At 34.2% G+C, this 72,089-nt stretch overlaps 3 protein-coding genes, 2 long non-coding RNA genes and 1 other non-coding gene across 19 annotated transcripts in view; 4 read left to right on the plus strand and 2 right to left on the minus strand.

Annotated features, from left to right (window-relative positions):
• LOC140179158 (uncharacterized) overlaps window positions 1–2,030 on the plus strand; it is a 7,980-nt gene extending 5,950 nt beyond the window's left edge. The window contains exons 3-4 of the mRNA XM_072217811.1: window positions 1,476–1,663; window positions 1,776–2,030. Coding sequence (XP_072073912.1) covers window positions 1,476–1,663; window positions 1,776–1,866 — 279 coding nt within the window. The 3' untranslated portion in view covers window positions 1,867–2,030. The remainder of the gene's footprint in view (window positions 1–1,475; window positions 1,664–1,775) is intronic.
• A 10,894-nt stretch (window positions 2,031–12,924) lies between these two features.
• Window positions 12,925–17,970, plus strand: LOC112749971 (lysM domain receptor-like kinase 3). Of its 3 annotated transcripts, none has more exons than XR_011873295.1 (9): window positions 12,925–13,681; window positions 14,946–15,137; window positions 15,223–15,377; window positions 15,487–15,576; window positions 15,914–16,171; window positions 16,264–16,361; window positions 17,183–17,321; window positions 17,418–17,526; window positions 17,622–17,649. XR_011873295.1 is itself a non-coding variant. In XM_025798426.3 (9 exons), the coding sequence occupies exons 1-9, from the start codon at window positions 12,988–12,990 to the stop codon at window positions 17,784–17,786; spliced, it is 1,890 nt and encodes a 629-aa protein (XP_025654211.1). In that variant the 5' UTR covers window positions 12,926–12,987; the 3' UTR covers window positions 17,787–17,970. The 3 variants fall into 3 exon arrangements, 2 of the variants coding, with proteins under 2 accessions (XP_025654211.1, XP_025654214.1); XM_025798426.3 differs by having other exon boundaries at window positions 12,926–13,681; window positions 17,428–17,526; window positions 17,622–17,970; XM_025798429.3 differs by having other exon boundaries at window positions 12,927–13,681; window positions 15,238–15,377; window positions 17,428–17,526; window positions 17,622–17,970.
• TRNAI-AAU (transfer RNA isoleucine (anticodon AAU)) lies at window positions 15,779–15,852 on the minus strand. Its single transcript has one exon. It is a non-coding gene; the product is annotated as a tRNA-Ile (tRNA).
• Window positions 17,971–23,511: 5,541 nt separating the features above from the next.
• LOC112749972 (uncharacterized) lies at window positions 23,512–27,830 on the plus strand. Of its 12 annotated transcripts, none has more exons than XR_011873301.1 (11): window positions 23,512–23,987; window positions 24,144–24,233; window positions 25,124–25,239; window positions 25,557–25,631; window positions 25,774–25,866; window positions 26,248–26,310; window positions 26,532–26,670; window positions 26,759–26,801; window positions 27,016–27,117; window positions 27,252–27,465; window positions 27,544–27,830. It is a non-coding gene; the product is annotated as an uncharacterized lncRNA (long non-coding RNA). The 12 variants fall into 12 exon arrangements; XR_003175293.3 differs by having other exon boundaries at window positions 26,551–26,670; XR_011873304.1 differs by having other exon boundaries at window positions 25,576–25,631; window positions 26,228–26,310.
• A 1,824-nt stretch (window positions 27,831–29,654) lies between these two features.
• On the plus strand, window positions 29,655–31,469 carry LOC140179631 (uncharacterized). The gene is made up of 2 exons (XR_011873305.1): window positions 29,655–30,148; window positions 31,264–31,469. It is a non-coding gene; the product is annotated as an uncharacterized lncRNA (long non-coding RNA).
• A 5,994-nt stretch (window positions 31,470–37,463) lies between these two features.
• Window positions 37,464–42,056, minus strand: LOC112749973 (L-tryptophan--pyruvate aminotransferase 1). Its single transcript, XM_025798431.3, has 5 exons — window positions 41,862–42,056; window positions 41,348–41,654; window positions 38,800–39,086; window positions 37,966–38,273; window positions 37,464–37,866 (listed from the first exon to the last, which is right to left on the minus strand). The coding sequence occupies exons 1-5, from the start codon at window positions 41,993–41,995 to the stop codon at window positions 37,664–37,666; spliced, it is 1,239 nt and encodes a 412-aa protein (XP_025654216.1). The 5' UTR covers window positions 41,996–42,056; the 3' UTR covers window positions 37,464–37,663.
• Between the last annotated feature and the right edge of the window lie 30,033 nt (window positions 42,057–72,089).

Below are 72,089 nucleotides of genomic sequence, written 5' to 3' on the forward strand. Positions count from 1 at the left end.
ATCAAAGAACTTGGCTCATTAAAATACTTCCTTGGAATTGAATTTGCAAGGTCTAAGGAAGGCATTTTTATGAACCAACGAAAGTATATCCTAGATCTTTTAAAAGAGATGGGATTACTTGGTTGTAAAGCTGCTGAAACACCTATAGAGCCTAACTTAAAATTGAAGCCAGCTGAACCAGAAAATGTCATGGACAAAGGGAGATATCAGCGGTTGGTAGGGAGGCTAATCTATTTATCCCATACACGCCCAGATATAGCCTTTGCTGTGAGCATGGTAAGCCAGTTTATGCATTCACCTGGTCAAGAACACATGGATGCTGTCTTTAGAATCCTAAGGTACTTGAAAGGGTCGCCTGGGAAAGGGTTACTCTATAAAAAGCATGAACATCTTCAAGTAGAAGCTTATACAGATGCAGATTGGGCTGGGAATGTCATGGATAGAAGGTCAACATCTGGGTATTGTACTTTTGTTGGCAGAAACCTGGTTAGTTGGAGGAGTAAAAAACAGAGTGTTGTGGCACGAAGTAGTGCAGAAGCTGAGTTTAGAGCAGTGGCTCATGGAATATGTGAAGCAATATGAGTAGAGAAAATCCTACAAGAACTAAAAGTTTCCATTTCTCCACCAATAAGGTTGTATTGTGACAACAAATCTGCAATTTCCATTTCTCATAATCCAGTGTTGCATGATAGAACTAAACATGTTGAAGTTGACAAGCATTTCATCAGGGAAAAGATTGAGAGAGGACAGATTTGCATCTCATATGTTCCAACCATGGAACAATTAGCAGATATTCTAACTAAAGGATTACCCAAGAAGACTTTTGATAGCATAATAAGCAAGCTGTCAATGAATGATATCTTCAAGCCAGCTTGAGGGGGAGTGTTGACTAAATCAAATCAAAATCAGATTCCTAATTCCTTTCATGAATCTTCTATGTAAATAGAATTAATTATAAATCTTTTCCTTTTTGGGTTTAGCTTAATTTTAGGGATTTTATGATTAGAAATCTTTCCTTTATTTTAGGCTAGTATTTTTTCCTTCTTTCCTATTTTCTAGTTATTTCTATTTCTATAATTCCTCTATAAAGAGGCTGATTCCCTGTACATTTGATAATACAATACATTCAAACACTTCAATTATAATAACATTTTTGCTTAGTAGATATTAGGCATCACATATTATAAAGGCAACCTGCTGCAAGTGTTCTATTAGTAAATTAAAACACTTATTTTCTATTACTTGATATAAATAACACATTAAAGTAAGGCCACTGTCAATTTTTTTTTTTTGCAGCATAAATGTGATCTTATTAACATTAGTTGGTGAGCCAACATTGCTGCCAGACTATGGACGCTTTGTCAAACTTGTGAATGAAGTATCTTGTGAAACTGATTTTAACTGTGCCTTTTGTATCTTTTTGCTGATATCTTCCATCCTCTAAGTTGTGGATATTTTGAATCATTTACATCTAGGCTGTAAACAAGCACCGTCTGATATTTGTTAGCAGTGCTGGTAATAGTGGGCCAGCATTGAGCACAATCGGTGCTCCTGGTGGTACATCTTCAAGAATCATCAGTGTTGGTGCTTATGTTTCTCCTGCTATGGCTGTTGGTGCTCATTCTGTTGTTGAATCTCCATATGAGGAAATTGAATACACTTGGTATATTTAATCTGAAACATTTTTAATTGTATGACTTCCTATACCTTTTTTTTAAATTAAACTAGTTTTTTTGGCTTTGTATCATTGGATGATTGATGGAAACAATTTGCAGGTCTAGTCGAGGATCAACAATTGATGGAGACCTTGATGTCGGTATAAGTGCTCCTGTTGCTGCATCAACTAAAAGCTTTACTAAAATTTGATCAAAGCATCAAGTAAAAGCTTTGATACAGCTAATAGAATTTTCTTAACATAGTAGTTTTGTATTGTTCAATATTTTTTGAGTAAATAATTTACAAATAAATATTTTTTTTAGTTAACATTTTGGAATTATCTACGAGTTTAATATTGTTTGTTTAGTATTTTTTTATATTAATATCTCAAATTTAATAAATATGATGTAAAGAAAATAAGTTATAGTAAAGAAAAATGGTATAAACTATTGTAGTTGGTTAGTTTTTTTTAAGCTCGTGTATGAAAGTGTGGCGGTTCAAAACCGTCGCAATTTTTTTAAAAAAATCCGAATAAATTTGCGGTGGTTTCAAAATCGCTGTATATTTTTTTAAATCTACTGACCAAAATAGCCCGCAAAATCGTCAACCTGATTTGCTGCGGTAGTGCCAGTGGTTCATTAGAATCGCCTCAAAATCAAATCCCCCCTAAACCGTAATGTTTGTGGAACCATTGGTATATCGTTTTGTGGAGATTTTAAACTGCCGTAAATTCAAAAAAAACCGCCGCAAATTCCCATTTCCCTTGTAGTGACTCTCCATTATATTCAAGGCTTCATTAGCGGTCATTCAACTCCATACAGAGGTTAAAAGGGGTTACAACTACGCCAAATAGGCGAAACAATCGCAGAAATAGATTTCTTTAACAAAACAAGTGTGTGCGCATGCACATGCACAAATCTGACTGCAATTCTTGTCGGGTGCGTATACACAATGTGCAATTTTCTCTTGGTGTGCGTAAACACACCCTCATGCGTACGCATTAGCTGGAACACTCGCGCTTCGTAGTGCGCATGCACGTCCCTGTGTGCGCGCACACAGGCCGAATTTTCTGGTTTTCTGCAAACACTGCAATTTAAGTTTTTTACACAGTTTTCAAACGTACATAACTTTTGCTACAAAATTCTGTTTTCCTCCATTCTTAGATGGTTTTAAAGCTATCATCATCATCTTTAAGGTAAAGTTTATTAAATTTCAAGCTTCGAACGCCAAATTATGACCCGTCAAAGTTGGTCAAAATATATATTTTACCAATTTCTGCATAATTATCAATTTCACCAATTCTCAAATTTGTCACTTTCAAAACAACCTAACCCAATTCTAGGCACTATTTTCACACAATTATCAATTCCAAATCATGCCCTAGCCATTCAAAGCCCAAACAACCAAATCCAACCCAATTAACTACTTCACTCTTCATTATTAGCATTAATCAACAATTTCCAATTCAATTTCACAATCCATCACACTTATACATCCAGAATCATGACCACAATACAATTAAATCTTTAAATACCTCAATTGAGGTTCATAAATTACCAGGAAGAGGATACCTCACCCAATCACGGCTTTTGGCCCAAATTCTCGTATCATAGCCTTTCATAGGCAATCGAACACTACATCCATCAGTTCAATCACACATATACACATCACAACATGGCAGTGCCACCAACTTACCATAATTTATCCCATTACGGCCTCCGGACCAAATTATCATATCAACCATCAACAGTCACTCAATTATGCAATCACACTCAATAGGGCTTAATGTGAGAAAAAGTGGGATTGATTGGGAGTGTGAATAGTAAAAGCTAGGGCTCTTCCTACTCTCTCAGTCTCTCTTCTTCGTTGCTCTCTCTCTCTCTCAAATGAGGGGTGAATGAGCTCTTATATACCATGGACTTAGGTCCAATGTGGGTCCATTTGTAATTCTGAGCCCCTGGCCCCATCTTAAGCCAAAATCTTTAAAATAAGTGTCCGAATTTTTATTCTAAATATTTTTTTGTCATTTTTACACTTTTAATTCTCTCACATACAGTTCCGAACATATTTAAGATAGTACTAGTAAATTTCAATCCTGGTACAGTTTTTCTAAAATTAATTATATTTTTGCGCTCAAAATTATTTTGAGTTAAATTTTTACCGATAATTTTTCAAATCATAAATTTTTTATTTTTAATCCTTTTTGCTCATAATTAATTTATTAATTAATTATTCATCATTTATTTGGGTTTTGCATTATTAAATTTTTTTGTTATAAAGTCAAATTGGTTAAGTTCTTTAATCTAATTTTTAGTATTTTTTAAAGCCAAAAAATTCTTTTAAACTCATATTGATTTATTAATCTTTTAGTTACAATTTATAGTATTATAAAACTTAGGGACAGATTTATGTTCATGGTTGTGAGGACAAGTATCTCCGGTGAATTTCAAAAGTTTTTCAAACAATACATAATAATAAAATTTATTTGTCTCCACTATAAAATTAAATTTGACTCTACTATGTTATTGAACTTCGATCATCAACTTTAATTATGTAAAAGCAAATAGTAATTCAAAATTTAAATGAATTTGTTACAATAATCTTTAAAAAGAAGAAGTGAAATAATTACAGATTTATTATTTTACAATTGCAACTGATAAATAATTTAAAGCTTGAAAAAACTTATTTATATACTTAGTGAATATCAATATTGTGTCGTGTATATATATTTTATTTGTTTAAAATAGAGTTAACTACCAATTTGGTACTCAAAAAATTTAGGCATTGACAAAAAAAAATATTAATCTTATATTGACTATTAAATAAAAAATGGTTAAATAAAATATTAATCCTATATTGACTATTAAATAAAAAGGGTTAAATAAATAAATAATAACAATAATAATAATAATAAAATAATAAAATAAGAAATTAAAATAATATTATTTATTTATTGGTTTTTTTTTTAAGTTAACTTTAGTTTTTTCTAAGATAACAACAACATCCATTAAAAGAACTTTTTTAGATATGAATATTATAAAGAATCAGTTTTATAATCATACGGGAGATAAATTTTTTAAATTATTATTTACTAATATATATAAAAAGAGAGATATCTGATTGTATTTATAATAAAAAAAATTACTCAATCTTTTTAAAATATAAAACCTAAAAGAATAAAATTTTAATTTATATTATTATTATTTTAATATTTTAATTTATTAATTAGATAATTTAAAGATTAATTATATTTTATAATAATAAAGTATAATTATAAAAATTATTATCATGTTATATATGTTTTTTCCCACTCACAAAATTTTTTAGATGCGTAACTAATGAAACTTACCTAACAACCACAAAAATGTGTTCAGGGACGAATCCAGAAAAAATTAATAATGGGAGTAAAAATATATAAAGTAAAATTTATATATAGATATTTTATTTTATCTTTTTTTTTTCACAGTATATTCTAACATAACAAATCAAGAATTAATCTATTATGGATCTGAATTCTATTTAAGAGTCTGTTATCGTCCAATAAATTATTATATATACAAAATAAAATTTAAATTCTTAACACTTATTTAAATAAACTACTAATATTTTAAGATATATTCTAAATAACTCCTAATAATTAGATAGTATCATGAAACTAATTATTACTCTGTTTTAGTTTATTTATTTATTTATTTTAGAGATAAACTTAATATAACAAAAAAATAAATATTAATATTTATATATAATTATATTTGGTTATCAAAATTTTTGTAGGGACAAATATCCCTCTTACTTCTACCTGAATCTGTGCCTGAATGTGTTTGTCTATCTCTATTTTTTACACAATTTATTAGTATTTATCATTAGTAATTTTATTTGCAACATCTTTAATTTCTTAAGTATCTTGTAAATTAATATATCATTTAATCAGTGATCAAACATCTAAAAATATTAAGATTTAAGATCGATTGACTATAAATATATATGATTAAAAAGAATATAATTCAATAATAATATTGATCTATAATTATCCAGTTGACATAAAATATTATATCATTATTATTCTAGCTAAAAAATATTAATTTATAATCATATAAATAAAACAAAAAATATAAGTAAATGATGAGAGAAAAATGTCCATTATCAAAAAATGAAATTAGATTATTAATTTCAAATTCTAATTTTTTCTAACTATCTTTCCTATAATATGTATTTCTATTTTATGTGTATATTTTTTACTACTCAATCCTATCTCTCGAACTCTAAGTAAAATCTCCTTTTATAGAATAAAAAATGCATCATTATCAGCCCCCTAAATAAAGAAAATAAGATCGTGGCATTTGAAATCCAAAACCTAGCATGCATCATTATCTCCCATTCGATCTAGTGTCTATATTGAAATCCAAAACTCTTTGTTTGTGGACCAATAGCTTTATTGTAAGAAGTAACAACTAAGAACCCTCTTCTTGAATTTAAAAATGAGACGTGCTACACATACAAATTTTTTTGACATACAAGTTTATACAAGTTAATTCTAATTCAATAAAATTCATTTTTATAATGCAAGGAAGAAGAGGAAGAGTTTTGAATTATATAGAACTTATCAATACACATACATAAAAAATTCTTAAACAATACAATATAAATAATTTGTATGGACTTATATGTGTAAATGACTTGTATGTAGAGAATAATCCTTTAAAAATATCAGTTAGTCAATTCATTGCGATTATTTTTAAAGGGTTCAAAATCAGCCGCTCCTCGATCGTATCATATGCATAAATAACTTACCTATTAAGATGTGACAAACGTTATTTATTTATTTACTATTATTGTTGTTTTGGTATATATATTAATATTGCAACTTTTATATTTATCAAAAAACATTTTCTTTAGTGTTTATAAAATAAATCATCTCTTGTGTTGTTTGGATTAGTTTTTATAAGGATAATTTTTATATATATAAATAAGTTAAATAATTTATTTTTTAACATATGTAGTTTGAGAGATATTTATCAATTTACGTAATATTTTTTATCTCGTTAATGGTGCAAATGAGATAATTATGAACTAATTGCGTTTTCAATGTAAATGAGATAAGTCATAAATATTCATATCTCGTTTATAGTGTAATATACACATATCTTGTTTATATTATAAATGAGATATGATCAATTAAAAATTTTACACATCTAGTTTGTACCTAAGATATGGTGTAAAAAAGATAATTTATCTCGTTTACAGTGTAAACGAGATATGTGTATAATTATCTCATTTACAGTGTAAACAAGATATGTGTATAATTATCTCATTTACAGTATAAACGGAATAAAGAATATAATATAAGAATAAAGCTCTACAACTAATTAAACAAAATACTTAACTAAGTCTAACCAAGTTGTTATAACCATTTTTCACATACATCACACGCGTGCACTCTTCTTCATCCTCCTTATACTCTTGTTATTGCTACTCTTCTTCGTCCTCCTTATACTCTTGTTATTGCTGCTGCTTCTCTCTCTTGAATTCCTCCTCCTCCTCCTCCTCCTCCTCCTCCTCCTCCTCCTCCTCATCATCATCATCATCATCGTTATTGTTATCGTCGTCGTCGTCATCATCATTATTGTTATCATTGTTATCGTTATCGTCGTTGTTTTCTTCTTATATGTAAATAACATTGTTCATTCTTTTTTAAATTTTTTTTTGTTCTGGTTAATTTCGTTGTGTTATCTACAAATTTTTTACTTATTTTATTTTCTATCAAAATTTGTAAGTTTGCAACTCAAGTCTTCATGAAATAAATTCTTACTTTCATTACATCAGTTAGTTAGAAATTTTGGTCTTAGAGTGAATTCGGTATTATTTTTTAAAAATTTATGTGTTTTATATATCAGATACGTCGTCCTCTTCTTATATATAAATGTCATTGTTCATTTTCTTTCAAATTTTAACATTTTTTCTACTTAATTTTACTGTGTTATCTACGAATTTTTTTACTTATTTTCTTTTCTATTAAAATTTGTGAATCTGCAACTCAAGTCTCCATAAAATAAGTTTTTAGTTCTATTATCACATCATTTAGTTAAAATTTTGGTGTAAGAGTGAAGATATTTCAGTGTTATTTTTTAGATATTTTTATGTGTAATTTTATATATGAGATAAGCATTCAATTCATTGAATGCGTAATATTTTATAGAAAGATTCAATTTTTTTTATCATGTTACTGAACTTCTAGTGTCGGTGTTGTCTTATTTCATTTATAGAGTCTGATCTATACAATGGAGTCAGATAGCAGAGTGTATGATAGAGTAATGATTAAGCTAAATTGAATTAGTTACACACTCTTTTTCTTAGTTAGATTAGTTACAAGCTAGCTGTTAGTGTAAACTCTTCTTTCTTCTTCTTCAATTCTCTCTTCTTGTTCTCTATTTCACCACTCTTCGTTCCTCTAGTTTAGTTTAGCACTGATACTTTTCATGGTATTAGAGTTGTAGTTCGTTCAATAATCATAAAGGTAAACTTAGGGATAGCTGAAGCTCATGTTCAGCACCAACCTAACTTCACGTCCTCATCAATTTTGATGAAACTTGATGAAGACAATTTTCTCTAATGGAAAGATCAAGCGAAATCGACAATCGAAGGACATAATCTATTAGCACACATCACAGGAGAAGATATTCTAGCTCAGTACACAGCTTTAGGATAAAAGAATCCGAAATTTGTGAGGTGAAAGCGGTAAGATGCTCTGCTCAAATCTTGGTTATTAGCGTCAGTGACCAAGCCTTACTTGAATGGTAGGTTGCCTGTACACATATCAGGTATGTAGAAGGTTAGAAAGTCACTTTGCATAACAAATTAGAACAAGAATTCTGCAATTAAAGAACAAACTAAGTAGCATTAAAATTGAAAGTTCTACCAGTAGCTATGTATTAGAAATTAAAGAAACAACTCTGATGGAACACTCCAGAAGTACAAGGCTAGGCTGGTTGCCCAAGACTTCTCTTAGAGACCTGGGTTTGATTTTATCAAAACCTACAATCCGGTAGTGAAACCAATTTAATCAGGTTAGTCTTGACACTTGCATTAGCAAACAATCGGTCAATTAGACAATTGCATGTAAATAATGTGTTTTTGCATGGAGAGTTACTTGAGGATGTAATATATACAACATCTACAGGGCTATGTACAAGGTGATGAAAAATTAGTCTGCAAACTTACCAAGGCGTTGTATGGTTTGAAACAGGCTTTGAGGGCTTGGTATCATAAGCTGTCTACAGCTCTGCATCAATTTGGATTCTCTGCCACAGCCTCTGATGTTTCAGTCTTCACCAAATTTGATGCCAATGTCACCACCTTTGTTCTAGTATATGTAGATGATGTGATCATCATTGGAAGCTTAACCAGTGCTATGACTGATGTGGTGAATCAGTTGAATTGCAAGTTTGCACTCAAAGATAGGGGAGACCTTCATTACTTTCTAGGCATTCAAGTTAGCAAGACCAATGGTGGAGGACTATTACTCAACCAAGAAAAATATGTCAATGATTTATTGGGTAAGGCAGGTATGATAGGTTGCAAACCTTGTAAAATACCTCTCCAATCATCACTAAAAATCTCTCAGTTTGGTGGTGACATGTTTGATGAACCAGCACTTTATCGCTTAGTGGTAGGAAGTCTTCAGTATCCCACAGTTACAAGGCCAGAGCTCGCTTATGCTGTGAGCAAAATCTCTCAGTTCATGCAGGACCTGTTAGAGTCTCATTGAAAACTAGTAAAAAGAATCCTCAGGTATATAAGTGGCGCTATCAAATATGATTTACATCTCCATAGAAATGACTCTTTGAATATCACTGCCTACTATGATTCAGACTGAGGGGGACACCTTGATGACAGAAAGTCGACTAGTGGTATGTGTGTTTTCTTAGGAAGGAATTTGGTCTCTTGGTCGTATAAAAAGCAGTCTGTGGTAGCTATGTCAAGCACAGAGGCTGAATATAGAGCTATGACGGATCTAGTTGCATAACTAATTTGGATTAAGAATCTACTAAGCAAGTTAAAGGTCATAGCCTCTACTCTTACCATATACTGTGATAACCTGAGTGCTATACTTTTAGTAGCCAACTCCATTCTACATTCAAAGTCTAAACACTTTGAAACTGATATTAATTTTGTAAGGAATTATGTCACAAAGAAAGTAGTGCAAGTCAGTCATGTTCCGGGATATGTTCAGTTGGCAGACATTCTTACAAAAGAAATTACTTCTGGATCATTTGATAATGTTAGGACAAGGCTAAATGTTGAGCCAAATTTGTCATGCAATGCCACTACTGAAAGAGCGGTAGAAACAATTCATGAGCTAAACATGTCTAGTAATGAAAGCATTCTATAGAATTGCAGAGAAAGCTTAAAGGCCTTAGTAGTAGAGTGCATGATAGAGTAAATGTTAAGCTATACAATAGAGTCAGATAGCAGGTGCATGATAGAGTAATGGTTAAGCTAAATTAAATTAGTTAAGCTAAGTAGCTAAGTCAGCAGAGTTAGTCTCTCTCTCTCTCTCTCTCTCTCTCTCTCTCTCTCTCTCTCTCTCTCTCTCTCTCTCTCTCTCTCTCTCTCTCTCTCTCTCTCTCTCTCTCTCTCTCTATTAAATTAGTTATAAGCTAGCTGTCATTAGGCTCAATATATATACTTCTAGCTGTTAGTTATAGAGTCACTGTAATAGTTCAATTCACCTTTACTAAATCAGTAAAACCATTTTCTCTTCTTCTTTAATTCTCTTCTTCTTGTTCTCTATTTCACCACTATTCATTCCTCTCATTCAATTTAGCACTGATACCTTTCAGAGTTAATGTGTTCTTTTAGTACGTAATTTACTTTCTATATTCTGTATCACTGTATTTAAATTCTGGTGTCACTTTAAACAAATGTCTATGCTATTTTTATTTTTGACAAGAATTAAATTCAATAAGTATGAACCTACATTTATTCAACTAAATAAGATTGTAATACAGACATGTTCATTCAACTCTAATATAAAAAGCAATGCTTCTAAAAGAGGAAGTAAGAACAACAGAAAAAAAAAGATAGAAAGAAGAATAATAATATAAGAAGAAAAAATACAGCATTAAAGAAGATATTTCTGTATTTTTGTAGCAAATTTTTTGTGTCAAAATTAAGAAATTTTAGTGTTATTTTTCTGCATAGTTCAAAATTTCTTGTTTCGCATTCTCATAATTCTTGTTTTATCCTCTTAATAAAAACTTATGTCACAGTTAAGAAATTTCTGTGTAAAAATCGAGAAATTTCTATTTCACGATTAAAAAGTTTCAATGCTATTTTCTGATATATTCTGCATAACTAAAAACTCTTCTTCTTCTTTATTATCATCATCTTCTTTTTCTTTTTCATCTTCTTCTTTTTTGTTTTACTTTTTCATAATTCTTCTAATTTTACCATCTTAACAAAAATAAAAATAAAAAAATCAAACAAAGAAGTAGAAAAAATACATAATGCTGCAAAATCACTAGAAAGAGGAAGAAAAGAAAAAATACAGCAACAATAGCAGCAATAAAAGAACAATAATAAAAAAAAATACATAAAGAAAAAGAATGAACGCTCGATACAAATATTTACATTAGTAGGAATAGTTAGAGTGTGTATTTACGCTCTCAAATAAAACTTATTTTTGTTGAGTTTGAACCAAATTAATTGGATTTGTTTGTCAAAAACATTAGATGTATAACAAAATTGATGATATAAATTGATAAATATTTCCAAATTACATATGGAAGTAAATAAAATATTTAATTTGTTTATTTGAAAAAATCCGTTTTCATAATTGAATTACATCTATTTAATTATAATAATATCAAATTATAAAGTTAATATTAGTTCAAATATAAAATAATAATTTGTCTACACCTTCGATAGTCAACCTACTAATATTAGATTTTAGTAATTTTACTATATATCTTTCTTATATATTGATTTATGAAAAAAAAAACCAAAAGAAATAAAGGTTCGATTACTAATATCTTAACTTTTGTGGCGAGTGATAGTGTGTTTATTAGCACATCTAAGAATCAAGTGGCATTATTTAACAAGGTACAATGAGAGATAATAAACCAATATTTAATGTAAACATAAGCAACTTCAGCCTTTATTGGTTTGGAATATAGCCTATGGCTTCAAGTCTTCAACTTCATATGATTCGATCAGTATTGCCGTCGGGGGTCCCACAGTGTTGAATCCCACTTCCCTAACGCTAACAGACACATATATATGAACAGAAAAAATTGTGTCACAATCATATCATACATCATATTATAATTATAATTATTTTAAGTCCATGCTGTGTTGATACTTTATTAAGAGAAAAAGGATCACATGTATTCTTTTAATCAAACGTCTCTTCCAAAAGTAAAAGCAAAAAATCTACATCCGTTCTTGCTTAACAATTTCTATTATTGGGCTAGCTAGTACTTGAAACATAAATAATAGATATGATGTGTGTATTTTACTTAAATTAAAAGGCTTTTTAATTATCTAGAAGAATGTTATTATGGATAAATTTTTTAATTAATTCTTTTTAAATTCAGAAGTTTAAGTTGAATTTAGTATTAATATAACTAACTCAATCAAGATTAAGGTATGTACATATTTAATAATATTTACTAATTGTCTATTAAAAAATAAAAATTTGCATTGTTAAACCGACTTCTATACACAATATTCCAAATTTTTACTAGGTGATCGAGTTGAGATATTTCTTCGTTTCTTCAAAGAAGCAACAAAGATATGATAACAAAGGAATCTAGGTTAATAAGGATGTTTTAAAGAAAAATGTTATATTTTGGATATATAGTTTTGTACTTTTTATTTTTACTATGAAAAGTAATTGATAAAAAAAAAAAAATTGTACCATAAAAAAATTATCAAAAAATTTTAAAATCAAAATTTTTTTATTAATTTTGACCAGCATTTAACGAATACTAATATTAAATTATTTTTTATATTAATTTATGTGTATAAATTTTGATAAATATAATTACAAATTATATTATTATGTATATAAATTTTGGTAACTATAAAAATAAATAATATATTTCAGTGTGTAAATTTTTATAAATATAAATATAAATTATTGCTAGCCAAGCATTAAATTAAAATAATAATATTTATTGTCCAATAGCATTACTGAAAAATAAAAAATAATAGAAATATATATATTTTACTTCAAAAGCTCCTTAACTTGCTCTAATTAACCCTACTCACTTTGTTCTCTCTCTTTATTAATTCCTTCACTAGTTGACAGATTAGTTAGTAATCTCTCTCATGATGAAGAACACCATGGCTTCTTTTACTCATCAACTCCCTCTTCTGCTTACCTTTGTGGCATCATTTGCATTTGTTCTTACCACAACTAGTGTGTTCTCATCGAAAGTTTCAATGAAAGAAACAATTTTGGAACCTTTCAAGTGCTCCACAAACATAAAAACATGCAATGCCTCACTCTACCACATAACCTACGGTGATAATGATGATGACCAAACCATACAACATTACATATCTTCCAATTACACAAACTCCTCCCAAATCAGACCAATCACACGTGGCACAAGACAAGACCACCTCATAACAGTGCCTTGTTCATGCAGAAACAACAACAACCTCACCGGTTATTACTATGACACAACCTACACTGTGAAGCCAAATGATAATTTCTATGACATTAATAACTTTGTTTACAGTGGTCAAGCGATGCTTATAAATGGTGTTTTGTACCCGGGTCAGAAACTGAGTATTCATATTCCTTGTGGGTGTTCAGAAATTGAGTCACAAATTGTTGTGACTTACACGGTTCAAAGAAATGATACCTCATCTGAAATAGCTAAGCTTTTGAATTCTACGGTTGCTGAGATGGAGAGTGTGAATCATCTTTTGGATCAGAACCCATCATACATAGATGTGGGTTGGGTTTTGTTTGTTCCTAGCCATTTTAATGGAATTCCACTGCCTCCAACAAAAGGTGATTATGAGTTTGACTTTCCATTATTTATTCGATTTTTATGCTTGTGTTTTATGTGCAACAACTTTTAAGTCCCATATATAGGTGAACAAAAATGCTAATTACATATAAAAAATTAGTCATTAAATTAATTATTTTATAAAATATTTAAAATATAAAATACACATTAAAAAAAATTAAATACTACATAAATTATACAATTATATAATGATTGATTTGGTAGAATTTTAATATATACATAATATTTTTAATTTTTCAACAAAAATATTAAATATATATAAAAATTAGTCATTAATATCACTTACCATTATATTTATATATGAATACATGTATAATATAATTTATTTTTAATATATATTTTATATTTTAATATATATTTTACACTAATAATTAATATTGATAGTCAATTTTAATATACATCTATATAATCAAATTTCCAATTATATACTTATTATTCTAATTAAGGCTTATCGTTATCGGCCAATATACAAAATTTAATCCATTTATTAGTTCTAAATAATTTGAATCTACTTTAGTATTTTTTTTTTATCCAGATATAATATATTTCTTTACTAATATATATAATAGAAAATTCTATGTACTACCCAAAATTGTTTTTAATAAAATACAAAAGAAAAAAAAACTATAGAATCTGAGTTCAATTTTTAATTATATATGTAAACTCATGGAGTTTAGAAGTATGATAAATGTAAAACCTACTTAAACTTTTTTTTTTCTATCAAAATGTAAAATTTTTTACTTGAGTTCTTTACGTTATATACATATTCTTAAAATCTTAAGTAATTAATGAATCAAGGGAAGTTCTGTTATGTAGTTTGTAATTTTTGCTTTACAATCAAGGGTTTTTTTTTTTTTTCGAAGAAGCATTCATTAATAACTAAATTTTAATTTTTCAATATTTTTTTAGAGGAGTATTTAAATTTTGTGATTTGTAGTCATTAACTAATTGACTAAATACTAGTCAAATACCGGCCAAATTTTAATAAAAATACTACCCCTAAACTTTCTCTTTTTTGTTATACAAAATTGATAACCCATACTAATTGACTAACATATATATCTATCTGTTTTTCTCTAATTGAACGTTTTACTCCTAACCAATCTAAAATGCACTAGACACTATTTCTAATACAAAATGTTAAAGGTCCATTTTGCTTGCATTTACTCAATCATCTATTTAAACTAACTTCATCAGCAATGAACAATGAGTATATGTATCTTCCATCTTATTGCTTTTTGGCAGAAAAGAAACCAAAGTGGCAGATAATCATTGGGGTCTTAGTGAGTGTGACATTACTTTCAGTGATTGCCGTCATCTTTCTCATTCTCAGGAGAAATAGGGATACCGCAGCATCCGCCACAAATAATCCAAAAAGTGTCACTAAAAGATCAATTTCCAAAAAGAACTCTGACATTCATAAAGAATACATGCAAGGTATTAGCTTACTTCAACATATAGAATATAAAGTTTTCGAGTCTCCAATAACAGGTAGAAATTAAAGAGCTTGTTTTATTGATAGTAAATGTTGGTGCAGATGCTACATCATTTGAGTCAGAAAGACCAGTAATTTACTCAATTGAGGAGATAGAAGATGCCACAAATAACTTCGATGAAAACAGAAGAATTGGGGTTGGTGGATATGGCAGTGTATATTTTGGAATGTTAGGCCACAAGGTACATGAAAATCGCATACACCTTATGTATCTTGATTACTATTCTTCAATGGAAAAATGCAAGTAGAATAAATTGTTTTAAACATAAATTATTAATTCATTATCATCAGGAGGTTGCTGTGAAGAAGATGAAGTCCAATAAATCCAAGGAGTTCTTCGCAGAACTCAAGGCCTTATGTAAGATCCATCACATAAACATTGTAAGTACATATTTAATTAAAGAAGTTTTGGCTACAAAATACTCAAGGCCTTATGTAAGATCCATCACATAAACATTGTAAGTTTGTAAGTACATATTTAATTAAAAATACTCAAGGCCTTATGTAAGATCCATCACATAAACATTGTAAGTTTGTAAGTACATATTTAATTAAAGAAGTTTTGGCTACAAAATAATATATTTGGCCCATGCAGGTCTCGAACCTGCGACCTTCGCGTTATTAGCACGACGCTCTAACCAACTGAGCTAATAGGCCTTGATATTTTGCTTGATTATTAATTATGGATATAATAACCAGTTTGTTTCATATATATAAGGTGGAGTTGTTAGGGTATGCAAGTGGAGATGACCACCTTTATTTGGTGTATGAGTATGTTGCAAATGGATCTCTGAGTGATCATCTTCATGATCCTTTACTTAAAGGACATCAGGCTCTATCTTGGTGTGCTAGGACTCAGATTGCATTGGATGCAGCAAAAGGAATTGAATACATACATGATTACACAAAAGCACAATATGTTCACCGTGATATAAAGACTACTAACATTCTTCTTGATCAGAAACTCAGAGCCAAGGTAGTGTATGTGCTTCAATTCATTCATATGACTAATCTACTACTCTTGGTTGCTGCTTTAATTTAATTCGATATATACTTATTATTAATTAGGTAGCAGATTTTGGCCTTGCAAAACTGGTGGAACGGACAAATGATGAAGAATTCATTGCAACAAGGCTTGTTGGAACACCAGGCTACCTTCCACCTGAGTAAGTTACGTTTTTCAATTTCTTTCTCCGAATGGTTATATAAAGATGGTAAACAAGGTGAAAACTTAAGTGCATTCGACTTCACGTGAAGTTGATAGTTGAGAGTCATTAGATGAAAATTTAGTCAAATCAGTTAAATCATCTAACGGCTCTCAGCTATCAACTTCACGTGAAGTCGACTGCACATAAATTTTCACCAGTAAACAAACCCAAGTCTGTGGCACTGACCTGTTTAATCAACCATAAAAGGTGGGCCGAACTAAAAAATAAACCTACCTTTTTAAAATGATGAAATTATATGGTAAATATGTGAGTTTACAGATTTTTTTTATGGGATGAAAGAGAAATTAAAAAAGTTAGGACTCATATTTTAAATAACAATAAAATAATAAAAAATAATTATAAAAAAATTTATATTCTCTTAATATTCGTTTTAAAATATATCCACCTAATCAGTCCCACTTAATTTGTAAAAAAAACTCGTCAGGACACCGCTTTTCTTTTTCTTTTTTAAATAAAGAATTCAATTTATGTCCTATTAAAAAAAATCTATAGACATAGTTAGACTAAGATAAGACGACATGAGACATAACAAGACAGGATGCATTAGTCTATTTGTCATTTAAGATTCAAATTAAAAGACAAAAATTTAGATATTAATCATTTATGAATACCACAATACCACACTCCAATAATCAAAATTTGGTGGAGTGGATGTTGTTAACATATAGTATGATATCAATTGGATGTTGAGAAGAATATTTTTCTTTGTTTCTTACTAACACATTGTTACACTTTTTTTGTGTGTTGATCCCATTAAGATCTGTGAAAGAATTACAAGTGACCATAAAAACGGATGTGTTTGCATTTGGAGTAGTTCTATCAGAGCTGATAACAGGAAAACGTGCGCTATTTCGTGACAGCCAAAAACCCAATCAAATGGAATCTCTTATTTCACTTGTATGCCAAACTCTTTTCTACATTACTTACACTCTTTTCTCAGAATCAAACTATGACTAACTGATGCTGATTATATATATTTTTTCTTTCCATGAGATTGATTCAGGTTAAGAAAATATTCCAAGATAATGATCCCGTCACTGCTTTAGAAAATGTTACAGATATGAATCTTCAACATAACTATCCTATAGACGGTATCTACAAGGTCAGATTCAAGTCTTTTTGTATTATTATTAATATTATTGAAGCTAAAATGTGATGCAATAATAAGAAATGGTGTTTGGTTGGATACGAATGAAGATGGGAGAAATAGCAGAGTGGTGCATGAGGGAGGAACCAATGGAGAGGCCTGAAATGAAGGAGATAGTTGGCGCGTTGTCACAGATAGTTATGACATCCATCGAGTGGGAAGCATCGCTCGGAGGAGATAGCCAAGTTTTCAGCGGCGTATTTATTGGAAGATAACCATTCAATTTCAAGGATTGAAACGTTTTATTTTTATTGTAAATGCTTTTTATTTTTTTGTGATTATTTTTTATTGTAAATGTTTTATTTCATCTTAATTTAGTCTTTTGGTTATTTTTTTTTTAAATATTTTTTTGTTATGATTTTTTTAAGGTAATAGCAAAATACAACTGTAGAGTTATAACGGTAATTTCTATGATGCACGGATACTGATATAAATATGAGATACGACACGACACACGAATTTTAAAATCTTATAAGACATGAGGACACGCATATATATAAAATATAAAGTATGTTTTAAATAAATTATAATGATATTTTGTTATTTTATTGATATTAAATATAAATTAATTTTTTAATTATTTTTAATATCTTATTTTAATTATATAAAGTATTTAAAATATTTTTTTGTTTTAATAAATAATAATATATACTATTTCTAAATTTATTTCAAGATTACATGTTAAGAATAAGGTTGGACACGCTCATACGTGATGGTATTTAGATGTATCTAAGCGTGTCTAGAGTATAATTTTTTATTTTTTATTTTTTATTAAGACACGGTTGGATAAAGCAGACACGCATGTCAAACGAGTATCGTGTCTTAAATGTATCCAACACACAAACACAACAACTCAGCAAAGTGTCCGTACTTAGGTAATAATTTAAAAGTAAAAATAACAATTAAAAAATAAGAGAAATGAAAGGATAATAATTAAAAAAATATATTTAAAATAAAATAAAATATTTAAAATATTAAAAAAATTAAAACTTAATTGAAACCTTAAAAACTAAAATAACACTCTATATAATTTTATATCTCTCTTTAACAGATATTCCAACATCAACCACTCAACTAATCAATCCTAATTATTTTTGGTATCTTGTGGAGTGTTGAATATTTAGGGCTGTTGGTCGGAAAATATAATTTCAAAGCTATCGAGGTTAAGTTTTGATAAACATTATTTTGAAGAATGTAATCTTTATTGAAAAAAAAATCATCGAGGAAAAGAGGTAGAATTCAATCGAGGAGCATGATCGAAGAAGAAGAACAAACAGAGTTGATTAATGGTAGTTACCTACGTTATACAAAAGAGTAGGAATGGTTACTCAAAAATCAATGCACGTGGGAGTTACATTTGAAGCTGATTGATTAAATATTTCTATAAATAGGTGAAAGATCAAAGAAAAAAGGGTTGAAATTTCTTGTTAGAAAATATTCTTGCTCACTCACATCCCCAGCGAATTTCTGAGTCTGCTTAGAATTTTCTTTTTTGTAGTGTACCTGACTTCCTTCCACTATCTTTACTTTTCATTTAAATTTCTCGTTATCTTTACTTTCTTGGAAATTTACCTTTCCAACAAGTTTACTTTTTCCATTTTCTTTTAAGATTAAGCACTTTATTTTTTATTTCGAAGTCCTTTGATCTTGTCAGAGGCAATTTACTGCTTTATTTAAATTCAATGCCATTTATTTCAATTTCAGTCATTTTACTTTCAAGTTTACTTTGCTTTTCTTTCAGATTTTCTTTTATTGTTTTGTTCAATCGAAAAACCTTTGATGCACTTTCGAAAATTGGTACTCGCAAAACGAGTAAGTTTTGCTCCCAAATCATTAGATATCGAACTGTTTCGATTTACTAAAAATTGATAAAATAAATTGGCATGTCCGATGGGACAGTTTTTAAAAATAAGTGTGTTAAAAAGTGTTTTGAAATGATCTAGTGCATGCAACTTAGAAGTAGCAAGATTATTTGAATGGCAAAAGAAGTTTCTAATACTAATGTGGAATTATTTATAAACGATAATGTTGCTGTGGTTGCACCAATTCTGATGGAGACATCGTCACATGTTGAAAATAGTACAATTGGGAAGAATGTAACAGTTACTAATCCCCCAATTGGGAATAGTGGACAAAATCTACGTCCACGGATTGTTGTAATGCAACCGTCAGTAACTGCTGGTTGGCCTCCTTATGGCTTTCTTCCAGGTTATACTCCACCTGGGTATGCTCCTCCAGTTAGATTTGGAAATTCATCAAGTTTTGGTGGTAACACAGGGCCTCCATTGTATTCTGAGTTTTCTCGGAATTATCAATTGGGTTCTACATCGAATGCTTCTAGTTTGATGGTTGTTTTTCGACAACATGTTGATGAAAGTCATCATGATTTGGTCAATTTATTGACCTAACAGATGACTACAATTTTGAATCCTATGATGGCTGATCAATAATTGAAATTTGAGCACCTTGCTAGGCAAGTAGAGAGAATTGCTCGAATTATAATGAAGGAGATCAAAATTTACAAATGAATCAGGAGGATGGGATGCCTAAAAATATGAAAAATAATATGCATTTTGAAAGAGATAATCTTCGAATTGTTCATCGAGACCAAAATATGTATTGGCACGAATGAGAATTAATCAGTGTAGTGAGAGATATCAAGCAACTAGCCATTCAACTAATAATTGTATCCGTTTCAGGGACTTGATTCAAGAAGCGATTATGGAAGGGAGGTTGAGGTTTGATGATAGCAAAAAGGACATGAAGGTTGATTCTGATCCTTTCGATGTTGGTGCAAATTTTGCGAAACTTTTTCTAGGGGTTAATATGGTTGGTTTTTCCTATGAGTTCGATACTGTTTTGGGGAACTTCGAAACTAATGTCCGATCAGTGTATCCTAGTGTTGGTGAAGGATTGTTGGAATTTTTGATGCAGCAAAATTTAAAGGATCGAGATGTGTCTTTATGTCCTCGATGTAATGATGTATTTGATGCTGATGCTACAACAATTTTCAAAAAAGAGATAATGAAAAAGGAGTTAGCTCATAAGGAAGAACAAGTTCAACAAAGACAACCTCCTTGAAGGCAGCAGGGACAAAGTTCTGGTGTCCCTCAAAGGAATTTTCCTCCTCCAATGAATTGTTCTCAAGTTCTGGGTGTGCAATAGATTCGAAATTGTCAAGAGTTTCATAATTGAGATGCATGATATAGGTATAATCCTCAGAGGGGTCATCGAGGTTTTCATTGTGGCCACTATCCATATCCTCGAGGACGAGCCAGAGGAAATCGAGGAGGGAGGAATGGACGTCAAATGAGATAAAGAGAGCCATTGAATAACAAAGGCAAGCGGGCAACCCCTTCTGTTCTTTCATGAGTATTTTTCCCGTCTGATGGGGAAATGGTTCCTAAGGAAATCCCATCACCAGCTAAGTTCGAAAAAGGTAAGGCTGTTGCTGTAGCCCAATCGATAACAAAGAAAAAGATGTCAATCTAGACGGAGAGTATTTTGAAGAGGGTGATGAAGAGATGGTAAGCACCATTTTGATTATACCAACTGAATATTTGGGTGAATATGAAGGAAACCCAAATGAAGATTATGATGTAGATGACGAAGAGGCATTTGCGTTCATTCGGCCAAAGGATGAATTGAGATGCTTTCAAAATCTCACTGAAAAACAAAAGTCACATCTTCGACCGTTACATGTCACTGCTTTTATGAGTGGTATTTGTGTTAACAAAGTTCTGGTCGATGGAGGGGTAGTGATCAGTTTGCTGCCAGAAAGGATGTTGACAAAAGTGGGAAAATATTTTGATGATTTGGTTCCCATTAACATTTCAGTAACTGATTATAACGGTGTATTAACTCATGCAAAAGGGTTAGTGACCCTTCAAGTGCAAGTGGGATCCTCACATCGAAATACTATTTTTGTTGTGGTGTCATCAAAGACCAGTTATAATGCACTACTGTGACGAGACTGGATTCACGGTATTGGAGCTGTACCTTCGATCGTGTATCAGAGTATTCTTCTTTGGACTGATGAAGGAAAATCTGAAGTAGTTAAAGCGGATTCGAGCTTATATGTCAAACAGTTATATGTTGATTTCATGGTGTATAATCAGAAACTGAAACCTCTTTATGTCGACAGTGTGCTTAATTCTTATAATTGTGAAGACTGCTTTCTAACTTCAGAAGGACTTAACGTGAAACTTCGTCATCCAAAGCTCGATTTTCCTCCTACTGGATGGGAGTAGTGCCTCTAAAAAGGTTGGTGGTTTGAAAATCTCTTGTCATGCCTGAAAGTCAAGATATTTCAGATTATTTGATTTTTTTTAAAAATTATTAAAGTAATTTCAATTCTGGTGAAAGTTTTTCTCATGTTAGAAGTGATTCTTCTGATGAAGTTGAGTCACTATAGGGATTTCAATTCTGTTTTTTCAATTTCCAGTACAAATTTGATTTCTCAAGTCAAATTTAGGCATAGTTTAAATTCTAATGTTTTTTCCATTCCTGCAAATAATGTCATTAACCAGTCTTTTGTCAAAATATCTCATGGTCTTTATGTTGAAATTAATTTGATTGTTGATTTGGTTAATAATAAAGCTTGTTTATCTTCAAATGAGTTGATCGATTTATCTTTTGATTGCATTTATGATTTAAAACTTTTGGGTTTCGAAAAATATTCAGTCAATGATGATAATATGGAAAGAGGTTTTGAGTCTCAAGATCCTCTTGAGGAAAATAACTTAGGATCTAACAGTGATGTTAGACCTACTTATATTTATAAAAATATCAATGAGCGATTTCGAAAAGAATTAATTAGTCTTTTAATTAACTATAAAGATTGTTTTGTTTGGGATTATCATGAGATGCCTTGGTTCGATCGTTCTTTGGTAGAACATCGGTTGGCTTTGAAGCCATTTGCTCGGCCAGTGAAGCAAGCGCCAAGACGCTTTGCACTGAAATTTATCTAAAGATTAAAGAGGAGATTGAAAGATTAATCAAAGCAAAGTTCATTAAATAGCTCGCTATGTTGATTGGGTGTCAAATATTGTACCGCTGATGAAGAAGAATGGGAAGTTACGAGTATGTATTGATTTTTGAGATTTAAATAATGCCATTCCCAAGGATGAATATTTTATGCTTGTGGTGGACATGCTAGTTGATTCTGCAGCAGGAAATGAAATTCTAAGTTTCATAGATAGTTATTCAGGATATAACCAAATTTTTATAGCCAAGAATTATGTCTCGAAAACTTCTTTTCGATGTCCTGGGGCATTAGGAACTTATATGCCTTTTGCTTTAAAGAATGTTGGTGCGACGTATCAACATGCTATGAATACCATCAGAAAATTTATGGAGGTATATATCGATGATATAATGGTCAAGTCAAAGTCGATAAACCACCATCTCGATCATTTGCGGCAAGTGTTTGATACTATGCGCAAAAAGGGTTTAAAGATGAATCTTTTGAAGTGTGCATTTGGAGTCTTAGTTGGAAATTTTTTAGGATTCGTGGTCCAAAAGAAAGGGATTATTGATCAGAATAAAGATAAGGCAATCTTGGAGTTACCTCCACCAACGTCCAAGAAAGAGGTATAGTCCTTTTTGGGGAAAGTTAATTTTCTTCGACACTTTATCTCTAATCTTTCTGGATGCACACGTGTTTTCTCATCTTTAGTTAAACTTAAAGATGAAATGCAGTATGTTTGGACAGAAGAACCACTATAAGAAAATTATGTTTTAGCGACAAATTTTTAGTGGCAATAACATAATGGCCACTAATTTCTTAATTTAAGTTATGTTTTTGCGGTAATTATATATTTGCCATTATTACTGTATGTTTTAGTGGCCATTATTACTATTTTCAAAAAATTATTATCTTTTTTTTTTACTTTTAATTTTAATTTTTTTAAATTATTATGGTGGCTATTGTCATTATTGCTGCTAAAATCTTATTCTCACCTTATTTTTTATCTCATCCAAATTGAAAACACTGTAAGAGAAAGAAATGAAAATTTCACTTTTACATAATGCGTCTCGCCTTCCTCTTTCACCTGCGAGCTTCCCCAAACCCTTTCCATCCCTTGTTTCTCTTCGCTTTCTCGCTCTCTCTTTTCTTCATCAACGAAAGATTGATTTCGCTACTGGCCTAGGTTAACTTGCGTAACCATTGCCATCGCCGACCACCATCACCACCACTGTAACCATTGCCGATAGCCGCCGTCCATCATCCTACTCCTTGGACTTTGTTTCCATCCAATCTGCTTCAGATCCGCATCTCTGTCATTGTTTGTTCATCTTAGATCTATGTTGCCAAGGTCTTTCGGTCACCGTTGCTGCTCTTGTTGCAACACCACATCTCCGCCGCTTGCACTGCTGCCGTTCTTGCACGTAGACGCACAAGATCGTCGCCGCCGGTAGGGCTTCTCTTGATGTGGAATTCTGCATAAATTTGATAATATCTAATAGTTAGGGTTAGCTGAACTTGATTTCATTACAATTTTGAACTCTGGATTTTGAAATTAGGAATTGTTACACCGAATTGGATATTATCTCTTAATATTAATTTGTAGGATTTGAAAGATAGGAAGCTCAAGCGTCAGCTATCTCTTAGAGAATAATTATATGGCAATGCTATGAAAGCTGCTTCTAAGGCGGAAAAGGTAAACTGTTTTCCATGTATCTTTTATGTTCAACAATTGAACTAAATTTATCCTTTTGTTTAATGATCTCTATATGACATGCTATAGGAAGAATTCAATTTTAGTTGTGCATTATATTCTTATTCAAAGAATTAAAAGAAATTTGATGTGTGAAGAACTTTGAGAATTAAAAGAAATCGTGTGCTCTGGTCTCTTTCTAATTTTTCCAACATTAAGAATCCTAATCTGATGATGGACGACCACATTCACTTCTCTGCTTTCTTCAAATATGATAATCCACCGCATAAGTTCCTTCCCGCCACAGCAGAGCAACCAATAAATTTGCAACATCCCTTGTCTTAAATTGCATCTATGAGCCTGTGGCAATTTCATTTGATGGCCAAAATCTTTGCAGCCTAGAGTCAATTGCAAAACAAAATTTTTATCATTCTATTGTATTATGGTGTACATAGGGAGGTATAGGGGTGTTCATTACTTTATTTGATATCAATCACAGAAGTGTGAAGTTGTAGGTTTCTATTTCCTGTGAATGCTAAGTAATGTAAATGAATGCTAAGTAATGTAAATAGGTTTCATGGTTTGGATTATAGGAATTATCAAAGTAAAATGCTGTTGTTTTGGGCATAAAAAATACCCTTATTCAAGAAGTGAGACTTAAAGAAGAAGAACCCTTATAAAATGCAATGCAATTTCATCTTCCTGTTTCATAAAATATTTAGAAAGTATTAGCTTTGTATTAGAAGAAACTTCCATTTTGTTGCAATTGATAGCTCTGAAATATATCTAGTTGTAGTGATTTTTATTTCTAACTTTTTTCATTTGCCTTATTTAACTCTCGACAATTAGTTGTAGTGATTGACTACTCTCAATTTTTTTTCTGCTACACATAGGTCGCATTGTAGATGAGGAAGAAAATAAACGTGACTTGAAGGACCTTACAGGGGAAGGAAATATTGAGAGCATACGTTTTGTCGAGCAAGGGTTGCGGGAATTAGCTTCACTAAAGGTGTCTTTTATATCTTTAGTTTAAAATTGTCCAGACATGCCCTTCTTTTAGTTTAGTTTAATGGTTTTATATGCTTTTATATTATTATAAAAAATATCCTTATTAAATTAGTGCTTAGGCCACTTATAATATTCTTGATGTATCAGAATCTTGGCTTAGTATGTTCTTGTTTTGTTTTTATTGGATTACCAAAGCTGTGATGGGATTTGTCTTTTGATTGTTTCTAAAGCAAGTGCGCATTGGTTTCAAGATTAAAATATTAATTACAACTAATTCTTAGCCATATATGGTTGGTATGATTTTTAACCTTATCATAGTCTCCTTTGGTTATTTAAGGCACTGCAATTTTTCTGTCAGACTGTGTCATGTGACTCAAGTCATTTTTTGCCACGGTAATTATAACATTACTATTCCTACCTTTTAGATTTAAGTATACTTCCTAGCTCCTTCATTTGCATTGATTTCATTCTGCTAGTCTTATTTTCTCTAACTTCTTGTTGATTATCTATCATCTCTACGTACATTGGAACAAAGCAAGCTGCACATAGGTTGAAGATTATATTTGGATTAGCTGGTCTGAAATCTGCTGAGCTTCATGAAAATCTTACTCAAGCCCAGCGCCTTGAAGTATGTTTCTTAAATTAATAAATTGGCAATAAAGTTTGCTTAATATTTATATTTGTGTTATGCTAGGATTTTTTTGCTCATGCTTGGTAGGCTTTGGAACAATTCAGGAAGCAAGAAGTTGACTTTTTGATTGCAACTGATGTGGCTGTTCATTTAAGAATCAATTAAAGTTCATTTTTCTTTTATTGGGTCTTTGAGTCCCACATTAATATTAATCATTCCGTTACTTTGTTTGTACCCTTTATATTGGGACACATTGTAAGGATAGTGAACTTGCTTCAGTTAGATAGAAACATCCAAAGTTGTCACAGTGACTTATTAGCTTTTTCCTTTGGAATTTTGGATATATATTTGACCCCAGTCAACCTATTTTACCTATAGGGCCTTGACATCATGGGTGTTCAAACAATTATCAACTATGCATGTTCTCGCAATCTTTACCAGGTAGAGTCTGTGATTCATGTTGTTGTCAACTCTGCTTTTGATGAATAAAATTTTGACATGTTTCATGTGTTACAACTCTTGTTTTGCATCCTTCAGTTTGTTTCGCTTACCTTAATTGTTACTTGTTACAATATCTCATACTGGTCTAATGGTCTTGCCTTTGACATCATTTTACAATAAAATTTTATGCTGGTCTAAAGGACATAATCTTTCTGTTAAAGCTAGTTTTCAATTGATTAGGAAAAGAGAGCTGGTTCAAAGCTGAAGAGCCGAATTGTAGCAGAGCGATCCATACATAAATGGTCTCATATAATTGGGCAATTTGGAGGATCAAATTGCAAAAATACTTGAAGAATAGAGGTTTTTGATTGTTAATGGTTCTCTTATTTTAACTACTGTACTGTATTTTTGCATCTCAAATTCTCAATTTTCTTTTTTTGGGGTCCAGGGAAGGAAGAGCCCTAATAAAAGCTGAAATAGGGGCCACAAAGGTATAGATTAGCGATTCATTATTTTATTTACTTGGAGTTCTGGGATGCCTTGGATTACAATTCTGTGTGTTCACTTCACATTATTGTTTAAGAAATAGTACTTCCTAATAGTAGTGTTATATTATGTGGCTTTGAACCTTCCATTTACTCTCTGCATTTTCTCATTCCTAAGATTTTTCATTTAAATATAATCATGCTCTTATGAAATGGGCAGGCTGAAAACATGATTACTCATAAGGAAGAGATCTTTTCCCACCCAAAAGAACCTGGTTTGTAACAGAGATAAAAAAAGAAGGTTGCTGCAAAAGCAGCGAAGGTAAAATTTCTTGTTTCATTGTTGTGATATTCCTCAAATTTGATATATATTATTGTCTCACATAATAAGAACGTGGTTTTTATTATTGTACCTATTAGGATATATATTCAAACTTGTTTCCATGCATTATTCAGTAATTGCATGATGGATTTTTAGCCAATGCATAAAAATTTGCCGAGAAAGCATAGAAAATTGGAAGTGGCTAGAGAGATGTTGGAAGATGAAGGAGATGATGACAAACCTGAAGTATGCACTTCCTGTTTGCATTTAAGGTTGTAATTTTCGTCATGCATCAGGAGAGATGTATCTAATATCATGAGCCTTGGCTAAATTTGTATCAATAAACAGGTTGGTACCAAATTTTACTGTGAAAATTCTTAGCTACCATCCAACTGTGTATATAAGTAAATCTTGTTCCCATTATAGCTTGACAGATTTGTTCTCTGTACCTATGTCCAAGATGATGTTCGTGCTGGATACTGGTTAATTAAAAATTGGGAACTTTGCTTCATTCTCTCTGCTGAATTATTGTATTGCATCTGTACTAGGCTCTATTTGTTTACTTTTGATTATTAACTATGTGCTAATCATTGATGTAACATAGAATTATAGTATTTGTGTTGTTTAAATTTGTATTATACTTTATTACTTTTCAAGAGAATTTTTGTATAAATATTTAATTGAATTTAATAAAATATTTTATTTTGTAATAATTAATTTTAGTATATTTATATTATGTACAATAATAATAATTGTTGGTAAAAATAATTTGAAATTTTAGAAAAATGATAGGTTGTTATTTCTAAAAGAGTGAGTATAATTAAAAAAATCTTAAAATTTTAGCGACAATAGTAATGGCAACTAAAAGTAAATAATATTATAATTTTAGAATTATTTTTAGTGGCCATATAAATTGCCGGTAAAATGAGTTTTGGCGGCAATAGTGATGGCTACTAAAAGTGAATAATATTGCAATCTTAAAATTACTTTTGGTGGCTATATAAATTGCCAAAAAAATGGCCACTAAAAATTATATACTTTTTGCGGCCATTAAAAGGTCTTTACCGGCAAATGTTATAATTGCCACTAAAACCTTTTAGCGACGAAGCATAAGACGGCTAATGTCTAATTATCGATAAATGTATTAGCGATTATTTTTATTACCGCTAAAAACAAAATAAATGGCCGCTAAAAGTGATATTTTTTGTAGTGAACATCTAAAAGTATTTGATTCGATCACAGTTTATCTGTTTAAGGCATTGATAATAGCAACCGTTTGTCCTCATGAACCATTAAAGTTATACATTGCAGCTTCAATGAATACTATAGGATGTATGTTAGCTCAGGATGATGAGTAAGGTCATGAAAGGGCTATTTATTATTTGAGTAGAATGATGACCAATATTGAGTCGAGATATTCTCCTATCGAAAAATTGTGTTTGTCTCTTTTATTGTTTAAAATAGTGAACTTTATGTTATGTATTAGTCCCACATCGTCTAGATTATGAAGACTTTTCCTTCTCCCACTAGTATAAATATAACAACCAAAATTTTTAAAATTAAATTTTATACTTTGAATTAAAAAAAAAAATTAATTTAATTATGACTTATTCTATTATTTTGAATTATCTATTAGAAACTATATTGATAGTTACAGTCTAAATTAATTATTATTATTATTATTATTATTATTATTATTATTATTAAAGTTTACTAGAAAAAGAAAGAAAATTAGAAAGAATGGACGAAGCCATTAAATGGAATCAAAGAAAAAGGAAAGTTAAACTTGAATTGTTATATATATATATATATATATATATATATATATATATATATATATATATAAAAGCATCATCTTGTTTGCGTATTTACATTTGATTGTGTTTGTTTTATTTTATTTATTTGTGTTTGTGCTGTTGTTTTGGTGATGTGCTTACGTGTTTTATGGATATTTTACTTGTTTGTGTTGTGGTCTTAATAATGTATTTAGAAATGATGTTTATGGATAAGGAATTGTTAATGTGAAATTTCTTCCTTGGTTGCTTGTCGTAAGACTCTTTGTTTCAAACTTCTTTCATGAGATATGGTTTCTTTCACATTTGCAAAACTGAACATGCCACACCTCTTTATTTCTTTTCTTCGATATTTTTGAAAATGGAGTTGATATGAATCTTTTTCATCTTATATCAATTTTCGAGGACGAAAATTTTTGTAAGGTGGATAGGATACAACAACCCAAATTTTTAAAATTAAATTTTATACTTTGAATTTAAAAAAAAAATTTAATTTAATTATGATTTATTCTATTATTTTAAATTATCTATTAAAAACTATATTAATAGTTACAGTCTAAATTGATTATTATTATTATTATTATTATTATTATTATTATTATTATTATTAAAGTTTACTAGAAAAAGAAAGAAAATTAGAAAGAATGGACGAAGCCATTAAATGGAATCAAAGAAAAAGGAAAGTTAAACTTGAATTCTTTTATATATATATATATATATAGGAACACATGCACTTGAATCACTATATGAATCCCATTTCCTTTTCTTTCCTTCACCGAAACCAAGGGACAAAAGAAAAAGAAAGGAAACGTGGCTTGTATATATATAACACTTTGACACCTAATGAGTTTTAGTATCACAAAATTTTCATTCAATACCCTTAGCCTTTAATCACATTCATCTCTTTCATATCACCGAACCACTAAGAAAAAGAAAGAAAGAGAGAGATCGAGAGTGTGGCTGAGGAGAACCGTGAAACCTTCGAGTTTCCGGTTTTGATTTCTTGTGATTCATAGCTTCAATAAAAAATCTAATCCGGTAAAAGTGTTCGTATCTTTTTTCTTTATATGTTGGCGTTATTTTTGTCCGGTGGAAGTCGACAGTGACGTAGCTCTTCTACCCTTTGAGCTCGGCCAACTGGAGTTCTACGAGGCATGGAAGATTTCGGACGTTTTTTCTTTCAGCAGCTCGGTCAAAAAGTTTCTCCGGAATTTCGAGTATTTCGATTACGTACGAAGGTAGGGGATTTATTTTTAAAGATAAACGTTTTTAATTTAGAATGCCTACAAAATTAATTGAATAATTACAAAAGTAATGTTATTGAGTATGGATTATTGCTGTGAATGTGACTGTTTTATGATTATTAAGAATTTTGTTGATTTGAGAATTGTTGAGGAATAGGAAACCTGTAAGGGTGGTTTAGATCGAATTTTAGAAAAAATGCCGCCAAAATTTTATAAAAACTGAGGTTTTATTTGAAAAGTTATTTTAAAAGATTTGGTTTTCGAAAATTAAATTATTTAAAATATATTTAGTTAAGAAAAGATTTACTCTATTTTAAAGTTTGATTTATTAAGAAAAATATAATGTTTTAAATCCAATCTTTTAAGAAGAGATTTTGTTTTAAGTAAAGATTTGAGCTCGGTTTATTAAGAAAAGGAATCTCTACCACAGGAGAGCAGAGAACAAGGATTTAAAGAATATATTAATTAATGAAGTGTCTGCCACAGAAGAGCAGATGTGACATTGTTTGGGCCTTAGTGCCAAATGTAAAGTGGGGACGCCCACACACTGAGAACTGTTTTCCAGATGTACGCTTATTGATTTGAAAAGTCACACTGATGCGGCCTAGCCGTACGACTTATAAGCACACTAATGCATCTGGAAAGCCATATCTGGGACTTGTGACCGGGTAATGTCAGGAGCGGGTAGGCAACCGACACATGAGCTCATGGCCTGCGTTAGGGATAGACATGCATCATGTTGTTTGCACATTTGCATTTGATTGCGCTTGCTTGTCTTATTATTTTGTGATTGTATTGTTTGTCTTGTTGTGACTTGCTTGTACATTGAATTGAATCTCTTGCTTGCACTACTTGTTTGTGAGTGTATTAAAGTAATTACGAGTTGACATTTGACTGAGGATTAATATGTGGCTGAGAGACAGAAAATGTGACTAATTTATATTTAAGTTTTGTTTTGAGTTAAGAGCATTTTCAAAGGGTTTGATAAAAATATATTTTTTATTGAGTAAAGTTAATTATTTGCATTTTATTCATTACTTTTACGGCATTCCCATTCCCTACTGAGAACATGTGGTTTGTTCTCACCCCAAAATCTTCCATCCTTTCAGTGACACAGGTTCGAAGATTCAGTTAGAAGATGCAGACAACCAGTAGATTAACTTGTGATTCTTGTTATTTTTATAGAGTTCCCTCGCCCTTGTTGCTTTAAGTTTTATTTTATCCAGAGGGATAGGTATTGTATTTGAGTTTTATATTAAATTCATTTGTATAGCATTTACTATTATTAATAATTGTGTGATTTTAATTACTAAAATATTTTTCTGAAATTTTCTTAAAAACTGAAACGCGGTATCGACGTAAAGGCTCAATAGTAAATTTATAATAAAGGAAATCAGGTCCGTAACGCCTTACTTTTGGTACGATCATGACGTGTTAAAAGTTAGGGTGTTACAATAAATAACTCATGTACCTTTTATTTATGAAATAGAGTTGAAGTTGATTTGAATATGAAATAGGTTGTGTGCTTATTTTCCTCTAGATTCTTTGAGAGTAAGAGGTGCATCATTGGCTTGATCAATCAAGGTAGGTTTATGGCTATTTTCACCATAGTGGGGTTGCTAACCTCGCCAAAATTGGTGAATCTAAACTATGTCACCATAGTGGAGTTGTTAATCTCGTCAAGATTGGTGAATCTAAACTATGTCCCTATAGTGGGGTTTCTTTTATTATTTTGTTCACTCGAAAAATTTTTGATACACTTTTCAAAACTAGTAAGGAGTAGGTTTCGCTCACAGATCATTAGTTATCGAACTATTTTGATTTGTTAAAAATCGATAAAACAAGGGCATATAATTATTTTTAATTAAAAAAGATATATCATAAAAAAAAAATTTGTTAACTAATCAGATACAAAATTTTCTGTACTTATTAATTATTAGTATATGGGTTGTGCTATGGTGCTGAAAGATATTTTTTTCAGCAGGTATTGAAATATGTTGGTAACATGAAGAGAAAGACACGTGTTTATATTGTTGGGACATGCGCAGAGAGAAAAATGAAGTGAAAGATAGTGAAGTGACGCAGTGGTGTTGGTAAATTGTGAATAATTAATGTTAATTTTAATAACAATTGGGCTGATTTTTTTATTGTATTTAGGCCTCTTTTTGGCAACTTATACCAAACTGATAATGTGATCAATTTATCTATTTTTTCAGATAATAATAATAATAATAATAATAATAATAATAATAATAATAATAATAATAATAATAATATAGCTTAAACAAAGAAAGAGAGAGTTATGATATGAAGGAAGAGAAATGAATTTTTAATAATCATGGCAAACTCTCATTCTTGCCACATGTAGCATATTAAGCAAAAATTCAAACCCAATAACATTTAATTAAATAACTTGGATTACTAATAAATTTATCTAAACTATTAAATAAAAGAGAAAAAAAATTCAATACCACTGACATTAATATCAGATTCCATAATACATAAACGTCTTTATCATTTTTAATAATAAAAATAAATACATTTTATTCTCTAAATAAAATAAAAAAATTAATACAACTAATATAAATTCTTCGTAATTATTGTTAGGATTTGGTTGAATTAGTTCCACATTGCTCAGGATAGCAAATGGAGTGGGTGGCCTAGGCTATAAATATGAGGTTAAGTTCTCCATTTGTTTTTGCACCAGTCAGAAACACTTTAAGCTTGTATCTGATTTTTCTTTTCCTCTGTACTCTTTGATTAGAGAGTGTTGTGAGGTGTAGTTAGATATTTGCTTTGAGAGAGTGTGGGTGTACTGGGGTGCCGGTGTTAGAGAGAAAGAAGTCTATGTGTTGTAACAATTTTCACATAGTGATATTCTCTGGTTGTCATTTGACAACGGCCGTGGTTTTTTCTCCGGTAATTGGAATTTCCACGTTAAATTCTTGTGTTGTGATTGTGTCTATTTTATTTCTCTGTCAAAGGTGTTTTCTCAAGGGGGAATGGTGTCTTATTCCCAACAAGTGGTATCAAGAGCTTCGATTTGGTGGGATTTATTCTTAGTATACTCTGTGGTTGCAGCCTAGTCTGACCTTCCACATCAGAAAAGAATTTTGTCCTGTGGCTTGAGGTTGATCTTTGGTTGCTGTTGTTGTTGCTGGAAGGCAGTGTGACACTGTGAGAGTGCAGTTTGGAAATGTTCTGGCTAAGGAAAGACCTGGTATTTAAGTGTGTCCATTGTGACCCACCTCTCTTTCCTGGGGACCCTTCCTAGTACACGGTCTACGGTTGAGTTATACTATTCCAGTATACGGTTGCAACAATGTCAGGATATTCAAGTGCTGTGAAGCTTGAAATAGAGAAATTTGATGGAAGAATCAATTTTGGCTTGTGGCAAATACAAGTCAAGAATGTGTTGATACAATCAGGTTTGCACAAGGCGTTGAAGGAGAAGATCTTTGGTTGCTCTCTCTATGAGAGAAGATGATGTTCTCTAGAAAACAAGAAGTATCCTCATGGTATTGCCGCACTACCATGGATAAGGATGAGTTGTGGCAATTGGGTCCACAATTGCACACGGGCATTGGTTGGCGTTGAGATGCAAGGTGTGTGGCGGAGTTAGGTCGATGGCTGAAGAACTTCCAGGAAAAGCCAATTTGGAAGTTGCACCATGAATTTTCAGCAAGGTTTCGATCTGTACCAAGGCGAAATGCTTGGAGTGGTCTAATTCCAAGTGAGTATACTTTCATGGTGGAGTATGATAGTTCTCTGAACTATGATTGTCGGTATAGACAATGGCAGCAAAGAATTGTCGGTGTTGACAATGAAAGCTGAAGATGTGTGACTATTTCAATCAAGGTGGAGATTGTAAGGATTTGGTTGAATTAGTCCCACATTGCTCAGGATAGCAAATGGAGTGGGTGGCCTAGGCTATAAATATGAGGCTAAGTTCTCCATTTGTTTTTGCACCAGTCAGAAACACTTTAAGCTTGTATCTGATTTTTCTTTTCCTCTGTACTCTTTGATTAGAGAGTGTTGTGAGGTGTAGTTAGATATTTGCTTTGAGAGAGTGTGGGTGTACTGGGGTGCCGGTGTTAGAGAGAAAGAAGTCTATGTGTTGTAACAATTTTCACATAGTGATATTCTTTGGTTGTCATTTGACAACGGCCGTGATTTTTTCTCCAGTAATTGGAGTTTTCACGTTAAATTCTTGTGTTGTGATTGTGTCTATTTTATTTCTCTGTCAAAGGTGTTTTTTCAAGGGGGAATGGTGTCTTATTCCCAACAATTATCTATTATTAAGACGAAAAATATAATACTAAACCTGAAAAATATAATAATAAAAATAAAAATATCATATTTTATTTGTTATTTATACTTTATCACAATCATTTTATTATTATTATTACCAGCATAAAATAATTTAATATTAAACATAAAAAATTAAATATAAAAAGTATGAAAAATAATTTATACAGTAGCATAACAGATTTATTATTATTATTTATTATTAATATAAAAATTATATAATATATTATTTATCTTTTGTACAGTATATATATATATATATTTTTTTGCATAAAGCATTGGTATTTTAGTAATCAAAATCCATTACTACACCAAAAAGTCCATGTCCAAAAAGACACATTTAACTTAAATACATAATTATCACTAAAGCTTAGGCTGTTTAGCACTACTTAATTATCATAAAAATTGGTCAACTATTCTCTACAAACTATCACTTCACTCTGACCACTTTTTACTATCATTCAGTTTTTATTTACGTATGTGCCAGCAACACAAACATGTGTCTCTTTCTATATATTAACAACACATTTTAATATCTGCTAAAAAAATGTCTTTCAGCACCATAGCATTGACCTTAATATATATGCATGCAAAGTATTCACTGGATGCATGTATATATACACTACAGAAGTTTTGGAAACAAAATATGATCAAATCTTGATTTTGGAAACTATACTATTCTATTAATTATTAGTATAGTTAGTGTTTTTTCAAAAGTAAAATTTTATTAATTAATTTCAATAAAAAATAACATAATTTTTTAATATGAATATAAAAATAAGAAAATGGAGTCTTTCAAGTTCAGTTAAAGAAGCCAAATACAATAAGCAGCAAGACTAGAAACTATGAGAGAAAAAAAAGTCAATAAAAGTATGATCAATTTAGTTCAAAAATTTAGGATTAAACAAATATATTTGTTGAATTTTTTTGTTTAATATTGAATATATAGACTCCAGTTTTAATGGTTTCAAAATATTTAGATTACTAAATGGTTTTAGTAACAAAATATATTTTTTTAAATTTTTAATGTTTATTAAATAGTTATTTTTTAATTTTATTTATTAATTAATTTTTTATATATTATTTAATTTTAAAATTTACTTTTTATTTTATAAATTATTATTTTATTATTCATCATATCTATTTTATCTTTAAAATTCTATCATTAATAATTTAATGTTTTATGGGTATCTATTTTTAATTTCTTTCTCAATTTTATTTTGACTTTAAAATTCTAATCTTATTTTTTCAATCCCAAAATTAGTAATTTCATAATCTATCATTAATTTCTTTTTTAATTGTCTAATAATATAATTATAATTGTTTATAATTATCCTTCCATAGTCAATTTGTTATAGCCATTGATCATTGTTTGTCAATTATTAGGTATACGTTCTTCGCATTTGTAAAAATTAGGGGTGTCCATGGATCGGATCGTATCCGCAGATCCGCGGTAAATATCTGCATCCGATCCGAAAATTGCGGATACGATCCGATCCGCAAATTGATCGGATCGGATCCAATCCGATTCGCATTCTTTGCGGATCGGATCGTGGATATCTGCTCTACATCCGCGTATCCGATCCGCGGATCCGTAGATCCGCACTATAATAATTAAAAAATAAATAAATATATATATATGTTTGGTATTATATTTACTTGTTTGTATATTTTAGTTAGTAATTCTTATTCATATATTGTATTATTTTATTTTTGTTATTTAGAGAGAGTTTGATTAAAAATATTTTAAGAATAAATAAGTTTAAAAGTATGAAAGAAATATTTTTATCGAATTTTTTTACATAGAAATATGATTAAAAAGAGAATGTTTAATTATGCGGATATATCCGATATCCGATCCGATCCGATCCGCAAATGTACGGATCGGATCGGATCGGATCCGGCACTAAAAAGTGCGGATATCATATCCGATCCGATCCGATGAAAATTGTGCGGATCGGATCGAATTTTCGGCCATATTCGATCCGATCCGATCCGCGGACACCCCTGGTAAAAATGCAATCGGTAGAAAATCAATCAATTTTTTTATTGGGATAATTGATTGGTTAGTGAATGAAAGTGTATGTCCTTTTGCGTTTAGAAAACAATCGATTTTTTTATTCAGTTAATTGATTGGTGAATGGAAATCTTTTTTTTTTTTTTTGATAATTTTCAGAAAATAATCAATTTTTTATTCAAAGAATCGATTGATTAGTGAATAAAAATCTTTTCTGTTTATGATAATCAATTATTTTACAAACAAAAGTTAATTTTTACGCAAGTCAATCGATTTTATTACATAATTGATTACTTGAGGAATTCAATTAATTGGTTGAAGAAAACAATTGGATTAACAGCAAACATGATTTTTCAATTATTTATGCTATTTAACAAATCAAAACAACAAACGAATTCAAAAATAAAAATTTGTTGATTCACTTTTTTTCTTTTTCTTCAATTCAAAAGAATTATTTGACGTTGAATCTTAATTTTATAATATAACTTGAGTTTTAAAAATTAAATTAGTTGAAGTTATTCACAAATCAATCTCATAATCGTATCCATAGACTAGAGTTAATGGAGGAATTATTAATGATATAATTGTGAAAATAACATAAATGATGAATAATAAAATTATAATTTATAAAATAAAAGATAAATTTTTGAATAAAATAATATATAAAAGTATAATTAATAAATAATATTTAACTAAAAAAATTATTTGATAATTATTAAAAAATATATAAAATATATTTTATTACTAAAATCATTTAATAGTATAAACATTATTGGACTATCTAATTCTTTGTTCCTAAATTAAAGATGTTATAATGAATAGGAGGTGAACTACTAATCTTTTTTAGTCCTATCTCTTAATAATACATCCATATAAATTTAATTAATTATGTTAAAATAATTTATTTTATATTTGATAATGTATAAAAATAAATTATTAACTTAATAAGAATAATTAAATAAATAACTAAAATTGTACATTTGACAAATATAATTTTATATTTTAAACTATTAAAAATATATTTTAAAAAATAAACCAAATATTTTCTTTTACAGACCAATCAAAGCCCTTAACTTCTGACTTCTTCTTATAATTTAGTTGGGCATTTATCTATGGATTAATTATTTGAACACACATCTAATAATAAAGATTAATTTTCATCTAACAAATATGTATTCATTAATTTAACTTCTATTTCCTATATTTCTTGTAGCATTTGAGATTCTGGTTAAGAATTCATTGAACACATCATCGCTGCTGAGCAAGCTAATCCTTGCATACTTTTGATCAACACCAAATCGCTTTCCTCCTCTTACAAGCACCTTTAAATTCCTCAGATAACTCTCACAATCTTCTATGCTCCCCTTGCACTTCATCCAAGCAAATGCTGCAATAATATATATTAATACACTAGTCATAATAAAAAATGCATGTTGAGTCATATGTCGCCTTGGACGCTAAGTAAAAAAGAAATGAATTTTGTTACCCGGGTAAGATTCAGATGTGTGGTTAGTGAAGGTGCAGTAGGCCTTAGGATATTTGGCCAAGTAGAAGAGGTTACTTTTGTCAACAACTGCCCTTAGTTTCTCCCACCTTTCCCTCAACTTGCGCCTCGAATATTCAAAGAAGAGCTCATCGGGATCTAAGGACGATCCTATTTCCTGATAACTGTCACAGATCACTCCTATGATCTTAGCAACTCGGATTTGAGATTCTTTTGACACTCCAATTGAGTTCATCTGAATGAACCTTGTCATCTTCTTTGCAACTTCAATATCTTTCACAATTGCCCATCTTCACATACCAAAATCAAAATATAGTTATTAAAAAATTATTTTTTAATTTGTTAATATTAGTCTGTTTTATTATTATTGTAACATTATTTTTTATTTTTTACTTTTGAAAATTCATACATAAAGTACCCATATACATGTTGACTATGGATTCGGTTGCAATTGTTTAGATGGCAATCATTGGAATGCACATTGCAACGCAAAAATTAAACTTTACATTGTTGGTAGCTATTTTTAAAAAAATAATTGTGAGAAATTAATATTTTTTAGAAATACAAAATAAATGGTAATCACATGATATTTTTATTTTAAAATTTAAAAATTAACTATTTTTATGCTCTGTGCCAACTGCAAACAATCTACTTGTTATAATTGATGAGTGAGATGTCAGCACATAATTAAATTAAATTAACGATAATGTTAGAGAAACAAAATAAGTTGTTAGTATTTTTAGTTAATATTTTTTATTATTAAACTTTTCGTTAAATTAAATGATTAGAGGGATACGTTGATTGATGAATACTAACCCAATGCGGGAACCAGCATGGCCAGTGCATTTGGAAAATGTGAACAACATAAGATCATGGTCATACTGTTGAGTAATGGGAGTGTATTGTGGCCAATAATACGCAAAGTCATGAATCACTTTCCCTTCAGCTTCTGATGAGTTTGCCACTCCTCTCCTCATACTTCCACAAGGGTTGTTAGGGGCGGTTACCACCTCTATATATGCCTCATTCTTATCGTACTCCCTTGCATCTCCGCCCCACCGATACAATCCCGAACGCAAAATCTCAACCTCATCTTGATATTCCTGCAATAATAATAACAAACGGTCAATAATTTTAAATGATTTTATTTGACTTAACATTTATAATTTTAACCTGTTAAAATCAGACATTCATAGTAATGATAAATGATTAATAACGAAAGAATCATATCATTTGACGCTGTTTTATGTGCAAATTAAATGGCACTGTATTTGGATCATCATTCATTAAGTCAATCACTTTTAAAATGAATTGATTGGAAATATTAAATATTAGAGTCATGAGTGGTTCATCCAAGAGTGTTAGTTAATCAAATAATTAAGAAGACAGGAGAGAGACACGGCCATGTTACAATGTTTGCATACAGTGAGATAGAGAATCTAAGGATCCATGTGGTTCTAAGTGAATCATGTGTTTGTTGCATGTTCCCTTAGAAGCCTAGTGTTCCCAATAGACATGTTTGTCATATTTTGGTCTCCTAATAAGGTTTTCTACACAACACCCTTCCATTCCTCATCATCACTTATTTAAGATTGATTCACTACGACTAAATTATATATGTATGGAGAATGAATTTCTCACAAAAATATGTTCGATTGTTTATACAAATAATAAATTAAATGTAATTTTTTTAAATAAAAAAATAAAAATAAAAACTGTTGGAGTAATTATTTAAGGATATGACAGCCAATCAGCCATAAAGCAAATTAGCAAAGTGAGACCCCGTAGTGTGGGCCCTTTAGGTGAGCAAAAGAGACATGGTGTTTACAAGTGTTAACATGTTATTCATCTACCATACATGACAACGCGCGCAAAACATAAAATAGGCCTCTCTTTTTTTTTTTTCTAAGATATATATTAGCAATCCAAAGGCTGAGTGCTGAATGATTAGATTGTTTTTGGGTATTCTGTCCTAAAGTTTGTAAAATAAAATTAATTTTGTAAAATTGATTTTAACTAAAAGTTTGTTGGTGTCAATGTAATTTATATTTGTCAATTTTTATATCAAAATATATTATAATAAATTAAATATGATTTTGAATAATATTACTCAAAATTATTTTTAGATAAAAATTATTAAAAAATATAAATTTTAATAATTATTTTATTTTAAATATTTAAATAAATTCTAATACTATTTTTTTTTAAATATTTTTAGTATTTTTTAGTACTCTTTTAGATTTAATTTTTTGCTATGATTTTAATATTATTTTTATGTTAATTTTTATTTAGTTTGGTCTTTCTAATGAAATTAATAGAATCGCAATAAAAAACACAAAAAAAACTTCATAAAAAAACTCATATAAACAAGAAATAATAAAAATTTTATAAAAAATTAGAAAATGTTATTATAAAAAAATTATAAAATTCATTATATAAACAATAAATTATATAATTAGTAGATAGAAAATAATTTTTTTAATTAATGATTTAACAGAAGAAAGTGAATGCAAAAACTAAACTTTTTAATTTTAGATAATATGAGTTAGACTATAAAATTACGTTTGAATTTAGAGGATGAATTTTTTAGAGAAAACTAAACGAACAAACATTAAACCAAACAGATTCTAGATGCTACATATAATCAAATATTGTGACATAAAAAGTATTAACCAAATATATTAAATTTACTGTTCAAAATTAACAACTTATTTATGAAATAATTTATATATTAAAAAAATATTAAAATAATCTTCATAAATTACTAAATATCAAATTGGACCCAAAAAAACTTTTACATAAAATAGGAAGACAATTTTCAAATCTTTTATATATTTTTGTTATGCTTTAAAAGGGAAAACATTTTTCCCCAAAGAAAAAAGAATATACTACTCGCTCGGTAGTTTTTTTATCAAGAACTTGAAAATCTTTGAAACATTCAACTAAAATTATATAGTATTTTTTTTGAGACTAAAAATAAATAATATTAAATGCTTATAAAACTATTTATTATTATAAAATATATATTAAAATATAAAATGTATATTAAAAATAAATTAAATAAATTATGAGATACACAAATATAACATTTTTATAAATATAACAGAAATTAAATCTATTAAATCAAATAAGATATAAAAAGCAATAATAAAATAAAAAGTAAAATCTATTACATCAAATAAGATATAAACAGCAATAACAAAATAAGAAATATTGTAAAAGCAAATCTAGTGTAAAAACTATACTCAAAATGACCATAAAAAACCAAAAAGGGGCCAAATTAGTGATTCAATTTGACTTGTTAGTTAAAGCAGTGAGGAATTACATTTGAAGTAACAATTATTGAGACGAAAAAGTAACAAACCGAGTAATAAGGAGAAGCAGCAACGACATTGATGGGATTGGGAGAATCCGAAGGAGAGAGAGCAAACAAGGCAGCCTGGAAGAGCTGAGTGGAGCCAGTGCCCACCACGATGTGCTTGTCCATGCCGACGGAGGCGTTCCCCACCACGCGGTGGAGCCGCTGGATGGCTTCCCTCAGCTCCGGCAGCATGAACCAGCACACGTTGCTCGTGTCGCTCAGGTAGCTCATCAAATCCTCGCCGTTTATCACCACCGTACACTCTTCACTCTTCTTCCTCCAGTATGATCTGAACACCTCTGGATCACCTCTGAATTCAATTCATTTTATTCCATTAAAACAAATCATATATTAGAGTAAGAATAATAATATTATTTTTTTAATAACAATAATAATAATATGCATATATTAGTAACACTGTCATATAGAAAGAACGAACAGAGTATGTAGATATATGTAACGTGGGATGAAAGAAAAAAGAGAGACTTATATATAGGATGAGGGGTTATATGATTACTGATCAAGATTGATGAAGGAACTGGGAGATGGGGTGATAAGAGGCTTGATGGTGCCATTGGAACAAGGGTAGCCATTATTAATTTTGTTGACAGAAGGAACAGTAGGAGGAGAAGCAGCCTTCAGGACAACCATAGTTGAATATCAGAAGAAGTGACAACTCTTTCTATGATTTAAATATAATAATGCTTGTGATAAATTCTATTAGCGAGTATGAATATATATATAAGAGGAAGAGAGGTCTATGCACATACATCTCAATCAAGGTAAGGTCCATGCATCATGTATGAATGCGTGATTTAATTTTTTTTCTCCATTTGTATTGGGTAAAATATTTTCTGACAGATATACCATAAAAAGAATATATTCTTACTAATTTGGTTTGACAAATGACTTGCTGAATTGCTGTACATGACTCCTCTTGAAAAATTTGACCTATCAACAAATAAAAAATAATATATAAAATGATTTTTTAACAAAAATATAAGACAGACAATTAAGATACAACCATCACTAAAATCACAAAATATCAAAAACAGATATAGTTATATCCAATAGATTTCAACAGTCCAAAAAGTGTTCAAATTTTCTATTTTTGACATTATTCATTTTATCTAGTTATTTAATTTATTTTAGCGCTGGTGAAATCCTTTCACCCATAATTATTAGATTCGACTCGACTCGGTAAGTTTGATCGAAAATATGATCACTTAATCGAACCGTACCATTCGTTGAACTGTTTATGTAATAGACCCGGTAAAACCCGGTTCGATTCGATGAATTTTATGCGAATTCGGTGATCCGGGCGGTTAATCCAACCCGGTCCGGGTCATTTTTATTAATTTATTATTTATTTTTTTTGAAACGGCGTCGTTTCAGGCCACCCCCATCCCCATCCCCCTGTTTGAATGAACCCTGAGCCATTATTCTAAACTTTTGAGTGGAATCACCCCCTAACCGTAGCCAGCCTTATCTCTCTGCTCTCTCGAACTCGGTGTCGATCGGCAGCCCCTCACCCTCACCTCGTCACTCTCTCGTCTCTCCCCTCACCTCGTCAGTCGTCAGTTAGTCACTCTCAGTCTCTAGGCCTCTCACCTCGTTGTTCTCTCGGTCTGTCACCGTGCCCTTGCGTTCGCTTTGTCGAAACCAGTGAAGCAGCATCTGCTCCCTTGGGTGATGGTGGTGGTCGTCTTTTCAACCAGGTGAACTCCAGTTTTTGACCCTGTTCTTTCTTTAGTTCAATGTTGATTTCAGTGAATCTGGTGGTTATTGAATGTGGTTGTTGCTATTTTATTTAGTTTTTAGAGTTGTTGTTGCTGTTCTTTCTCTGGTTCAATGTTAATTTCGGTGAACCTGAGCAAATTTTACTATTTTAGAGTTGTTGCTGTTCTTTCTGTTTGTTGAATGTTGATTTTTTAGAGTTGTTGTTAGTAAATCTGAGCAAATCTTAGTTAGAATTATTGTTGAATCTGGTAGTTGCTACTATTATATTTAGTTTTTTAAAGTTGTTGTTGCTGTTGTTTCTCTGGTTCAATGTTAATTTCGGTGATCTTGAGCGAATTTTTGAGTTGTTGCTATTCTTTCTGTTTGTTGAATGTTGGTTTTTTAGAGTTGTTATTGGTGAATTTGAGCAAATTTTAGTTAGAATTGTTGTTGAATCTGGTAGTTGCTGTTGTTGTATTTGGTTTTTTAGAGTTGTTGTTGAACTGAATCTGAGAAAATTTTAGTGAACTTTGGTTGAATAGTTAATTTTGTTGTTGATTATTATTAGTGAACTTTGGTGGTTATTGCTGTGTTTCTTAAAAACTCACTTAGATAAATCTTTTGTGGCTAGAAATCTTTTGTTTTTTTTTGCTAAAATTTAAAAAATGTCTTCATCTCAAACACCATCAAACACGCTACCATCTCAAGAACAAGCATCATCAGCAACTCCTGATGTTACAACTAAAAGAGTTTATAATAATAGAGGGAAGACTGATCCTGCTTAGGGTCATTGTAAACAAATTGTGGAAAAATCACTATGATATGCATATATTGTGACAAACCTATTAGGGGAGACTGATCCTGCTATGGAAGATATGGATTACCGGTCATATGACCAGGTTGATTACCAGTTTGATTTTGATAACTATGCTTTAACCCACCTTTCCAACTCATCTATAAAATCAATTTTGTTAATGTTATTGAATGTGCTGTCTCTTATATTTATTCATAGAAACTAATATTTGGTCAAATTTTCATTTAATGAAACATATATATATCTCATCAACCATGTTCTAAAATAAAGCATATCCCATGATTTTTGTTTAGTAATTGGTGTCAATTATATGTTCATAGTTTCAATTTAAGCAATGTTCTGGAAATCGGATTAGACCAGTCAGTTCAACTGGATTAATTGAAAATCAATATTTTGATTGGTTGATGCCAAGAATTATTCTACAAAAAACCGATAAAAAAATGACTAAATCAGCGGTTAACCAATGAACCGACAAAATCGGTCCGATTTTTAAAATTTTTAGATCTCTAATCCAGATTAAAACGATATATATATATATATATATATATATATATATATATATAAACCCAACCCAGTAGAAGTCCCTCCCCTTTATCTCTCATAATCACAATGCAGAAGAATAATCTAACCCTAAATGCATCAAAGGAGCAAAGCCAACCAGCCACTAAGTTACTATCAGCCCCCACCATTATCGGCATCAGCGGTGTGCTCTTCTCTTCGCATCACCAGAAGGTTGCTCTTCTCTTCAAAGATGTGCTCTTTTCCTCGTGTCGCTAAAAGGTTCGGAGCTTCTATTGGCTTCGCTGGCTCTATCCTCGTTAAGTCCACCTTTGTCTTCGTCGTCGTCGAGCCATCTCTCTCTCTCTCTCTCTCTCTCTCTCTCTCTCTCTCTCTCTCTCTCTTCTCTCTCTCTCTCTCTCTCTCTCTCTCTCTCTTCTCTCTCTCTCTCTCTCTCTCTCGCCGTTGTGGACTTTTCGCGGTCTCTCTGCCACCATGGAATTACACAGGGTGATTATGTTATTCAATTCTCTCTATTTCTTGAGTTCTTCAAAAATTTAGTTTAATTTTTTTATTTTATTAATTATAATTATTCTGAATTGTTGTATTTTACATTTTACTATTTTTGATTATGAATTTTGGTTATTGGACAAAATAGATTCTGCATTTAGGTTGATTATGTTTGATATAATTACTGGACAGAATAGTTCAATTTGGTTAACTCTGTTGAATCTTGAATGTGTTTTTACTATTTTTTATTAATTTTGTTCAGTTTGATTAACTATCTTGAATGTGTATTTTTTTATGACCGAGGTTTTATTTTTTTTTTTTGGATTACCTATTTATGATAGGGATATTGGAACACTTAATGATGATTATGATTTCTGATGAGTAATATCTTTGTTTATTTAAAAATTTGTTTATTTGTTGTTTCTTTTGGTTGTAGAATATTATGTATTTGTCATTTATGTAGGTAAGATTTTCTTTAGCTATAAACTTTGATGTTTAAAGTTATTTGTGAACTTTTAATAATAAATTATGGATAATTTATTATGTGAAATTGTGAAATTTTAAATTTTGTTAGTTTAAAAATTATTAAATTTAAATATTTAAAATTATATATTAAATTTTTAATAATTTTATTGTATATTTAATTAAATCGATTCAACCACAATTCAATTCCGATAGGACTATTGAATCATTAAATCGATTCAACCACAATTCAATTCCGATAGGACTATTGAATCATTAAATCGATCACTTGACTGGTTTAATAATCGATTCGATTCTCGTAACCTTGAATTTAGCTTTCAACCTAAAAGAAAAAAAGAATATGTAGCATTTTTTTATTAAGAAAAAAGATCACCATTTATTTTATTTCTGTAAGCATTGCCCTTAACAATAATGTCAGATAGACAATCAAGATATATCCAGTAAAACCACGTATATTAAAAAGTCAATAAGATATAACTTAAATGGCATAGTCTTCCCGTCTTCACTTAGAAGTTTTGGATTTGAGCCTCACTCCTAACTTTAAAAAATAAAATTAAAAAAAAAAAGAGCAGCCACCCGTTTAGATAGTATTATTGTAACATTTTAGTTTTTTTTAAGTCATATTATTATTCAACAATTAATTAATTAAAATTATAATAATTTAAATTTTAAATTTATAATAAAAAAATTAGAAGATAATGCACTTGAAAAATAAACATCTTTAATGAAATTTAAAAATATGAAAACACTAGTTTTAGTGAATTTCTAACTGACAATAAACAACCTTTTAAGATATACTTATAACTAATTCTATAATTATTGGATTTGAATAATCTTTGGTTATATGAAAATATGAAAAAACTATCTTTATTCTTGGAGGCCAGTACAAAATTAAATTCAAATTTAATTAGATATATAAATCTATTACAAGTTCATAGTAGAAAATCGCGTTGTAATAAACCAGCCTAACACACCAATAGTATTTTGAAAATATCTCAAGTTACAGTTATTCGATTGACTTGGTTCTAAGTTTGTTTTAAAGCTAACTCAATTCTCTATAAATTTGTATCTAATAGGTATTTTCAAATTCTAAAGGTAGAAAACTTTATAGAGTTTTCAAAGTGACGATTTAGATTGAAGATTTCACCTAAACGCGAATTAGATTTTTATAACACAATACACATACCTTAGAGCCATTTTAGTCCTTTCTTTCTCATTCTATTTCCCTTTTCTATACAAAAGTGCTAGGTGACCTATCTCTCCTATCTTCTATTATTTCTACATATTGTCATTCATATACTTTCTCCACTTTAATATAAGAAAAACCCTTATCTTGTCTCACTTCCATAAAATCATTTTAAACTCTTCACGAAACTATTCACAAATTTCATTCATATATTGTATGAGAAGATATCATCTCTAAACTATGCTAACTATGAAGACCAGGAATTTGGAGATTTCCTTTCTATAATAAATTCAACACGTTCTACAATAAAAATGTTGAATATCGTTAAATTTAGCGTCACACATTAGCGGCAAATTTATTGTCGGATTTATCTGTGGCAGAGGTGTCAAATTCGTCCGATCAAAACAATACAAGCAGATTTATTCTTTTCTAATGATAAATTTTCAAGTAATTATTGGAGATAAAAGTAAAAGAATAGGTGCAAAAAGTAGGGGTGGATTCATCGTTCGATTTATCTGCCGGTAAACTCATTTAGTAGAATGCTATGTCCTAACGCACTGGAATTTATTACCATCGGATTTATCCACTAGTAAATTCGACGATAAAGCTGACCTAAATTTAAAATGCGTGGCTCTCCACCCTCAATTTTGAAAATGTGTGGAATCACTTGCATCCTGCTTCGTCGCCTCAAACGAAGTTGCTCCCTCTGGCTCCGCCAATGTTGGAAGAGTTGTCACCATTGCTCCCTCTGTTGCCAGAGCTACGTCTTTCCTCTATCGTTTAGCTGGAAGGTTGCCCTCATCCCTCTCTCTATTCCATCCTATTTTTTTAATAAAAAATCCTAACTCCCTTTTTGCACTACAAGAAAAATACTGAATACTAAACATATTTACCGACAGAATAACAAATATAATCCGCCGGTTACTCATTAAGGTTACAAAAATATGATACTGGTTACAAAAATCTAATATTTGGAATTAACGTCGAATTTTTGCGGTGGATTCTGACAGTAAATTTGACGATAATCTATTTTTTATTAAATTGGATGATCGTTACTGTTGGGTAATTCAGACGGCAGCTTTATTTTTTTTAATTTTTTTTGAACTATAATAAACCCCGATAATTAATAATTAATAATCAACTTCCAATTAATAAATAATAAATTAGTAATTTATTTGAAAACAATGATCTATATAATGTGAAATATTAAATATACAAAATAAAAATATTAAGAAATAAAATACTGCTGAACATATCAAAATGAAGCCCTAATAACTATGGGTCTTGATAGTTATCGTCATTGTACTCAAAACAAGGCCTGCTTGTGACACGTCAACCTGTCGTCATGCCTACCTGAAACAATATAATTATATCATAATATAATCAAAGCTTGATAAAGAAATACTTAAGATATAACTAAGGTTAGCGTGCGATGTAGTTATATATGATCTTACTAAATAAAGATTAAACATACAACAAGCTAGTTAAACTATATTTAGGTTTACCTTATGTAGACTCATCATCTTCTTCCTTTGGTTCATCCTCCTCTTCCGAGGTAATTTTCTGATCATCGAACTCGTCTTTTTCTTCTTTGTCTCTATTGACCCCCTTTTCTTTTTGAATATCGTCGTCCTCTAGTTGTATTGTCTTTTCATCTACCCTAAGGTCAATGATGTCATCATCCATAACAACCGACCTAAGGGTGATCGGATCACTAGTATCAACTATCATTTTTGAAAGAGTTAGGTCATCAATTTGGTAAGATTTTTGACCCTCTGTCCCATTAGACTTGATGTGATCTCCTGGCTTAGTCTTAACCACAACTATCCAACTAGACGTGCATGACCCCGGATAAGGCAAATAGTATACTTATTGTACATTTTGAGATAGAATAAAAGGATCATAGTGCCTATATTTCCTGGTCACATTTACTTCAGTGATATTGTAGTCCTTGTGCTTTCATGTTCCTAGTCGCAAACTTGAATTATACCATTCACATTTAAAGATGCATATCATACCATACCAATCCAATCAGAATGACCACCGCCTACATCCTTACAAACCTAGACTCTGGTGTTATCTATTTTCTTTTCCACCGACAATTGTAAAGAATGAAACATATATCCATTAACATTGTAGATTAGGTAGCTTGTGCCTTTATTCATTAGGCCCCAACTAAGTACAACTAGTTCCCATTCTGTTGTGCCACTTAGATTCACTTTGACGTATTCTCTGAACCAATGTGAAAAATTGTTGAATGATGTATCATGATTTATTTTTTGGAATAACCTATTATAAAATAGGATAACTAAGAAATTTTTAGTGTACTAAAGTTTTGATTACATGATGAAGTTATTATCTCACTAATTACAATATTTATGAAGATTTAAAAAACTCACGCCTGGTAAGGTGAAACCTGATCACGGTTAAGCAACACATGCAGATTGTAACAGCCCAGACCATCCGCTAGAACGATATTGTCTGCTTTGGCACACAAGGCCTCACAGTTTTGCCTTTGACGATAGGGATGATAGCCGAAGCCCCCACACTCACTCATCAAAACGCGTCATGCTAGGGAGAGGTATCCACACCCTTATAAGGCATGCTTCATTTCCCTCCCTAACCGATGTGGGACCTTACAATCCATCCCCCTAAGGGAGCCCAGTGCCCTCACTGGCACATCGATCCGGGCTCCGGCTCTGATACCATCTGTAACAGCCCAGACCACCTACTAGCACGATATTGTCCGCTTTGGCACACAAGGCCTCACGGTTTTTGTAACACCCTACCATACAGGGTCTTATGATTAAGTCATAATTTCGAGATGGCAAGGTATTACGACATCTAGATTTAAAATTTAGTACGTATAGTAGTATGAATGATTGATTATAACTAGGAGCCTTTGTAGAAAAAGGGGTAAACAAAAACCATAACTCGAAAGCGCAACACTCTGATCAATAACGTAACGAACAAGGATAAGCTAACGCGAGATTATATATATATGAAAGAGTGTCAAAAACGGGAATATCAAAACTCAAAATCCGGATGCGAAGATAACCGGTCCGAGCATAGCAATATATACATATAATAAAATAAGGAAACCCCAAAGGAAACCCAAAGGGACACAAAAACAAAGAACCTAGTCTCCAAAATCCCCTCTAAGAGGAGTCATCACAGTTTGTATTATTCAATGGAGATAAAAGTATCTAAGAGAAATCAAAAATCAAAACAGAGTCCCGAGAACAAGGATCTTCGCTAATCCAGAAGTCTCCAGCATGCCTCAACGAGAAGCCTCGCGTCCTGCATCTGAAAACCACAAAATCCGCATGGGTGAGAACCAGAGGTCCCCAGCATGGTAACAGTTCCCTATATATAACATGTAATAATAGAGGAAAGCCGAAGGCAATCCTAGGACTTCCTCCAGATAATATCAAAGCTTATAAACAAGCTAAACCATAAGTGGCAACTGACTAAAGATCCTTCAGTCTAACTAATACTTCCCTTTCCAATTCCTTCAGACCTCCCAACCACCAGCAGGAGTATAATGTAGCAAACACAGCTAAATCAAACAAGAGATATACAAGTAGGAACAGATAAGGCATTTAGACAATTAGCAAGTAATATGCAGTCAAATAGGAAATCTCAAACAATTCATATAGTATGCATATGATGAATGCCTGTCTCTAGTGGCTGATGATATCATCTGTCGGTTATAGAGCCAACCCGACAAGTCCTGATAGCTAACCATTGGACTGTCCCTCTGTCGTGTCTCCCCAACTCGAGTTATACTCAACAAATCGTGATCATAATCATGATCCATATCCATCACCCTCACTGGTGAATATTTATGAGGGTGAGCTCATCCGGGGCTTTCACAGTGCCCGGCCACCCTGACGACATAAGGCCAAAAGAGCTTCGAGTCTCAACCTGGAGCACGTGGTGGCTAGCCACTGCTTCCTCCCAGGGAAACCCTCATCTCCGATAGTGGAAGTGTAAACATTCACAATTCATTCAACATCATATATGCATTTATACTTAGCCATAATCATGGCTCCGCCGTAACACGGCAATGATCCAGCCATCTGGCTCACGGTTAAATCCATAACCAGCCAATTCATTAACAATTACGGCCCTTCGGCCCATGGCATAACAAGCACTTCCACCGCCATCCTCCGCATCTCACATAATCATCTTTGATCCTCATTGATCATTCATTTTCCCTTGCTTCACTCGCAAGTTACCACATTCACTAGCTCCTTGTCTCATTGCTAGGCATATCATAATGATTTAAGACATAAGTGGTGAGATCGGAGGCTTAAAAGTATGAAATTTGGCGTTTAAAACTCAAAAATCAACTTTGGGATGAAAACAGGGCCACGCGTACGCGCACTCCACGCGCACGCGTGGATGGCCACAAAACTCATCGACACACAAGCGTCATACGCACGGATGCGCGGATTGAAAAATAGCCAAACGACGCGCAAGCGTCAGCCACGCGTACGCGTGGGTGCTCTTGCGCCCCAGGCACAAAATTGGCACAACTCTGGCACAACTCTCGGGAAAATAGCTGGGCATTTGGTGCAGCGCATCGACGCGCCCGCGCACACCATGCGCACGCGTGGACGGTGCTTTCTTGAAGAATGGCGCGTACGTGCTAAGTGCGCCTACGCGCGGAGGGTCATTCTGCTAAAAATTTTCTAAGTTAAAAGCTGCAGAATTCACATATTCAACCCCAAATATTCCGACGGACATAACTTTCTCATTTTAAATCGTTTTCCGCCCGTTCTTTCAACGACATGGACATCCCGGATCCAATTTCATTTCTAAATAAGTTTGGTACAAAACGGGGATTCGTAGTCCAAGTTATGTCCCATTAAAACATGTCTGAAAACCATGTTTTCATACAAAACCACAATGTGCCATTTTCAAAACAAACCATTTTCAACTCTTTTCAAAATCAACCAAAACATGCCAATTTCTCCTTTTTCGAAATCAATCAAAATGTACCAAAATCAACATCAAGCCATCCTTAACTTACACATTGACGCTTTACAAAAATTCCCAAAACCACCGTCCAACCATTTTAACACTTCTCAATCAAATGGCTACAGGGCAAACATAATATCATATCACACATCCTTCCTCATCCCAATTTCCGATAATACTATTTCCAAATCAAACATCATTATACATAATCATCATCATACTCACCATCAACATGGTACCACCCACCAATTCAACCTCAATCATTCATCAAGCATATATCACAACATGCAGTTTCTCATGTATCACACAATCAAGGCATCAATATTCATAATCACATATATGATCACATCATATATCTTAACCATTCAACAACATCATCAATTCAATGCCTATCTTAGGGCCTCTAGCCTAAGTATTTTCTACCACATTACATATTAGATACGAGAAACCAAGACCATACCTTAGCCAATTTCCCAAGCTCAACCGGAGCACTTCCAAACCACTTGTCAACAAGTCCTCTAGGTCTCAACACCTCCAAGAATAGATTTTTACCACCAAAAATCCCTTTTCAAGCTTTCCAAGGTCTCAATCAAGCCCCAATATTCACATATACACAACCTAAGCCACAATCATCATACCCACACACAACATCTCAATACCCAAACATCATAGAACAACAAATTACACTAGGGTTGAGAATATTACCACATCCAAGGTCCAAGGAGACAATATTAACCTTCTCCTTCAAGAGAGTTGGGTCCTATAACATCAAAGAGTCCAAAATCTCAACATTTTTGCTCATGAAACTCGAAATCAAGGCTGGAAATTCGAAGAGCAAAACGTGGCTTACCTCAAGATTGATTGTATGAGTTTTGTAGAAATCTCCACGATGAACGCGTGGCCACAAACGGTGCGGCAATCGGAGCTCTAGATCAAAAGTTATGGTGGTTTGAAGATCAAGTGAGAGATAGAAGTTTGAGAGAGTGTTCTTCCCCCATTCTTCCCCTTTTCAGCGTGTTTGAGTGATAAGTGAGGAGAGAGAGTGCTGAAATGAGTGTTTTAGGGTTTAGTTATGTTGGGCCAAGGGCCCACTTTGGGTCCGGTTGGCCCGGTTTAGCCCGTTCGGTCCAATCTTGGTCCGATTTCTATAAAATTGGTACCGAAATTCTCGTCTCAATCTCCTCTATCATATTTAGCCATAAAAAAAAAAAAATCATATTTTTGGCTTTCTAGAATAAATTCTCATTTATGGGTTAATTAGCCGTTAATTAACCGGGTTTTACATTCTACCCACCTAATTGGGAATTTTGCCCACAAAATTCAAATTCAATTACCTGAGAATAAGTGCGGATAATCCGATCGCATCTCCGACTCAAGTTCCCAAGTGTGTTCCTCAACACCGCCTCGACTCCATGCCACCTTGACTAATGAAACCTCTTTCCCACGCAACCGTTTGATACTAGTATCATCAATTCTGACTGGAGCCACTGGAAGCGTCAAATCTTCCATTAACTGAACCGATTCATGTTCTAACACATGGCTAGCATCAGGAGTGTACTTCCGAAGCTGCGACACATGAAACACGTCGTGCAGGTTCGAAAGATGAGGTGGTAGAGCCATCTGATATGCCACCGGTCCAACCCTTTCCAGGATCTGAAATGGACCGATGTACCGAGGATTCAACTTCTTTGCTTTAATCGCTCTACCTACTCCCGTGGTTGGAGTAACCTTAAGGAAAACATGATCTCCTTCCTCAAATTCCAAGGGCTTCCGCCTCTGATCGGTGTAACTCTTCTGGTGACTCTGCGCCGTAAGCATCATATCTCGGATTTTCTTGACTTGTTTAGTGGTCTCAGCTATCATCTCTGGCCCCAACAAGCCTTTCTCTCCAGCTTCATACCAATATAGCGAAGATTGACATTTTCTCCCATACAAAGCCTCATACGGAGCCATTCCGATACTCGCATGGTAACTATTATTGTATGCAAACTCCACTAACGGCATATATCGATCCCAACTCACCGGCTGGTCCAGAACACAAGCTCTCAACATATCCTCTAGTGTTTGGATCATCCTCTCGGATTGACCATCTGTTTGAGGATGGTAAGCCGTACTCAAGTTTAGTCGGGTTCCGAAAGCTTTCTAAAATGCACCCCAAACTGGCGTGAGGCATACGCCACCACATTATGATGCTGCATCAGCACGCATCCTAGACCCTTTAGTGAGGCATCACAATACACCTCAAACGGTTCGTTCGGCTCAGGTAACACTAACACAGGTGCAGTGGTCAACTTTTTCTTCAATGCCTGAAAGCTCTCCTCGCACTCAGGAGTCCAAACAAATGGAGTGTCTTTGCGAGTTAACTTTGTCAACGGCAAGGCTAATTGTGAAAAGCCTTTGATGAACCTTCGATAATAGCCAGCTAAGCCCAGAAAACTCCTTATCTCAGTTACTGTGGTTGGTTGCTTCCAATCTATCACAGCCTCCACCTTAGCTGGATCTATAGCTATCCCCTTCTTACTCACCACGTGACCCAAAAACTTCACCTCACCCTTCCAAAACTCACACTTAGACAGTTTCACATAGAGTTTCTTCTCCTTTAGGATCTGCAATACGATCCTCAAGTGTTCCGCATGCTCTTCTTCAGTCTTGGAATAAATTAGTATGTCGTCAATGAAGACGACAACGAATTTATCCAAAAACGGACGGAACACTCTGTTCATATAATCCATGAATACTACATGAGCGTTCGTCAACCCAAAAGACATTACAGTGTACTCGTAATGACCATAACGAGTCCTGAAAGCGGTCTTAGGGATATCCTCTCCCCTCACCCTTATCTGGTGATAACCGGATCGCAAATCGATCTTGAAGAAAACCCCAGCTCCTTGTAACTGATCTATGAGATCATCAATCCTCGGCAACGGGTACTTATTCTTTATCGTGACCTTGTTCAGCTACCTGTAATCCACACAGAGCCGCATACTCCCGTCCCTCTTCTTTACCAGTAACACTGGCACACCCCACGGTGAAACACTTGGTCGAATAAAATTCTTACCCAACAGATCCTCTAACTAAGACTTTAGCTCAGCCATATCCAACAGTGACATTCTATAAGGAGCACTTGAGATTGGTCCCGCCCCAGGCATCAATTCAATAGCAAACTCGACCTCTTGGTTAGGTAGAAATTTATCAATGTCATCGGGAAACACCTCCTGAAACTCACACACCACCGAAATCTGTTCCAACCTTTGATCATCACCCGAAATACCCGTGGTTAACAATAGGATACCCTGACATTCGATTCCGGAACAGTTCACTATCATCGAATTCAAGTAATAATTATTTACCACGGCCGGCCCTTCTGTATCTTCCGGCATAAAGTACATCAACTTTGTAGAACAATCAAGCAGGACATGATTCTCAGATAACCAGTCCAATCCCAAGATAAGATCAAAACCGATCATCGGTAAGCAGATTAAATTATGGACAAAATCACGCTGCTTGAACCTAAATGAAACTTTCGGGCATCCTAGCCTAGTTACCATGGCCTCATGGGTAACATTATACACTTTTAGGTCATAACCTAAGGTTACGATCTTCAATCCTAACTCATGGGCTTTCTCAAATGCAATGAATGAATGCGATGCTCCCGAATCAAATAAAGCATTTAAAGTTTGACCAGCCATTTCACAGTTACCTCGGATAAGTGTCTCGGATCCCTCAGCACCTATAGCTGAAGTGGTGAACACCCGACCAGTCTGCTGTGCCTTCCCGGCACCTTGTTTCTGCTTCTCCGAACAATTTGCAGCTCTATGCCCCGCCTTTCCACAATTGTAGCACAAACCCCATCCGGCCTTGCACGGTGCTCCCGGATGGTGACTTCCACACCTAGTACAAGCTTGATCATTCTGAGGCTGCTTCCCAAACCTTTTACCTTGGGAGTTGTTGTTGTTGGGCCTCCTAAAAGAACCTCCCCTCTTGAAAGATGGACCTCTAGGTGCAAAGCTCTTCCCTCGGTTCTATGGGAATGATCCTTTGTGACTCCCTCTCTCAGCAGCTGCCTTCTTCACACACTCTTTAGCAACCCTACACTTGTTCACCAACACAGTAAAAGTTCTGATCTCCATTGGTCCTTGAGCTCCATTTCCGTCGTTGCCATGGTTGTTCATCTGTTGTCCAAGAGCTTCAGCAGTGGCTTGCATAGCAGCAGCCATGTTCTCCAACGCAGTCATAAAGTTCACCGGGTCATTAGGGTTAACCTTCGGCACACAAGCATTAGTACGACCTCTACCACGGCCTCTACCGCATCCACGAGGTGCCATCTGATTCGTATACACACCAAACAATCGATATTAAGTTGATCAGTCTCAATATCGGAAGTTTAGTGCTTCAAGTCCCAAATGCATGCTCATGAACGTTTATGCCAACTATATCAAGTAGATATACTAATAGCACATAACACACACACAGAGAATGCACATAAGCATAATCAGTCCATCCCTCAGGCTCTACAGGAACGAACTGCTCTGATACCATAATGTAACACCCTACCATACAGGGTCTTATGCTTAAGTCATAATTCCGAGATGGCAAGGTATTACGACCTCTAGAATTAAAATTTAGTATGTATAGTAGTATGAATGATTGATTATAACTAGGAGCCTTTGTAGAAAAAGGGGTAAACAAAAACCATAACTCGAAAGCGCAACACTCCGATCGATAACGTAACGAACAGGGATAAGCTAACGCGAGATTATATATATATGAAAGAGTGTCAAAAACGGGAATATCAAAACTCAAAATTCGGATGCGAAGATAACCGGTCCGAGCATAGCAATATATACATATAATAAAATAAGGAAACCCCAAAGGAAACCCAAAGGGACACAAAAACAGAGAACCTAGTCTCCAAAATCCCCTCTAAGAGGAGTCATCACAGTTTGTATTATTCAATGGAGATAAAGTATCTAAGAGAAATCAAAAATCAAAACAGAGTCCCGAGAACAAGGATCTTCGCTAATCCAGAAGTCTCCAGCATGCCTCAACGAGAAGCCTCGCGTCCTGCATCTGAAAACCACAAAATCTGCATGGGTGAGAACCAGAGGTCCCCAGCATCGTAACAGTTCCCCATATATAACATATAATAATAGAGGAAAGCCGAAGGCAATCCTATGACTTCCTCCAGATAATATCAAAGCTTATAAACAAGCTAAACTATAAGTGGCAACTAACTAAAGATTCTTCAGTCTAACTAATACTTCCCTTTCCAATTCCTTCAGACCTCCCAACCACCAGCAGGAGTATAATGTAGCAAACACAGCTAAATCAAACAAGAGATATACAAGTAGGAACAGATAAGGCATTTAGACAATTATCAAGTAATATGCAGTCAAATAGGCAATCTCAAATAATTTATATAGTATGCATATGATGAATGCCTGTCCCTAGTGGCTGATGATATCATCTGTCGGTTATAGAGCCAACCCGACAAGTCCTGGTAGCTAACCATTGGACTGTCCCTCTGTCGTGTCTCCCCAACTCGAGTTATACTCAACAAATCGTGATCATAATCATGATCCATATCCATCACCCTCACTGGTGAATATTTATGGGAGTGAGCTCATGCGGGGCTTTCACAGTGCCCGGCCATCCTGACGACATAGGGTCAAAAGAGCTTCGAGTCTCAACCTGAAGCACGTGTTGGCTAGCCACTGCTTCCTCCCAGGGAAACCCTCATCTCCGATAGTGGAAGTGCAAACATTCACAATTCATTCAACAGCATATATGCATATATACTTAGCCATAATCATGGCTCCGCCGTAACACGGCAATGATCCAGCCATCTGGCTCACGGTTAAATCCATAACCAGCCAATTCATTAACAATTACAGCCCTTCGGCCCATGGCATAACAAGCACTTCCACCGCCATCCTCCGCATCTCACATAATCATCTTTGATCCTCATTGATCATTCATTTTTCCCTTGCTTCACTCGCAAGTTACCACATTCACTATCTCTTTGTCTCATTGCTAGGCATATCATAATGATTTAAGACATAAGTGGTGAGATCGGAGGCTTAGAAGTATGAAATTTGGCCTTTAAAACTCAAAAATCAACTTTGGGATGAAAACAGGGCCATGCGTACGCGCACTCCACGCGCACGCGTGGATGGCCACAAAACTCATCGACACGCAAGCGTCATACGCACGGACGCGCGGATTGAAAAATAGCCAAACGACGCGCAAGCGTCAGCCACGCGTACGCGTGGGTGCTCTTGTGCCCCAGGCACAAAACTGGCACAACTCTGGCACAACTCTCGGGAAAATAGCTAGGCATTTGGTGCAGCGTATCGACACGCCCGCGCACACCACGCGTAGGCGTGGACGGTGCTTTCTTGAAGAACGGCGCGTACGCGCCAAGTGCGCCTACGCGTGGAGGGTCATTCTGCTAAAAATTTTCTAAGTTAAAAGCTGCAGAATTCACATATTCAACCCCCAATCTTCCGACGGACATAACTTTCTCATTTTAAATCGTTTTCCGCCCGTTCTTTCAACGGCATGGACATCCTGGATCTAATTTCATTTCTAAATAAGTTTGGTACAAAACGGGAATTCGTAGTCCAAGTTATGTCCCATCAAAACATGCCCGAAAACCATGTGTTCATACAAAACCACAATGTGCCATTTTCAAAACAAACCATTTTCAACTCTTTTCAAAATCAACCAAAACATGCTAATTTCTCCTTTTTCGAAATCAATCAAAATGTACCAAAATCAACATCAAGCCATCCTCAACTTACACATTGACGCTTTACCAAAATTCCCAAAACCACCATCCAACCATTTTAACACTTCTCAATCAAATGGCTACAGGGCAAACACAATATCATATCACACATCCTATCTCATCCCAATTTCCGATAATACCATTTCCAAATCAAACATCATTATACATAATCATCATCATACTCACCATCAACATGGTACCACCCACCAATTCAACCTCAATCATTCATCAAGCATATATCACAACATGCAGTTTCTCATGTATCACACAATCAAGGCATCAATATTCATAATAACATATATGATCACATCATATATCTCAACCATTCAACAACATCATCAATTCAATGCCTATCTTAGGGCCTCTAGCCTAAGTATTTCCTACCACATTACATATTAGATACGAGAAACCGAGACCATACCTTAGCCAATTTCCCAAGCTCAACCGGAGCACTTCCAAACCACTTGTCCACAAGTCCTCTAGGTCTCAACACCTCCAAGAATAGATTTTTACCACCAAAAATCGCTTTTCAAGCTTTCCAAGGTCTCAATCAAGCCCCAATATTCACATATACACAACTTAAGCCACAATCATCATACCCTCACACAACATCTCAATACCCAAACATCATAGAACAACAAATTACACTAGGATTGAGGATATTATCACACCCAAGGTCCAAGGAGACAAGATTAACCTTCTCCTTCAAGAGAGTTGGGTCCTATAACATCAAAGAGCCCAAAATCTCAACATTTTTGCTCATGAAACTCGAAATCAAGGCTGGAAATTAGAAGAGCAAAAAGTGTCTTACCTTAATATTGATTGTATAGATTTTGTAGAGCTCTTCGTGATGAACGCGTGGCCATAAACGGTGCGGAAATCGGAGCTCTAGATCAAAAGTTATGGTGGTTTGAAGATCAAGTGAGAGATAGAAGTTTGAGAGAGTGTTCTTTCCCCATTCTTCCCCCTTTCAGCGTGTTTGAGTGATAAGTGAGGAGAGAGAGTGCTGAAATGAGTGTTTTAGGGTTTAGTTATGTTGGGCCAAGGGCCCACTTTGGGTTCGGTTGGCCCGGTTTGGCCCGTTCGGTCCAATCTTGGTCCGATTTCTATAAAATTGGTACCGAAATTCTCGTCTCAATCTCCTCTATCATATTTAGCCATAAAAATCATATTTTTGGCTTTCTAGAATAAATTCTCATTTATGGGTTAATTAGCCATTAATTAACCGGGTTTTACAGTTTTGCTTTTGACCATAGGGATGATAGCCGAAACCTCCCACACTCACTTGTCAAAACGCGTCATGCTAGGGAGAGATATCGACACCCTTATAAGGCATGCTTCGTTTCCCTCTCCAACCGATGTGAGACCTTACAATGGGATGAGTCTAAACTTCTGGGACTGTACTAATCACTTTGGAAACTTTGGTTAATCAAAGAAAGTTAGGATTTTGGTTTTAGAAGAATTTTATACGTGAATATAAAATTTGACATGAAGGGTTGTTAAATTGCTTAATGCAGGATTTTCTGCATATTTGGCAGCAACTTAAAGTAAAAACTGGGAGCAATCTACACGTGATTTTCAATCCAAATTATTTTTCTATCAAACTTCAGGAAGTCACGATTTCTATATAAAAATTTCAAGGAATTTGGCCAAGTGATTTGGAAGGTATGAAGTTTTGAAATTTAGTGGTTGCTGCAAAATTTTCTGATTTTCGAGTTCTGCAGTATCAACTTCCAGCCACTAGAACTTTTGATCTATTTGACATTTTGAGTTGCTACCAAAGGGATTTTTGAAGGTCTGTAAGTCTACTTTAATTGAGTATAAATTTCATGTACATATCTATTTTGTAGAATTAATTAAGTCACTTGGAAGCTGGGTTGCTTGCTGGGGATTCCGAACTGATTTCTAAAAATGGAACATCACTTCCAAGTGATAATTATTAATCAAATGATGTGATATGAAGCTAAAACTTGATTGTTCTAAAACTTAGCAATGTTGATCGTATCCTCATTAAAATCTAGAAGCAACAGATTAGAATTGAATTTACTATGGATTTTTACCAAAATAAAACTGCCTGCTGTTTCTTGAATTTTCATGGGTGCAGCAGCGGAATTTCAAAGTTGTTATCAAATTCAATTCTAATATGAATGCAGTAAAACCTAATCCAAATTAAAGACTAGGATCTCTAGAATGCCCTTGTCAAGACAGTTAGCTCATGCTTAAACTTTTCGTGAGGTGAAACCACATAACAAGACAGCAGAGTGCTGTTCCAAAAGCCTAGAATAATAGTCTCGATTTTTCTTCAATAGCAAGAGTTAGATTGTTCAGAAAAATACGATTCCTAATTCTTTAGAAACTTGAGATCAATATAAATCCGTGGACATAAATTTTGCAGAAGTCTGAGTTCATTTATTATATTAATTGTTTAGTAGAAGACTTGTCGCCACGGAGGTATTAGGCTAAAGAAGCCGGAAAAATAAATAAGAATGTAAGTTACCCCTAGGAAGGTTTAAAGTTGAAAGGTGATGTGGAGGTATGATGTAAGAAAGAAAATTAAGAAGAGATTGAAGGGGGACAGAAAAAAATATGGCTACGAAGTTTGTAAGGAATGTTACTGGAGTCTGAGACGGGATTTGATGCCGTTAGGTGATCGCATATCGAGTGACCAAGTTCACTTATCTTTTGCCTAGCGAAGCAAACTATTCATTGAAGAAATTGGTGAGACTAGACGTAAAACAAGATAGTAAGGTTATACAGTGTGTGAATTGCCTCCGTATTGAAATATAACCAGAGAATCAAGCGTTTTGGTTTCCGAAAAGATCAGGATGGATTAAGCGAAAATCGAGTTAAGGTTCTAACTGCACAAGCCGACCTAAAAGTTATGTAGACCAACGGAGTGAGCCTAGAGAGTGATCGACCTAAAGGAGTTCATTTCAAGGTACGATGGGCCGTCTGAAGTGTTGGAACAATTTGAACCAGTTCAATTCAAAAAGGATATGAAGTTTCAAGTGACCCCAATCAGGATTGATGACGTAAACGTAAGGAATTCTGAGGAAAAGAAATCTCGTTAGAGAAGGTGTTCATACCCTGGGTCGAGCTGTTTGACCCGGGATATTTAACGACAAGTTGACCGACCTCTTCAGGTCAGGACTATCCGACCTCTTCTCAAAGAGCTCAGCCAAGTTACCAGGAAAAGCCCAAATAGGGCCCAAACAGAGGAACACGACCCAAATCCAAAGGCAGTCCAAGCATACAGAGAAAAGGGCGATTCCCTTGAAGATAAGATGACCTCACTCAAAGATAAGATAAGATAAGATAACTATCTTATCTCCAGAAAGGTCACTCCTCATCATTATAAATACACTGGAGCACCCAGGTATAACTAATACTCTGATTCTACTAAAAACCTACTTAATACCCTTGCTAACTTAAGCATCGGAGTCCCTTGCAGGTACCACCACCCTTCGGTGACAAAGGACTAGCAGCATAGCCAGCTCAATAAGTCGGACACGACAACTCCGGCTGCCACCCACCATCCGGACACGTCATCTCCGATCAGTACAGAAGATCTCGTCCGAGATCGACCTACAGTTTTAGGTAACCTTCGAAACATTGGCGCCGTTGCCGGGGAATCTGGAAGTCATCCCATCATCATGGTAGACAACCTTGACAATGACCACAATTCTAATTTAGAGAACAAAATGCCACATAAGAATGCAGAGGTCATAATAGACGATACTTCTCAACCTAACAAAGACAAAAATTCACCAAACACGGGAGCTATGGAGGCACTTCAGGATCGCCTAAAACAACTCGAAAAAGAGGTCGAGTATCAATGGAAAGCCGAAAGAGACCTACAAAGGAAAGCTAGGCGACGCCGCGAGTTAGAAGACAAGCTCCTAAAGCTCGAAGCCGATCTCAAGGCCAAAACTACTCGATCCAGCCATGAAGATAGCTCCCGTAAGGACCAAGACCCATTCACCAAAGAGATCATGAAGACCAAAATCCCAAAGGACTTCAAACCTCCCGACATGACTCTATACGATGGCACAGCAGATCCCAGCTATCATCTTAGTAATTTTAGAAGTAGAATGTACCTCGCTGACGCCTCAGATGCAGTCTGCTGCAAAGCCTTCCCGACTACCTTAACAAAGACAGCAATTAGATGGTTCGACAACCTGCCCCCTAGGTCCATCTCAAGCTTTGACGATTTGGCCAAGAAGTTTCTAGCCAGATTTTCCATCCAGAAAGACAAAACTAAGCATGCCCCATATTTATTAGGGATCAAGCAAGGAGATCGGGAAAGTCTCCGCAGCTACATGGAAAGATTCAACAAAGCATGTCTGGATATACAAAGTCTGCCAACAGAAGCAGCCATAATGGGTCTCATCAATGGCTTACGAGAGGGACCTTTTAGTCACTCAATCATCCCACATCCCTGAATAAAGTACAAGAACGAGCAGAGAAATACATCAACATGGAGGAAAACTCTCGACTAGGAGAGACCTCAAAGTCCGGATTCTCCTACTCCTCCCGGGACAAGGACAAAGAGACCAAGAAAAAAGAAGATCAGCATGGAGAAAAGATCAAGAAATACCACAATTACACCCCTCTTCGGGTGTCTCTTGTAGATGTCTATCGAGAAGTATGCCATACTGAAAAGATAACCCCAGCTCGCCCACTCAAAAGCAAGAAAGGAGGAGGAAATCGGACTGAATACTGTGGATACCATTGAATCTATGGACATTCCACCAATGAATGCTTCGACTTGAAAAATGTCATAGAAAAATTGGTGAGAGAGGGAAAATTAGATCGGTACTTAGCCAGCAGAGCAGATGAACCAAGAAAAAGAAGAAGGGACGAAGATGTCGGACGAACTAAACGACCACCTCGTACACCGGAGAGATATGTCCACATGATACACGGAGGATTTGCGGGAGGAGGAATCTCCAAATCATCTCGCAAAAGACATCTTAAAGAAGTATATCTTGTTAAAGGAGGAGAAGAAGCACCCGACATCCCCACTATCACTTTTACTAAAGAGGACGCAGCTGGCATCATTCCAGGACATGACGATCCCATGGTCATCACTATCATATTGGCCAACGCTAATCTCCACCGCATACGGGTAGACCAGGGAAGCTTGGATGACATCTTGTTCAAAACCGCCTTCGACAAACTCAGCCTGGAAGAAAAAGAACTCAGAGCATATCCGAACAGCCTATTCGGGCTGGGAGACACTCCAATCCAACCACTTGGATACATCTCACTACATCGTGGTCAACGTGAGTTCAGCCTACAATGCCCTAATAGGTCGGACAACGTTAAATTATCTCGGCGCAGTAGTCTCGACTCCACATCTGTGCATGAAGTTCCCAACCACAGAAGGAATAGCTACGATAAAAGCAGACCAGAAGACGGTGCGCCGCTGTTACAACAAAAGTCTAAACCTTAGAGGCAGAGGAGAAGAATTCCACACCATCGAACTCGGGGGAGTTCGAGGGCGGGAAGAACTTCATCCACAACCCGAAGGCGAAATAGAAAAAGTCCAGATCGAAGATGTCCTAGATAAAACAACCAATATTGGCACAATCCTAAAAGGGGACGTAAAGGAGTCACTCATATAGTTCTTAAGAGATAACGTCGACCTCTTCACATGGAAGGCCGCAGACATGCCAGGCATAGACCCTAAGTTAATGTGCCACAAGTTGACAGTTTATCCAGGATCTCGGCCAGTACAGCAGAGACGCAGAAAGCTCAGACCGTAACGATCCCAAGCTGTGGAAGAGCAAGTACAAGCAATACTGGAGGCAGGATTCATAAGAGAAGTTAAGTACCCACTATGGCTAGATAACGTCATCTTAGTGAAAAAATCAAACGGGAAGTGGCGGATGTGCACCGACTACACTGATCTCAACAAAGCCTGCCCAAAAGATCCTTATCCACTCCCAAGTATCGACACTCTGGTGGATGCCTCCTCCGGATACAAATACCTCTCATTTATGGATGCCTATTTGGGATACAATCAAATCCCGATGTACCCACCTGACCAAGAAAAAATCTCATTTTTAACCCCGAAAGCAAACTACTGCTATATCGTCATGCCATTCGGACTTAAAAACGCAGGAGCCACTTATCAAAGATTAATGAATAAGGTCTTCGCAGACCACATCGGGAAAGTCATGGAAGTCTACGTGGATGACATGTTAATAAAAACAGAGTGAAGAGTCGTTACTGTCCGACCTCACCCAAGTATTCGACACTATAAGAAGGCATGGCATGCGACTTAACCCTGCAAAATGTACCTTCGCAGTAGAAACTGGCAAATTCTTGGGTTTTATGCTCACACAAAGAGGAATCGAGGCAAATCCGGATAAATGTCGGGCCATACTCGACATGAAGAGCCCGACTTATATCAAAGAGGTACAACAACTCAATGGAAGATTGGCAGCCTTGTCTAGATTTTTAGCTGGATCGGCAATAAGATCTCTCCCCTTTTACGCCACTCTAAGGAAGGGAAAAAGGTTTGAATGGACGATGGAGTGTGAGCAGGCCTTCCAAGATTTCAAAAGATTCCTGGGACAACCACCTATTCTAACTCGGCCACGGGAAGGAGAACCACTTGTATTATACCTCGCAGTAGGAAATCAGGTAGTAGCCTCAACACTGGCCCGAGAAGACGACAGTGGACAACAACCTGTATACTTCATCAGCAAAGCACTACAACGGTCCAAACTGAACTATCAAAAAATAGAAAAATTCGCCTATGCTCTCATACTAACATCTCGACGACTTTGCCAATATTTCCAAGCCCACATCATCAAGGTTCGGACTAACCAGCCCATAAAAGGCATTTTACAGAAAACAGACTTAGCAGGAAGAATCTTTCAATGGGAAGTCGAGTTGTCCGAATTCGACCTTTAGTATGAAGCTCGGACAGCCATCAAATCACATTATCTGGCCGACTTCATTGCAGAGTTTACGGACACCCCAGAAATCCCAACAGAATGGAATCTCTACGTAGATGGTTCCTCAAACAAAACCGAAAGTGGCGCAGGCGTGATAATAGAAAGTGATCAGGGAACCCAAATCGAACTTTCCCTCAAATTCGGGTTCCCTGCTTCAAACAACCACGCTGAATATGAGGCACTACTAGCTGGTTTGAAGCTGGCTAAGGAGGTTAGAGCTCAAAAGCTTATCATCTTCAGCGACTCACAAGTAGTCACCTCACAAATAACAGGGAACTACCAAGCCAATGATCCTACCATGAAAAAGTACTTGGACAAAACCAACGGAGTAGACTATTTTACAAAATGGATTGAGGCAGAACCCCTAGCCAACACCACTGCTCAAAGAAGTCAAAAATTCTTATATAAAAATATTATCACAAGGTTTGGGGTCCCATACTCTATCACCACAGATAATGGCACTCAATTCACAGACGCAGGCTTCAGAAAATTAGTGGCCGACTTGAAAATAAAGCACCAATTCACATATGTAGAACATCCCCAGGCCAATGGACAGGCAGAAGCCGCCAATAAAGTTATATTAGCCGGGCTAAACCGGAGATTACGGGATGCAAAGGGAGCCTGGGCTGAAGAGCTCCCACAAGTCCTATGGGCATATCGGACAACTCCACACTCTACCACAAAGGAATCACCTTTTCGATTAGCTTACAGAATAGAGGCAATGATCCCAGTGGAAGTCGAAGAAGGATCACCCAGAGTAATCCACTACAATGAAAAGGCCAATTCCCTACTTCAAAAGGAGGAACTCGACCTACTTCCAAAAATTCGAGAAAGAGATCGAATCAAGGAAGAGGCGTTAAAATGTCGGATGGCCTCAAGATACAACCGAAAAGTAGTACAGCGAGGTTTTGCCGAGAATGATCTCGTCCTAATCCAAAATGATATCGGAACAAGTCGACCTGGAGAAGGAAAGCTGGCAGCAAATTGGAAAGGACCCTACCGAGTCGTAGAAGTGCTCGGAAAGGGATACTACAGGCTGACCGAACTCGAAGGGCGAGAGCTTCCAAGGTCATGGCACGCCTGCAACTTAAGAAGGTATTACAGTTAGGAGGTAATAAAAGATCTTAGGATGAGGTACACTATTTTTCCTGAAAAAGGTTTTTTAACGAGGTACCAAGCCAAGATCCATGAACTGCCTGACTTAGAGGGATAAAATGGCCACATGTATATATTTGCATTTTCTTTATTTTGAATAAAGTTTTTAGATTTTCTTCAAATCCTCTTATCAAGACGCATTAATCTGAAACACAAAAAATTCATCGCTCGATTATAAAGCTACAGATCGGCAGAAAGTGAACATCAAATTCACTGCTCGATCATGATAAAGACCAACGAAGATGAAAACCAAATTCATCAAAAGGTCGACCAAACGGGGATCAAACCCAATTTCTACAAAATCGGCAAAGATGAAAAGGTGACAAAAATAGAATAATGCAAGAAGTTATCGAAAGTGATCCATAGAAAGGACCTGACGAGGTCTTAATAAAAATAGGTTGCTAAAAATAACTTAAAGATAGGTCGACGTAAAGAAGTCGGACCAGTCGACCACAATAACCAAAGTTATAAAAAGTGAATCCCTGGAAAGAGGCCTGGCCAGCCCTAAAAAAGAGGATTACTTGAAATAACTTAGAAGGTACCGACATGACGAAGTCCGCCCAAATCAAAAGTTATGAAAAAGTAATCCATAAAAGAGACCTGACCAAGGTCCAAGAAAAATCGATTACTAGAAATAACTTAGAAGGGACCGACATGACAAAGTCAGGCCCAAACCAAAAGTTATGAAAAAGTAATCCATAAAAGAGACCTAACCAAGGTCCAAGAAAAATGGATTACTAGAAACAACTTAGAAGGGACTGACATGATGAAGTCGGCCCAAACCAAAAGTTATAATCCATAGGAAGAGACCTGCCAAGGTCCAAGCAGAAGGGATTACTAGAAATAGCTTCAAAACATGACCAAGTTTAAGAAGTCGGACAACAGAAGGCAGGCGCTATAAGGGACCCAAGTCGGACCCAGAAAGCATGACCTCAAGAAAATCAAATTACAGGCACCGTATCAGAGAATGCAAAAAAGACTAGTTGCACGAAGCTAGCCTCAACTAAAATAGAAAATAAAACATAAAAAGCAATCAAAAGAGATTGGACAACAAGGCTCCAACACTCCCAAGATTCCAGAAGGTGTCAGAAAGGTGCAGACAAGCATATCACAAAAAAAAACAAGGTTATTATAATAACAAAACTCAAGAGGCCACCTAAAGTCGACCCCAAGAGCCTGAGAAACTACTTTGTTTTTTTCCAAAAAATAAAGTTGCTAACAGAAAAGAAACTAAAGTATCCAGAAGTCAAGACTACAAATTACAAAAAAGAGTTTAAAGCCCACAGGTCAGGCTATACACAAATGCATCAGAAATAATTAGAGAGAATCCAAAGACTTCCTAGTAGCAGCATCCCGACCGTCCCATCATCCCAGTTCAGGATCTGGACATCGGGATCAGCATCAGGCTGACCGACCTCAGCTGCCAGAGTTGAAGAAGGCAGGGCAGCCGAGACTTTGGCAGAAGGTACGGGAGGAGGGTCGACATCATCATCATCAGGGTCATCAGGGACAATCTTACCACCTTTTACAACATTATCCAAGCTAAAAAGAGTAAGGTCAAGCTCGGGCGCAAGAACTCAAACTTGATCCTTCAAATTCTCATAAGCAGCATTTACACTGCCTACAAGATGACCCTGAAGCTCGGCATAGTCAGCTCGGGCAGACTCCAAATCCTCCCTAAGACCCATCATCTCCCTATAAGTCGTGACATAGCTCTCCTTATGCTTCAACGCCATATCTTCAGACAACTTGGCAGAAGTAGCCAAGGCAATAGCCCGAGTCTTCTCACCCTCTAACTATTTCTCTAATTTGGCCACTTTCACCTTGAGCTCCTCCTTGAAACCCTTGATCCTGTCATATTCCAACTTGGCCTTCTCCATAAAAGCCTTCGTTGCGTGAACTGGGACATCTTGGGCAGTCCGAAGCAATGCTGCCCCCATGTGTGCCATTTTTATACCACTCCGAGTAATGAAGTCCAAATGACGAAGGATAGACACGTCATCAGTAGGAACAACACCATATGGAGCAATTTTTTGATCAACAAAACCAACAGCGTCAAAGTCAGAAGCATCCAGGTTAAAAGGTTCCACAGTCCTCGGCTTTTTCGGGAGAGGGCCGGCAGAAGGAGAAGAGGTAGCAGTAGAAGTCTGAGGGGGATCAACCAAATGAACTTGAGGAATAGGAATCAACTTCCTCGGCCCAGCAGTATTCAAGACAGGCTTCTTGGGAGGAATCTGGGAAGATCCTTCTCCAGCAACTTTGGCCGAGATGTGCTGAGTTGTTGTAGCCTTTCTTGCCTTCTTAAAGGCCTTCATAGATTCATTATTTTTCACCATCTCTGAAAAAACACAGCAAAACAAGTTACAAAACTGAAAAATGCAAACACAAAAAAGAAAGTACAAACGAAGCCAAAGAAGTTGGTCACTACCCAACTCAGCTCGGATGAGAGAGGGGCCTCCCAAAAATCTCTTTGTATCGAGATGGGGAGGTTCCCCCCAAATATCTTCTAACACAGTTATAAAGGCCTGCTCAACCTCATCAAGCATCTCCCATGAGTATCGAGACACCACAATATTTCTTTGCCAACACAAGGGGAAGGCAGGCTCACCATTCGACTCCAGAAAAAACGGTCGAGCTCCCTCAACAGCTCGGACCTTAAAAAAGTAATTCTTAAAATTCCTAAAGGACTCATCATACATAGCAAAAACTTTATGCCCTTGGGGAGATCGAAAGGAAATCCAAGAAGCTTTCTTTTTTGAAGAAATCTCGGGCTTAGTCAAAACAAAAAGATACAGAAAGAGAGTCTGAGAAGGTTTAACATCCAGCTCTTGGCAAAGCAATTGAAAGATCTTGATAAAACCCCAGGAGTTCGGATGAAGCTGGGATGGAGCTACGTTACACAACCACAACAAGTCGGTCTCAAAGGAGGAAAAAGGAAGGGTGATGTTCATTTGACTGAAAAAGTAATCGTAAGCATAAAAGAAGGGGCGTTCCTCCTGGGTCAGAGCCAGAAAGCAAACCCTTTCATCAGAATCAGGTGCTACCAATTCATAGTTGTTCTCCTGATCTCTACTACTACAGATTCGATGATTTTTCTAAGCTCCGCACATAATTCAGAATTAACTACATAAACACACATAAGGACGAGGGAGTCCAGCCAGTCGGACATACCCTCAAGAACCTTGGAAGACGTCTGGACAATATTTTTGTAAGAAGACATGGTTAACTAGTCTTACAGCCAGAAAAAGAAGATGGATTACTAACCAAAATAGCTCAGTCAAAAAGAAATCATCTCGGACAAAACATGACTCAAGCATACAAACAGTAAAAGAAAAACCCCAGGACATACATTAAGGTCCAGGGGTATCCCTTGGAGGCAGTAACACAGAGCAAAGACTCAGAAAAATCTACAAGGGCTAAACATCCCAGCAAGACTCTAAGCAACGCTTCAAGAAGAAAGACGCAAATCAAAGAAAATTATCAGAAAACTATTGCCTTCTACAAATCTATCAGCAAAAGAAAACTATCAAACAGGGCTAAAATCAAAGAGCAATCTTTGATGAATCAAACAAATGCAGTTCATAAAACTCAAAATACAATCAGAAGTAGTAAACAGCAGGCGAAACCCTAAAAATATCAAACTACTAAGGAGTCCACCTAGGAGCATACATAAAGTCAAAAGAACACCAGAAAGCATGCGTCACAGCGACAACCAAGCATGGTAATACGAAAAAGTTCAAGCTTTCCAACGCAAACTCAAGCAAAATCGAAACTTTACCAAGAATCGAACAATATAAGCACAAGGTAAGAGCGACGAAAGAATTAAAAGAAAGAGATAGAAAGAAAGAACCAACCTGCAAAAGGAGGAAAGTGCTAAAAGTGAAGACGAAGAAACAAAATCCGGAATCACCCTTCAAGCAAACAAAGCCATAACAAACTACCAAAGGCGTCGCAGAGAGAAAGCGTGAAAAAACGCAAGTCCCAGGCAAGCCAAACGAAACAGAAAATGAAAAGAAAATGGGAAGTTACAGGAAAACAGCTTTTGGTGTAAATTCAAAATGAAAGTGGGAGGCAAAAGAAATGGAACATTAAAGAATTAATGGGTTATTAAACTCTCGCACGTTCCCAAAGCAAAGAGACGCGCGTTTCCAAAGGATAAAGGAAAAAGAAAAAGACGTTCCGCATTCAGAGGGATCTCTACAAAAAGAAATCGACAATGCTCGAGCTTGGCTTCTACGGAGAAGGATTGAAGTCCTGAAACTAGGGACTCGACCTCAAAAGGAAGACCACGCTCAAGCAGGGGCACTGTTCATACCCTGGGTCGAGCTGTCCGACTCGGGATGTTTAACGACAAGTCGACCGACCTCTTCAGGTTAGGACTATCCGACCTCTTCTCAAAGAGCTCGTCCAAGTTACCAGGAAAAGCCCAAATAGGACCCAAACAGAGGAACACGACCCAAATCCAAAGGCAGTCCAAGCCTACAGAGATAAAGGCAGTTCTTTTGAAGATAAGATGACCTCACTCAAAGATAAGATAAGATAAGATAACTATCTTATCTCCAGAAAGGTCACTACTCATCATTATAAATACACTGGAGCACCCAGGTATAACTCATACTCTGATTCTACTAAAAAACTGCTTAATAACCTTGCTAACTTAAGCATCGGAGTCCCTTGTAGGTATCACCACCCTCTGGTGACAAAGGATCAGCAGCATAGCCAGCCCAACAAGTCGGACACGACAACTCCGGCCGCCACCCACCAGAAAGACACGTCATCTCTGATCAGTATAGAAGATCTCGTCCGAGATCGACCTACAGTTTCAGGTAACCCTCGAAACAGAAGGTGACTTGGAAATCAAGTCAGGATGGAGAAGCACACCGAAGAACTTGGATTAGAAATGGGGGCAGACTACCCTCACCTATCCTTAGGTAACTGAAATAGAATTTTGTGGGCAAAATTCCTATTTAGGTGGGTAGAATGTAAAACCCAGTTAATTAATAACTAATTAACCCATAAATTAAAATATATTCTAGAAAATAAGAAATGAGGTTTTTATGGTTTAATATGATAGAGAAAATTAAAACGAGAATTTTGACACCAATTATAAAGAAATCGACCCAAGATTGGATCGAACGGGCCAAACTGGGCCAACCGAACCCATGTTGGGCCAAAGGCCCAGCCAAGCCCCACTAATCTAAAGAGCTCAGCACACTCTCTCCCCTCTCAAACATACACATGCTGAAACACAGCAAGGGGAAAGGGGGAAAGATTGAAACCCTTGCCCTCGTTTGCTTCCAACTTCCATTCATCATAACTTTTGATCCGGAGCTCCGATTGACGCATCGTTTACGGCCGTGTGACCGCGGCGTCGAGATCTACAAAACCCACACAATTATTCTTGAGGTAAGCCATGATTTCAATTCGGTTTTCTCAGCCCTTAATTTCAAAAATTTGGTGGGTAAAGTGTTGAGATTTTTGAGTTTTGATGTTATAGGACCCGATTAACTTGAAGGGAAGGCTTAGTCTTGTCTCTTTTGATCCTTGGACTTGGTAAGTATCTCAACTCTAAGTGAAATGCTTAAGTTGATGTGATTAGATATTGAGTTTGTATGGATGGATGTATATTATGTGTG

The sequence above is a fragment of the Arachis hypogaea genome, chromosome 15 (genome assembly GCF_003086295.3).
Source record: "Arachis hypogaea cultivar Tifrunner chromosome 15, arahy.Tifrunner.gnm2.J5K5, whole genome shotgun sequence".
Classification (NCBI taxonomy): domain Eukaryota; kingdom Viridiplantae; phylum Streptophyta; class Magnoliopsida; order Fabales; family Fabaceae; genus Arachis; species Arachis hypogaea.

Bases quoted from the DNA above. Each gene is read 5' to 3' on its own strand.
- LOC112749973 (XM_025798431.3), bottom strand. From the start codon at position 41,995: ATGGTTGTCCTGAAGGCTGCTTCTCCTCCTACTGTTCCTTCTGTCAAC. The intron at 39,087-41,347 runs GTTTGTTACTTT...TTATTATTGCAG, and splicing joins CTGCTTCTCCTTATTACTCG to GAATATCAAGATGAGGTTGA. The intron at 37,867-37,965 runs GTAACAAAATTC...ATATTATTGCAG, and splicing joins CACATCTGAATCTTACCCGG to CATTTGCTTGGATGAAGTGC.
- LOC112749971 (XM_025798426.3), top strand. From the start codon at position 12,988: ATGATGAAGAACACCATGGCTTCTTTTACTCATCAACTCCCTCTTCTG. The intron at 13,682-14,945 runs GTGATTATGAGT...GCTTTTTGGCAG, and splicing joins TCCACTGCCTCCAACAAAAG to AAAAGAAACCAAAGTGGCAG. The intron at 15,577-15,913 runs GTAAGTACATAT...CATATATATAAG, and splicing joins AGATCCATCACATAAACATT to GTGGAGTTGTTAGGGTATGC.